Source organism: Mustela nigripes, chromosome 11 (assembly GCF_022355385.1).
Source record: "Mustela nigripes isolate SB6536 chromosome 11, MUSNIG.SB6536, whole genome shotgun sequence".
Lineage (NCBI taxonomy): Eukaryota > Metazoa > Chordata > Mammalia > Carnivora > Mustelidae > Mustela > Mustela nigripes.
The window spans coordinates 7,973,225-8,043,760 of record NC_081567.1 but is presented as its reverse complement, the minus strand read 5'-3'; positions in this window follow the sequence as shown (position 1 = coordinate 8,043,760).

Here is a 70,536-nt window from a genome sequence, read left to right as displayed (position 1 = left end):
CAGGACCCAGGGACGAAGGCTGCTCGGGATGGCAGCATGGACCCCTGGGCCTGGGCGGCCCTGTTACCCACCCAGCTCCCTCTGCTGCTGCTGCTGCTGTCTGGAACCATCTAGAGAACCTGGACCGCAGCATCCTTGAGATGGGAGCTCATAGCCCCCCTGCCTGGTGCTTCCCCAAGCTCCTGGTGGGTGTTCTAAAAGAAAGGACGGAGAAGGGTTGCCTGACCCGTCAGACAACATTCCAAGAGAACAGACTCCAGGAGCAGAGCCCTGTCTGGGTTCTCGGGTCCTCACTGAGAGCCAACTACGTGCTAGGCCCTTTCCATCTATTCCCGAGGGACGATTCGGTGTCGGCCTTCTTCCCTCCATGCCAGACCCTGGAGCTGGCCCAGAGGATAGACAGAGGGCTCGGACTCGGGGCTATCAGATTGGAATCTCCACTCTGTTCCTTCACTCGCTGTGTGGCCTCAGGGAAATTGCTTAACCTTTCTGAGTCTTGAATTCTGGGGGTAACGGTGTCCACTTCCTCGGGTGGGGATGAGAATTGAGTGGACAGTGATAGGGGATTACAGACTGTCCGCCACTTCACCTGGGAGAGGGGAGAGCCCATCCTCTGATGAGTAATTAAAAGGACTTGGGATAGTGGTAATGTTGGGGCTCAGGGCAGCATGAGGAGGAGGAAAGGCGGAAAGATTAGCCGTCCAAGGGCAAGGGGCTGAATCGGCCAACCACGGAGGCGATGGAGGATGGAGAAAGGGAAAATGCATTTACAGGTTCAATTCATTCATTCATCTCACAAATATTTCATAGGCACCTCTCTCTCCCTTTCTCTTTTCTTCTTCTTTAAGTAGGCTCCAGGCCCAGTATAGAGGCCCAGTGCAGGACTTGAACTCATGACCCTGAGATCAAGACCTGAGCTGAGACCAAGTCAGTCATTTAACCAGCTGAGCTGCCCAGGCACCCCTTGTGGGCACCGCTTAAATGCCAAGAACTGTTTGGGCACTGGGGATACAGCAATTAACAAAACAAAGTCACTGCCGTGCTTTCTTGGGGAAGACTAGTAAACAAAAGAAAACCATTAACATATAGCATAATAGCAGGGGCTGTTCAGAGCTTTGAAGAGCAGTAAAGCAGGGTGAGAAGTGCTGGTTTACCAAGGGGCTGTGCAGGGAGGGCCTCTCCTGGAACAGAGATGTTCCTGTTTACAGGATGTTGAAAGGAAGAGACTCCTAGATAGAGGGACAGCAGGTGCAAGGGCCCTGGGGCAGGCATTTGGGGCCAGCAGTGTCATCCCGGCCATGGTCCATGAAACACCTCCTTTGAGTATGGCTCTGGCTAGCCCCAGGTTAGAGGCACACATGCAGACCGAAACCCTGAAAAGGGCAAGCTTCCATGTTGAGCTAGCTCTGCCCACCCCCCGGCCTACTGTGTGATACAGACAGCACATTTTCCCTCTCTGGGCTCTGCGTCTCTCTCTGCATAAGGAAGGCTTGGCCTGAGCTCCAAGGGTGGGCTCTGACATGTGTGAGCTTGAAATCTGGAGACCAGAAAATGGGCCTGTGCTGTGGCACAGAGAAATGCCCCGTGGCCCCCTACACTTGAACCCCCTCACCCTGCCTGGTGGCAATGGCTGCAGGGACAAGCCTCACAGTGGGCACCGGTGGCCTGTGTGGTGCCCTCCCGCCTCCGCATGTGCAGGTGACAGGCACAGCTGTTTGTGGTGTCTTCTGCTTGGAGCAGTTCCAACACCTGAAAGACTTCTTGGTCTGAGTGGGTGTTGTGGGGAGCTGGCCTGGATTCCTGGAAAACGAGCCAGCCTATAGCAAGGCGTCTGGGCAAGCTAGGACCTACTCCAGGGAGACCCTCCAAGCCGGGGCTGGCCCCTTCCTCCCAGGGCACTCTAGTACCTGCCCATGGAGACCACCGAGCCCAGCCTCTCGCCTTGACCCAGGGGGCTTTTTGCAGCCAAGTCACCTGGACTGGGCCTTTAAATCCCCTACTCCTAGGGCTGAAGCTTCCCATCCATAAAGCTGGGAAACCCTAGGTTCTCCTAGGGTTAGGTCAGCTTCAGAGACGACCCTGTGGGTGGGAAACCCTTGGTGAATGTGACGATCTTTACAACCAAGTTGGTTTACACTGGGAGACTGACCAGGACCCAAATCAGGGCCCCTGGATGTCTTACTCTGCCTTCTCCCTTTGACCAGCCTGCCACCTGTGGGTTGGGGTGTCCCATGGAGTCCTGCCACCCTGTACGTCCCTTTTGCCTGCCTGTGGCCCTAAGTTGTCCCAGCTGTGTGCCATTCACCTTAAGGAGCTACTCCAAGTCCCCTGTAAATCGGTGCCTTTCAGACTTAATGTGTGCATGACTCACTTGGGGATCTCGTTAACACGAGTGCTCTGGTTCGGTAGGTCTGGCAGTGGGGGAGTGGGGCACCGGAGATCCTGCGTCCCTAACAGGCTCCCAGGGTTTAGGAAAACATTATCCAATGACACTTGTTAAAGATGGGAGGGACCATCATGCTAGAGCCTAGGGTTTTGCAGTTGGGGAAGACTGGGCTCAGCTCCGAGGACCAATGACGGGAACTCAGAGGCAAGGAGAGCAGGGTGGGCTCAGTGATAGAAAATTAGTCGGAGGAAACACCAGGCGTGAGGGGGATTCTGGCCAAACCGAGCTAGTAAGATTCTTGCCAAAAGCAGGCCAACGTGTCGGCATCCCCTAGGGGGTGGTGGAAAGGGTGTGGAATTTGGTCAGACATCAAGGGTGATCTGATACGGAGAATGGGGGATTCTGGTTGAACTGACTTAGCAGGATTCTTGCTAAAACTGGACAAGGCTGAAACAAGCATGGAAATCTAAAAGGGAGGGCCTCGCTGAAGAAGATTTAGGGGATCGCGTGTAAACTTGGGTCCAGGGGAGAAGCTTTGCCACTGGGTGATGCCCTATAGGAGTAGGGACCTCCCTTTTAGGAGAAAACCACGGATACCTGAACCTTCATGTGTGGAAGACAGGGTTCAGAGTCTCCCCTTCCACACCGTCTCCTGCCCTAATCCTATATTCCCCACAGCACAGACGAGCACCTCCATCATTCCCTCCTTCTCAAAGACTTTTTAAAAAACGTGTAAGTTCCATACGATACAATATATCCCTTTTAAGTGCATTTTGATCACTGTATACACTCGTGTAGCCATCAAGTTCTAGAACGTTTACCCATGCAACTCTAGAACTTTCCACAAGCCTCCAAAGTTCCCTTTGGCTGTTGATAGCCCTCATCCCCAGCCAACCTTCTCAAGGGCTACGCTCCTACATTCTTCTCCGGTATCATCTACTCCATCTCCCTTGCTGCTAGGTCTTCCCCACTGGTGTGCCAACACACTCGGGCATGCCCTCCCTTGACCCCACATACCTGCTTATCAGAACAAGGTGGGCTGGAGTTGCCGGTTGGCCTGCAGCACCTCTGAAGGCAGGGACTGGCTCCTGTTTTCTCACTATCTCCTTCATGGTCACGAAACACTTGTCGAAGGAACCAACATTGAGGCTTCGGGTTCGAACTTCCACGTCCGTTTATACATTGCTAAAGGAATAGATGTTCGTCTATCTTGAGTGTGAAAATCCATCTGTTTCCATAGATACCTGATCATAATGACTAATTAAACAAAAAACTTATTTTTTTCTGCTTTATTGTCTCTCTGATAGATATCCTTCCTTATTTTCTCTTTAGTTAATGCACTTTTTTTTTTTTTTTTTTTTTTTTTTTTTTTGTTTTGCAGTGGGTTGGCGGCCGGGAGGGGTGCATGGAACATTTCCAGTCTTCTATGGCTTTAAGAAAGACTGCATAGGGGGCGCCTGGGTGGCTCAGTGGGTTAAAGCCTCTGCCTTCAGCTCAGGTCATGATCTCAGGGTCCTGGGATCGAGTTCCGCATCGGGCTCTCTGCTCAGTAGGGAACCTGCCTCCTCTTCTCTCTCTGCCTGCCTCTGCCTACTTGTGATCTCTCTCTCTCTGTCAAATAAATAAATAAAATCTTAAAAAAAAAAAAAAAAGAAAGAAAGAAAGACTGCATAGATAGAATGCAGGCTTTTCCTTTATATACTGTGGTCTTTTGTGTTTGCTCTTAAAGATGATACCGGGTGGAAATCTCTTCCTGGCGCTCTTTCAGAAATTTTATGCATTCACTCATCAAATAGGCCCCATGGGCTTCAGGAAAAGGTAGATAAAACACAGTCTAACTGCGGAGGCAAAGAAGCAGTGACTCGGGGCTCACCGGGACATTTGATGGGATAGAGGGGTACCCAAGAGGTGGAGGAAACACAGAAGAGGGAGTAGATACCCTAGAGAAGGGGTCACAGGCGAACTCCGAGGCTGCATTTTGTTTTGAAGGATGCATAGGAGTTCAATGAGAAGTATGGAAGGGCATGAGACTGGAAGGACCAGTGTGAGCTAAACCACAACAGAAATAGTGAATTCTTATCTGATGCACACCTTATGGGAGGCGAACTCCGGGGGGCTTTCAAGGTACGTGCTCAATCCTTTAGTCTTCGCTGCAGCTCCCCGAGGCAGGATCCTTATTATCCTCATTTTTCAGCTGTGGGAGCTGAGGCAGAGCGAATTTAAACAACTTGCTCAAATTCTCGCGCCCCAAGTCTTGGACCTGGTCTTGCCAGCATCCGGACCCAAGCAGCCGGACTCCGGAGCCAAGTTCCTAACCACTTTTTCTACCCTCCATGGGTGATGCCCAAAACATGCCATGATGAGGGTCTGGGAGGTAGGGGGGTAGGGGGAGAAATGGGGTTATTCAGAGACAAGGGAAGTTTTTCAGAAATTTGAAAGGGCCCCAAATGCTGGGCTGCTGAGCTTGGACATCTCCCTATAGACCACGGGGACGGGGGTCATTTAAGGATTTGGACAGGGGAGGAATGAGAGCAATTTGCATCGTGGACCACTGCCCAGGCGGCCGCTTGGCGTATGGAAGAGGAGGGCCAGAAGGTCGAGGCAGAGGAGCCCAGGAAGGGATCGGGAGGTCGCTCCCCAGCGGCGTCGAGGGGGACAGGGAGGAGGACCAGGCCAGGAGCACAGCAGATGGATAAGAAAGTGGGCGAGGTACCAGCAGGATCCAGACACAGCTGCTTTCCTCCCGCCCCGTGACTGCAGTGGAGGTCAGGCTGGCCTGACAGGCTGGGCAGGGCCCAAGGTCACAACGGAGCAGGCAGCTGCCTGCCTCACCGAGGTCAGCCTCACTGACCCTAAATAGCAGTCCAGGGAATGTGGCGTCTCAGGAAATGCCACCCTCCTTTGGTCACACTTGGGCAGGTAGGACCTGTGATCAGGCAGTTCACCTAGGTCCAGACACTTGGGTCCCCTGCCCGGAGAGCCTGCTGTCCCTGGGGACAGAGCCTGCTGGGGCCCCAGTCGTGTTTGTGACATGTTACCCATCATGGGTGGAACAATGCTCAGGGGCTGGTGGTTTAGAAAGGGGGGTTCCTTTGGATGTGAAGGAGCCTCCCAGTGCTGGCAGAGAGCCTGCCTCTCCCCGCAAAGATGGCCAGAGGTCCTGAGAAAGCCCCCCACCGCACCCCAGCGGCACACACTCACTTCTCTTTGGCGGAGCTTTGAAAGCCAAAATCAGGTTGGGTGGAGGGACTGGGAACTTCCCCTGAAACGGAGTTTGCACATTGCTTCTCCTTGGGTTGTGTGGTTTTGAGGGTGTCGGTGGGGATTATGGGTGGCCACAGTCATTTCTGGGAAGCTGTGGCTCCTTCTTCCTTCCTCGGGGCTCCAGAAGAGATGAGCCAGAAGAAACCCGTCTTTTGCAGGCACCGCCTTGTATCACGGGAGGCGGCGAGGAGTTCTGGTGACCTTTGAACAACACGGGTTTGAACAGCACGGGTCCGCTTACATGAGGGTTTTTTGGGGGATAAATCAGGATAGTACGTACCTGCGTTTTCTCTTCCATATGATTTTCTTTTTTCTACCTTTTGAAAAAACTTAATTGATTAATCAATTAATCGATTAATTAATTTCAGAGAGAGAGAGCGCGTGGGTGGGAGGGGCAGAGAGAGATTGGGAATCCCAAGCAGACTCCAAACCGAGCGGGGATCCGGTCATGGGCTGGATCCCACGACCCTGAGATCACGCCCCGAGCCAAAACCAAGAGTCAGCTGCTCAACCAACCAAGCCCCGCAAGTGCCCCTCTTCCGTATGATTTTTCTTGATAACATTTCCTTTTCTCTCGCTTCCTTTATTTTAAGAATACAGGACAGAATACATATAAATACAAAATATGTGCCTATCGACCGTTACGTTATCGGTAAGCCTTTTATCCAACAGGAGGCTGCTGGTTACGTTTTGGGGGAGTCAAAAGTTATATGCAGATAATTGGCTGCAGGGACCGGGTGTCCCTAACCCGTGCATTGTTCAAAGGGCACCTGTAGATACTAGGCTCCTGTCCCCAGTTCCTGTAACAGGGCTCCTCAAACCTTCAGAGCTTCCTGAGAGGTAGGAGAGTTAGGAACATCTTCTGCTATTCGTGACAAGGCCACTTCATCCACAACCTGAGCTTCTGCTCACGAGGTGACCTTTGGTGTGCCCCTTGATGCTTCCGAATGGCTGCTTGCCAGGGGACCCAGCTATGAGATTAGAACTCTCTTCCTCACCCCCTGGCCTGGGAAGGGAGAGGGACTGGAGACTGAGTTAATCACCAGTGGCCGATGACTTACCCAATGGTGCCTCCGTAATAAGAATCTCCAGGGGCGCCTGGGGGCTCAGTTGGTGAAGCGTCTGCCTTCGGCTCAGGTCATGATCCCAGCGTCCCTGGATCAAGTCCCGTTTTGGGCTCTTTGCTCAGCAGGGAGTCTGCTTCTCCCTCTGCCTGCTGCTCTGCCTGCTTGCACGCTCTCTCTCTGTCAAATAAGTAAAATTTTTTAAAAGGATTTTTACTTATTTATTTGACAGACAGAGTTCTCAAGTAGGCAGGTAGGCAGGCAGAGAGAGAGGGGGAAGCAGACTCCTTGCAGAGCAGAGAGCCCGATGTGGGGCTCGATCCCGGAACCCTGAGATCATGACCTGAGCCGAAGGCAGAGGCTTAACCCACCGAGCCACCCAGGCGCCCCAATAAATAAAATTTTAAAAAAATTTTTAAAAATAATCCCTACACAGAGTGTTCCAAGATCTTCCCGGTTGGTGGCCGTAACCAGTGCTGGGAGGGGTTGCACCTGCAGGGGAGGGGAGGCTCCATGCGTCCCCTAACCCCTGCCTTCTCACTCGATGCACCTCTTCTTTTGGACCTTCATTTGTACCTTTATAACACTCTTTTTAAAAAAGATTTTATTTATTTATTTGAGAGAGAGCATGAAAGGGGAGAAGGTCAGAGAGAGAAGCAGACTCCCCATGGAGCTGGGAGCCCGATGCGGGACTCGATCCCGGGACTCCAGGATCATGACCTGAGCTGAAGGCAGTCGCTTAACCACCTGAGCCACCCAGGCGCCCTATAATACTCTTTAGGGTAAAGAGGTAACAATCAGTAAAGCGTTTCCCCGAGTCCTCTGAGCATTCTAACATATCACCAGGTGAAGGAGGAGGTCGTAGTGACTTTGCAGCCAAGTCAGACAGAAGTGTAGGTGCCCTGCACCCAATATCCTGACGCCTGACATCTGCAGTGGGGCAGGGGTGTCCTATGGGACCGAGCCCTTGAGCTGGGTTAGTGGGGTCCGTGCTAAATCCAGGGAGTTAAGGTTAGAATTGACTTGAATTGTAGGACACCCCATTGGTGTCCAAAAAGTTGGAGAATCGGTTGCCGTGTGGGCAGGAAACGTACACAACTGGTGTCAGAGGGTTGTAGGCAAAAACCGTTTCGAAGGGTCTACCTCCATCCTACCCTCCAAGCTAGGAGCTTCCCAGCTAGGACACCTGCAGGGGAGGGTTCCTCTGTGCATCCAGGGCCTAGCTGCAGGCTAGGAAGGGCTTGGCGAAAGACCAGGGGGTCAGAGAATGAACGGAGGCACCCCAGCCTCCCAAAGAGATAGGGAGAAGGACATGCTGGAAACCTGACAGAGAAGAGTCCAAACAAAAGCCGTGGGATGAGCTACCAAGGCGGGAAACACAGTAGTACAAGTAATAGCAGTCTTCTCATCACGACAGAAACTGAGAGCTGACACTACCACGTGTGTAAGGGCAGGACCTGTCTGCTACGCCCTCTTTCTTTCTTTCTTTTTTTAAAGATTTTATTTATTTATTTGACAGAGATCACAAGTAGGCAGAGAGGCAGGCAGAGAGGGAGGGAAGCAGGCTCCCCGCTGAGCAGAGAGCCCGATGCGGGGCTCGATCCCAGGATTTTGGGATCATGACCTGAGCCGAAGGCAGAGGCTTTAACCCACTGAGCCACCCAGGTGGCCCTAAGCCCTCTTTCTTGATAGCCACTCTATCTTTCTGATAGCCCCATGTTCACGGTGACGAACGCACAGCTTTATGTCCCTGGGAAGACAAACGTCTCGCTCTCCTCCAGTTATTGGATATACCGCTCCTGGTCAGCTATGGTTTCTTTCTGGGTGAGTGTGATTATTGGGAAAAGATGTGAAAATCAGAGGCTGTGTTCATATTGCTGAGTTCAGCTCTGCCAATCTAAAAACCATATGGGTAGTCGAAATGGGGCTCCAATGAGTATTTTGACTGTAGGACAGTCTGACCCGGAGGGTACTGGCCCCAAGCTTAGAAATAACCCCCCCGGGGGGGGCATGCACATGCATGAGAGAGAGCAGGGGAGGGACAGAGGGAGAGGGAAAATCCCAAGCGGACTCCACGTTCAGCACAGACTCCAACAGGCACTTGATCTCATGAGATCGAGGTCATGACCTGAGCCAAATCCAAGAGTCAGATGTAACCAACTGAGCCACCCAGGTGCCCCCATTTCCTAGTCTTTAATAATGGACTCAGAGTGGTGCAATCCAGCCCTTCAAGTGGTTCCTTATTGTTGATAATTCAACTGTATACAAATGACACCGATATAGATACAGAAAGTAATATGATTTCAAGTCAGGTCGCCACCCATAGTTTGAGATGTGTGACGGATACGCCAAAATATTTATTTACCTACTTAACTTATTTAATTTTTTAGTAGGCTCCATGCCCAGCGTGGGGCTGGAACTCACAACCCTGAGATCAAGCAATGCAAGCTCTATCCGCTGAGCCAGCCAGGTGTCCCTTAAAATTTATTTTTTAATAATATGAGGAGTTTGGGGCGCCTGGATGGCTCAGTGGGTTAAAGCCTCTGCCTTCGGCTCAGGTCATGATCTCAGGGTCCTGGGATCGAGCCCCGCATCAGGCTCTCTGCTCGGTGGGGAGCCTGCTTCCTCCAATCTCTCTCTCTGCCTACTTGTGATTTCTGTCTGTCAAATAAATAAATAAAAATCTTTAAAAGAAAAATAATATGAGAAGTTTAAGGCAAATCTGGAAATTCTGAAGACTCCTAAAGCTCACATTTGCACGGGGTGGGAAAGGAGGTGTATAAAACACATTCCCCTCATTACCCGTGCCCACGGTTTGCCAATAAAATACACCTGCAGAGAAGACTCCTTCTCGTGGCACAAGGGGTTTCTGTTTTGGAGGAAAGAAAAAACATCTCTGCAAAAAATCTGAAAACACAGAGGATGTAAAACGCACCTGAAAATCACTGAGTTGGGGCGGGGCGGTGGGGGTAGCAAATATTGATTTCCTTGTGAAACCGTCACTAACAAATTATTATCTGCTCACTCCTAACAGCTCCAGGAAACTAGAACATACCTGAAATTCAGAGTTAAACATATTTTATTCCGTGGAAAACAGTGTTTACCGTTAAGAAGTCATGACAAGTGTATTTCATCTACGAGTAAAGGCGATTTGGAAGGAGAGAGAAAGCCAGCTTCTAACTCGTGAATTCATCGAGGCCTAAAGAAGTCAGCAAATTCAAAGGGAAATGACCTGGAAAAACAAACCAAACCAAACCAAACAAATAAACAAACAAAACAACCTGAAACATGACAGGGCACAGCAGATGAAATCAATGTGTCCTGATTCAATACCACGCACGGGACAGGACCATGGGTCGGTTGGAGAAAGAGCCCCCCACCGCCCCCCACCAACACGAGGCTCAGGTAGGAAAAGGTCTCAATCACGATGTCAATTACAGAGACGCGTAGATGCTGCTGGTATTGAAAAACCTGACCCGTGGCAACTGACATGGGGTCCTATACCTCATCTGCGGACAATCAAAGCGGGATTCCTAACACGGGCAATCAAACCTACAACAACCAACTCGGAGACACTGGGCTGCCCCGTCATGTGGCGTGAGGACTAAGAACCCGAACCATTCCAGAGTCCTGTCACGTCCATCGGTGGGACCCTATAATGTCGAAGCCTTTGCAGAAAAATGAAAGAAAAAAAAAAGTGACATGCGTTCACTGCGTTAGGTTCTCTGTTCCACGCCATCCATTCATCTGTGAAAAAAACTGGCGATTACCCAAAACACATGTAACCAGAGCGACGAAGCCACACGGAGTTGCGGGGGTTGGGAGGGCACCCGAGGTAGCTGGCGCGAGTCACACGGGGCCACACGTCGCCAGGCTTTATCTGCTGTGATTGAGCCGCTCGCAAAGATTATTGAAACTTTGGAGGCAGCATTAAACGATTATCAGACACACAGGTGGCCGATGAATTGTGAATTCCTTTACACGTGCTAAATGTTATAGTTCTTTTTTTTTTCTTTTCCTGATGAGCTTCAAAGTGAAACCGTAGACATGTTTTCTTGTTGCCTTCAGAAGTAAAAGCAATCTTTCACGGTTTATCATCTTAGAGAAATGATGACTATTTCAAAACCATTTGGTAGAGAGCAAAGGAAACTTGCCAAAAACTAATCTTGGGGGGTTCAAAGTAAAAACAAAACGAAACAAAAAAATAAATAAGTAAAATAAAAAGAGCCAACCCATCCTTTATTAAAGAGAAGAAAAATTCTGGCATGGGGCAGAAGGTTTGTGTGTGTGTGTGTGTGTGTGTGTGTGTGTGTGCACGCACTCATGCTGGGGGGCATGGGGTGGCGGAGATCGTGGAAATTCAGAGTGAATTTTTCCCTCCTTTGTCCGAAGAGCACTGAACAACAGGTGACCTGCAAAGTGTTGGTTACTGTATCACTGAACTTACGTGCACACTTTTCGGTGCATAGTCACAGCAAAACAAATGATATTTTTAAATAGCCGTTGAAATGCAATGAACCGGTGAGTGAAGCGATGGCCGGACAGATGGGATACATTTGCAGACCCGATGTAGGAAAGACCCTAGAGCTCGGGGCTCAGCCTCCCAGTGAGGGCTGGTGTGGATCGGACCTTCTACACCATCACCGGTGGAGTGGAAACCAGAGCTTTCTGCTCGGCTCTGGCTTAACCAAACCCTGTGGCAAGTGAGGAGGCTTGTGTTGGACCCTGGGCTGGTCCTGGTGGCTGACACTGATAACAGCTGGGTGGGTCCTGGCACCAAGAGGAAGGACACAAAGAAGCTCCATGGGGTGACAGAGAACCTTCTAGGCCCTTCGAGGTGTGTGGGCCCGGATTCCGTAGTTTTCCCTTGAAACCTGAAATCATGGGTCCCCAAACTAGCTGTCCCCGTCTCCGTGGAATGAGGTGTGCTTGTGGGAGAGACAAAAATAGCAATCCTCACGTTGCTTTGTGAAAACACTCACAGGTGATTTAAAAATAAGCCTTTTGGAAAATAGTGAACCGGAGACTTGTCTTAGGTCCACCGGTGGAAGGGGTAGTTATCGCCACATGCAAGCAAGTCAATGGTCAGACACTCGGACGGCATTCCGATGAAAGACGAACCGAAGCCTGGAAGGAAAAGTGAGGTGGCCGGGCCGGACTGGCCCAGTGTCCCTTCTGCAAACTTCCATTTTGGGTCCCCCTTCTTCCAGAATGCTGCCCTGGGCTCCAGCTGGTGGCTGCTATGGGAGAAAGCAGGTGTGGGGAATCAGAAGGATTCGGCGGGGTTTCCTGTTTCGGGAGTATGTAGTTTCCATCTGCAGCGCCCACTCCCTCTATCCTGCTGTACGGACCTCACCCCATGACCTCTGGGAGCCTCAGCCCCAGCCTGTGACTTGTGACCCGCTAAGGCCTCTGCTGGAGGGCGTTAACTCACATGATCCCTTCCGGCACCCCAGGGCATTCTGTGTGACTCTCTGAGGGAGGAGACAGAAACAGAGTTCTCCGGAGAAAGAGCACCGACAGGATACATACAGGTAAAAAGAAATCAGATCCTGTGATTATGGGGGTCTGCAAAGTCCCAGGATCTGCCCTTGGCAAGCTGGTAGCCCAGGAAAACTGTTGAGTTTTAGCCTGAGAGTGAGAAGAACCGATGGTGAAGTTCTAGGGCAAGCCCGAAGGCCTGCGAACCAGCAGAGCCAGTGCTGTACATTCCAGTCTCAATGCTGGAGAAGACCCAGGTCCAGCTCAACAGTCAGGCAGAGAAGCCGTTCGTGCCATCAACTGATTGGGTGAGGCCCACCCATATTGGGGCGCTCCATGGGCTTGACTCAGTCTACTGATTCAAATGCTAATCTCATCTAGAAACACCCTCCCAGACACACCCAGAAATGAAGTTTAGCCGAACATCTGGGCACCCCATGTCCTGGTTAAACTGATCCTCAAAAGTCACCCCCACCAGAGAGGCAGGCCCTGACCACTGGAGCTGTAGGCTTGCAGACCCCATCCCAGAGCCCCACTGGTGGGTTTCAGGGCCTGTGTACGTGATCTGCTGAGGCCTCCAAGAGATGAACTTGGGTGGGGGAGGGCTCCCTGCAGACCAGACGCTGAGGCTGAACCTGTAACTGGGCACCTTGTCATCTGGGTGGGGACCCTGGACTCCCCAAACCTTAATTTCAAGTTCAATGGCAATAAAATAATACCTTCCCTAGGATAGCACCAATGAGACATCACCGTATCGAGAATCCCAACCCAGTTCCCATCTCCTGGCATGCCTCCTTCCCCGGGGTTCTGTTTTCCCATCTTGCATAGGGCTGTCAGATAAAAATATAGACCAGATACTTCCTTAATATAGGCACGTCCCAAGCATTGCCGGGGACACCATTATACTAAAAGGAAAAAAAAATGAGTGGGGCACTTGGCTGGCTCAATCAGTAGAGCATACAGCGCTTGATCTCTGGGGTTGCAAGTTCGAGCCCCAAGTTGGGTGTAGAGATGACTTAAAAATAAAATCTTGAGAAAAAATGTGTTGTTTATCTGAAATTCAAATTTAACCAGATGCGCTATATTTTTCTTTGTGAAATCCAACATCTCTGTCTCTGCAGAAAACCCAAGGTGAGGGCAGGCCCCATTTTAAGTAACCTTCCCCATGCCCTTAGATGACCAGAAGAGAGATTTATTTCCATCTCATTATTCCTGCCTCAGGTGGAGAGAAACCATAGGACTCCGGGAATGCAAGGTCACGCAGAGAGTAAGACAGTGGGGCCTGGCCTCACCCCGAACCTGCGGGGGTGCGGTGGGGGGTTGGGAGCTGCTCTGAGAGCCAAGGACAGCTGCCAACCTCCTGGTAGCTCTCACACATCGTTCCTCCTGACATTCACGTTATCAGAGTATTTAGGGTGAAGTTACTGTGGCCTGCAATTTACTTAAAATGCCTTAAAAAAACACACCGATGTATGGACGGATAGAGGAAGAGGTTAGGCAGATGGATACATGATAAATCATAATAAAAAGTTAGTGGTGGGGGGCATCTGGGTGGCTCAGTGGGTTAGGTATCTGACTTGGGCTCAGGTCATGATCTCAGGGTCCTGCGATGGAGCCCTGCTTCAGGCTCCCTGTTCAGCAGGAAGCCTGCTTCCCCCCCTCGGTCTCTCCCCACTGCTCGTGCTCTCTCTCTCAAGTAAACACATAAAATCTCTTGAAAAAAATATATATATATATGTAGAACCTAGGAAGAGGTATCGATTTTGCTGTATGTTTGAAGTTTTTCAAATTAAAGTGCTGCGAAAAATTAAATTAAAATGAATTTTTAAAACCCCGCTGATTACAGACAAATCTCTCATCTCACAACTCAGCAGTATTTCGTTGTATGTCTCCCCCTGCCTTTTTCTGTGCCTCCGTTGTCTTACAGAATCGAGATCATTCCAGCTACATAACTTCCTTCCTGCTTCTCATCACATACCCACCAGTCAGGAGTTTGCATTACTCGTGGGTTAGACGCTTACCCAGACTTATCTCATTTAATCCTGTGTCATTGTGACGCAGCTCCTGTGTCAATGAACCGCGTCCACAGCGTCTTTTGCAACGGCGACAGGGGATTCTGTCACACAGAATTAGCTCCCTGTTCTTGGAAGTTTAGGCTGTGTTCCCTTTTTTTAGCGTTATCCGTACAATTTCTGGAACGCCCGCGGGCTGAAGTCTCGTTGCTCATCTGTCCTCCCCCATCCCTCGGGATGGCTTTGGAGCCTGAGCAACTCTCTGGCTCTAGCTCCCCTTAATGGCATTTTTTAAATAAGATATTTATTTATTTATTTGATAGACAGAGATCACACGTAGGCAGAGAGACAGGCAGAGAGAGAGAGAAGAGGAAGCAGGCTCCCCGCTGAGCAGAGAGTCCGACGTGGGGCTTGATCCCAGGACCCTGAGAACATCACCTGAGCCAAAGGCAGAGGCTTAACCCACTGAGCCACCCAGGTGCTCCTCCCTTTACAGCATTTTGATGTCCTTTCTGGGCTACGTCTTGCGGTCCCTTTGGGGCCGGAGGCCTTGCTCCCAGGTGGGGCCCTGGCGCCCAAGGCGGGCGGGACTCCACCCAGGCGCCCACACGGGTCAGCGCCCTGCAAGAGCTGAGAACACCTCCAGGTGCTCTCTATCCCCTGGACAGGGGCCTGTTGTGGGAATGGGGGTCAGGGGTCTGGAGGCCCCTGGAAGCCTGAGCTTAGAGGACATGCTCTGGAATCGGGGCTGGGAGTACTTCTAGGAAGAAGGTATTCATTAGCAAAGAGCCCTAGAAGTGAGGAGACATCTTTCCAATATGTTTTCCATTTCTGTCTGGCGTATCAGCACTTTCCAGTATTTAGAAGCTGTTTCTGGGGTCGCCTGAGTGGCTCAGTAGGTTAAAGCCTCTGCCTTCAGCTCAGGTCATGATCCCAGGGTCCTGGGATCAAGTCCCACATCAGGCTTTCTGCTCAGCGGGGAGCCTGCTTCCTCTTCTCTCTCTCTCTGCCTGCTTCTCTGCTTACTTGTGATCTGTCAAATAAATAAATAAATAAATCTTTAAAAAAAAAGAAGAAGAAGAAGCTGTTTCTGTCTTCTCTAGCTTAGTGTTATACCTGGAGTTTAAACTTGGGCCGCTGCTCGAGGCTGGGCCCAGACTGGAGGGTGGGGAGCCTCGGGAGCAGCTCTTCCTTCTGCTCTGCCTTTTCTGGGAGGTGTGAGGTCTGGGAGAGCAAGGCGTCTGGGCTGGCTGACCCTGGGCACATCTGTTCTCTCCCCTGTTAGCCTCAGTTTCCCCATCAGTAAAGCGAAGGCAGTGCTTTCTCTTCCTGTGGACGGCTCGACAGGAGGCACACACGGGTGTGAGGCACGGGGCCAGAGCCACAGCCGGCCCTCGGGTCGCGAGTGGGGTTGGCTGCCTTCTCTTGCCGCCCCCTTAGGGAGGTCGCCTTGACTCGCAGACTTGGCTCCGCTCCATCTCACTCGGCTCTCCTCCCTGGAGCCCGAGTGGAATGTTTTCTCTTCCCTCCTCCTCCTCTTCCTGTGCACTGTCTGTGGGACTCCTCTGGTGTCCCGGGTTCCCCGGGGGAGGCCGGAGCCCTCTCTCAGCCCGGCCCCTGCCCCGTAGCCCACCAGCCTGTTTCCAATTTGGACGCCATGGCTCTTTGCCCCTTCAGATCACAGCCGCCTCTTTGATGGAACTAATGATGATCTAGGACTCTGGGGCCCCGGACCTCCCCACACTGAGATAAATCCTGCTTCTTTGCAGACAGGGGGCCTCCGGCCCCCGCAGCTGACGCCCCTCCTCCAGGCTGGACTAGGAGAGGAGGTGGCTCTGGGAGCCCCCCTCCTGGAAGGCTGTGAGGGCCTCCACTGGACCCAGGGAGACAGGAAGAGGGGGGTTTCTCCAAGGCTCGAAGAGGGGGTCCCACCACTTGGGGGGGCAGGTCTGTGAAAGAGGCAAGTGCAACGCCCCCCATGCTGCCCCCCTCAGCTACCCTGGGATTCGCTGGGATTGACCGGTCACCCTTGAGCACATTGTGCCTCTGAGCCCGTCCACCGGGTAGGGGACATGCTGGGCACCACGTTTGCAGAGGCTGGAGAGGGCTTGTGGAAGAGCCAGCAGTGAGGGGAATGGAAAGGCAGCACCCCTTTCTTCTCAGCACCCCCATGCTGCTTCTCCACCTTCCTTCACTTCTTCCTTCTGCCCCTCCCGCTGCTGGCTGCCAGGATTCCACCCCAAATGTATCAATGTAAAAACAGAGTTCATTCAGGTTTAACCAAAGAATGTTGGGCTTTCCCCCAGCAAAGGGCCCCATCAAACCACTGTACTTGAACATCAGAAACACGTGCGGCCCTCAAATAGGGAAGCAAGAGCTCACCTGGCTCCTCCCTTGGGGGTTGAACTCCCAAAGGGACACCTGGCTTTGCCTCTCAGCCATCTGCTTGGGTGGCTTCCGAGTCCCCCAACAGTCTGGGGCTCTGCCTGTCTACCCTGACCCGTGTGACCCGATTTTCTGAGCCCTATCGCTTCTTAGAAGAGACCTCCACCAAGACTGGTGGTGACCGAAGGTTAAGGGAGGAGAGTGTGGAACTTCTACCTCGGGGCCTTGTTGGGGGGGGTAGGGGTGCCAAGCCCACCTTGTCCGGCTCTGCCACTCTGAGCAGCTTCGGCCCCGAATCCCGCCCTGGAAACCCTCTCATCTTTCCAGGGAAGGGATGTGTGGTCCCAGTCTCCTCTGGACTGGGAACCTGGAGGCAGGCGCTGTTACTGCTTGTCCTTGAGACCAGGGCATTCTCAGGGCCTGGGCATACAGCAGGTGCCCAATAAATGTTTGCAATATGGTGCTCATCACCCAGCATACCCTCTCTGTTCAGTCATCCATCAGACAGCCAGGACCCCTGGAGAGTGGGCTTTGGGGAGGTGGCCTGGTGTTGGTGTAGGAGTGGGGGGAAGCCTCGTGAGGTTATGGTGGCGGCTGGGGGGTTCTTCCCTGCTAACCTAGACACCGACCCTTGACCTTGGCTTTGCACAAAGTACCTGGGCTGTGCCTTCTCACCCTCCTGGGCGCCGGCCGGGCACCGGGAGGAGGCGGCGTATGCAGTCTGTGCCCATCACCTGAACTGCACCGGGCGGGGTGGATAACAATTATTGGGAGAGGTTTGGGAAAGAAAAAAAAAGAAATCATTATCAAATAACTACAGCTTGAGAAAGTTGGCGGGCGGGACGGAAAACGCGGCCTGGATCGCGCCGGGGCGGCCGCCGCCGCTCGCAGGCGCCCCGCGGTAGCCAAAAATGGAAGGAAGCACATCTGCAACGCATTTACGTGCTGTTCACCTTTGAGACCGCGCGGCTGGATGGAGGCGGTGAGTTCACGCGAAAGGAAAAACTCTTTAAGAGGGCTTTCCTTCGGGGACCTGCCGGGCGCGGGGCGGCCGCGGGGCTCGGCGGCGGGGAAGGGCGCCCCCTGCCTGGCGCGGGCGGAGCGGGGACTAGCGCGGGGCGGGGACCCGAGAGGAGGCTCAGTTTCCCAGTCTGGACAACGAGGGGCCTGGCTTTTCTGGGCTTTTCCTGGGGGTGGGGGACATTCCAAGAGTCTTTGCTTGTCATTGGTCGTTCTCTGCGCGTCCCTGATGGAGGGAGAGGGACCAGCCCTTGGGTGGGGAACAGGAGGAGCCCTCATGATGTCCTGCGGGTTCCTGGGCTGCTGTCATCGCATTCCCAGCCCTGTCTCTACATTCCAGAGCCAATGACGTCTTCTGGGTGAGCGTTTGTCTCCTGAGCTGGGCCAGATCCACCTTCCTGAGCAGTCTCAGCTTGGCTGGGGCAGGGGAGTGAGAGGGGCCTTTGCTCCTCAGGGTTAGGGGTGAGCTCCCCCACTGCAACCTTCTCCTTCCCCGGCCATTCTAACCTCTGGGGTCTTCAACACACCCCTCCCTCCCCAAACAGGCCCCAAACATTCCTATCCCCCGTGGAGCCCCTTTTGTCCTGATACCCACCACCTGTCCACCTTTCCCCTGGGATTTCTTCCCCAATGGTCCAGCCCTCTGCCTCCCCCTGCCCCTGGCGCTTTGAGCCCCCCCCCCCCCCCCAAGCTTCCCCACCCTCACATCCCAGGATTCCCGCCTGACTCCAGGGTAAAAGCACATTGTAGGCTGACTCAGGCTTCCAGAAGAGTCCCTGAGTTTCTCAATGTTCAAAGGGAGGCAGACTGAGGGGAAGCATAGGGACTCTCTTCTCTGGGGACCCCCTACACACACACACACACACACACACACACACGACCTCACTTTGCCCAGGAGAGACACAGCTGGTGCAATCTCAAGGGCCAGGATTTCTGCCCATGTCATTATGTCCCCGTGCCCATGAGGAGACAGAAAGCACTGGGAAAATATTGTTAGATGGAGCCAGAAGCTCAGACAGTCCCTCTGCACGGATCACGGTCAAGTGTGCACTTAAACACGGTAAAGATGGTAAGTGCTGTGTTGTGTGTGTGTGTTACCACAATTAGAAAACAATTTTAAAAAGAAACAGAGCAGGGATTGAACTCGGGCCATTTGGTCCAAGAGTCTACACTCTTATCTCTGTCCTAGACTACATACCTAGGAGCAGCTCGATAGATATTTGTTGAAGGAATGAATGGGGAATGGATAACTTCAGAGGCTTGCACACATGTCAGTTTCCCTTCGGTGTTTCCATGTAACCCACAGCCCTGGACACATGCGGCCCCCATGTGTGTCTTCACCGTGGTGGTCTGTGATCGCCAATCTCCCTGCCCTTGCTGTTGTCTCCTTCTTGCCCTGGTTTCCCAGCCCTCCTTCGAGCAGCTTTGGGGCAGTGCTACCCAGCCTGCATGGGGAGGGGAGGCAGCCAGGCGCCGGGGACGGCCATGAAGGCGGCCAGCTGGGGTTCTCACGATTTCTCCTTCCTCCTCAGGTGTTGCTTTTTTCCGGTACACTTGACCTTGAACGTGACCATGACCGGAGGCATTGTCTGAGAGATGGCTCGGCCCTCTTCAGCGCCAACTTCCTTCCTAGATCACCTAGGCTGGGTGGGATTCCATTTAGACCATTTGCCTGTGTTTTGTGGCATCTCCACTATAAGTCAGGGATCCAAGGCTCTGGTTCTCTGAGCCTCACCTGGCTGTAGGACTCGGTTTCTGGATAATAGGTAAGAGAGTTTCTTTTGCCATCACTGGTCAGAGTTTGGTCAGTCCAGCCTCAGGCTATGCCTCTGTGCCCGGCTGCTGTAGGATCATTTCTCCTGATTGAATCCAAGCGAGCTCTCCCTCTCTGTTCACTCTGTGCCTCTGTTCCTTAAGTGGCCCAGACATGGCACAGGTTGAGAGGAACCGACAGAGAGGTTCAGGATTAGTCAGATGGGGTCAGCCTTGAACTTGGACCTTGGGTACAGCTGAGGTTGGGGCTTTGGGGCCTGGCAGGGTGGGGATGAGCAGGTATGGACAGGGTCCTACACAGCCAAGCGTTCTGGGCAGGTTGACACGGGCAAGGTGGGGCCCAGGGTGGTGTGGGGCCCAAGGCCCGGGGCTGGGCTATACCTTCGCGGTTCCCTAGGAGGATGCGAGATTCTCTTTAGAACAGGACCACCAGGTCAGACAGAGCTCACAATCTTCTTGCTGGAAGATTGCTGGAAGTGAAAAAATGGCGAAGGGTGGAGCGCCTGGGTGGCTCAGTGGGCTAAAGCCTCTGCCTTCGGCTCAGGTCATGATCCCAGGGTTCTGGGATCGAGCCCCGAATTGGGCTCTCTGCTCAGCGGGGAGCCTGTTTCCTCCTCTCTCTCTGCCTGCGTCTCTGCCTACTTGTGATCTCTGTCAAATAAATAAATAAAATCTTGAAAAAAAAAAAAAAAAAGAATGGCGAAGGGTCAGTTTCCGTCACGGATTCTCTTACTTTGCATTTTTCATGAAGAACCCAGAGCTCCCAATTCAGGGGCCAAAGCAAACTTCTCAGCCCAGCAGACCCAACTACGTCTTGGTTACCCTTCTGGGGGGTTATCTGCAACCCCCCCAGCCTCTTCCCCACAGCTGGAGGGAGCTTGGGGCGAACTGAATCACTTCCACCTGCCCCAATTGTCCCTGTCTGGAAGACAGAGCCTGACTCTGGCAGGACAGCTGGACACACCTTTGACATTGACTGTATGGGGACTGCTTATCCCATCCACTCTGGACCCAGGGCCCACCTGGGCTTGCTTTTCTCCCTCCTCATTCTCCGCAAGAGGCTGGTTCTGGCACCAACTGTCACCAAATGGTAAACAGCCCAGCACAGCCCCCCCTAAGAGGCTTAAGATAAGAGACACCCCTACGGGGAAGGAAGAAAAAAACCTAACAGGAAGCCAAGTGGGTAAACCGTTACTGGCAATGCTGTGAGGGTTGTGTCTCTCTGTCTCTGGGCGAGAGACTCTCTGCCTTTGGCTCCCAGGCTGGGGTGGTGGGGAGTCACAGAGGAGAGAACTCTGTGCACCTGGGCGAGGGCTGGGGGTACCAGGGAGTGGAGTCACTGAGTCAAGCCGCTTCCTCTTGTGAGCCTCTGGCTTCTGCCAAGGTTCCTCTGCAGAGTCACTTCTGAGAGCCTGGAGGCACAGGGACCAGGAGCAGAGACCCTGAGGCAGGCAAGCCCACCTTGACCTTGCTGAACGTCCTTGGGAAATCACTTGGCCCTCTTGAGTGCCCTTCTTGAGACCTTCTGGATGTACCCCCGAACCACGTCCTGGGGATGCTGAGGGAAGTGGCTGACATGATTAATGCAGGTGACGTGCCTGTGCCCCACCCCCAGTGCCCGCCACACCGTGAGTGCCCAAGGAAAGGTCCCTGCTCTTCTCGCCAGCCGTGGCTGACTGATCGGGAGAGAGGCCGCTGGGGACAACCTGGCTGGTGCCTTTTGCTGTCTGGAACCTGGGGAGAGAACACTCCCTCAATCATCAAGAGCAGGGTTAGGTCTCCTGAAGAATTCCCCCTACCTCTACCCTGAGCATCTCCTCACAGAGACAGAGACAGAGAGATCTCAATCCTAGCTTGAGAAATACAAATCAAGCACTTTTTTTTTTTTTTAAAGATTTTATTTATTTGAGAGAGAGGGAGCACGGGCAAGGGGGAGGGGCAGAGGAGAGAGAGAAACAGGCCTCCCGATGATCAGGGAGCCTGATGAGGGGCTCGATCCTAGGACCCTGGGATCATGACCTGAGCGGGGGGTGGGGGGGAGATGCTTAACCGACGGAGCCACCCAGGCGCCCCTGAATCAAGCACTTTTAATTCAATGCACCCAGTATGTTGATTAAGCACCCAGTGTGCACCGCCGGAAGCTTGAAAGATGGAGGAGTTGCCTAGACACTGCGTGTCCTCAACTCCTCACTGTCTAGTGCGGGGACTGGAAACTGCCGGCTGTCTGGGGTCATGGACAGCAGAGGAAGGCTGAGCATTCAGTAGGAGGGAAGGTGACAGAGAGGAGGGTCCCCGGGGCCAGGACCTGGTTACCGAGTTCCATACCTGTCCCTGATGGCAAGTTGGCCTCCCCTGGAGGTGGAGGTGGCCAGTGACTCTGTTTGGCCTGGGCAGCCGTGACAACAGACAGAGGAAGGGGCGTCCAGGCCGCACTCTCTCCCCCACTTCTCTGTCCTTCTGTCCTCTCCGGAGTCGGCCCACGCTGCCTCCATTCCCTCTTCCTGCCCGAGCTTCCTCTGTCCCCCAAACTGCAGGAAGGTGGGGGGCGGGGCCAGCCGGGTCTCCCAATGTGGGGTCCCACCACCTAGGGACCCCGAAGAGCTGCTTCCAAGCAGCTGTAGCAACAACCCACTCGACCATCTGCCCCCCGTTCTGTTCCCTCGCCCTCCGGCCCTCACCGCTGAGCGCCAGCCCGGGTACCCGGCTGCCCCCGACACCCCTGCCTGTGCGTCCCCAGGCGAAGCCCATCTCCCCAGGTCCCCTGCTCAGCTCCGCCCGTTTCTCCTCTCCAGAAACACCGCCACCATCCACCCCGCTGCTCAGGAGAAATTCCTTTCTTCCTCTCACCTTTGGGCCCCGATGGAGAATCACATGGTGTGGACACCTGCGCCCCTCAACTGCACAGCCACCACCCTGGTCTCAGCCGCCACAGCCCAGCATCTGGACACCCGGAGCAGCTACGGCACGGGCTCTGCCTTCCACCCTCCTTCTAGGCAACAGCCAGAGCAGCCGAAATGCCCCTCAGGTTACGTCTCTCCCTGCAGAAAACTCCTTACAGCTTTCAGTGAAATTTAAGGTAAAACCTGAACTCTGTGCCACCGCCCCCAGGGCCTCCATGAGCAATCCTGCGTCTCTGTGGACGGGAAGCTCCATGAGGACAGGAAGGGGACAATTTCTACTCCCTTTGCAATTCATAACGCCTGGGTCGGGGGGAATCTCCGTAAATATTAGTGGTTCGAACTCAAGGACATGCTCACTCGTGTTCTCCCTGCACAGCTGTTCACGCAGGCCCTCCCCTGCGCTGTGTCCTGCACTGGTTTGGGGAAACGGGGGGTGGGGGGCGGTGGGGAGCTGGTGTGCCCAGGCCGAGGAATGGTGACACAAAGTACCAAGCCCAGGGCACAGGGTTCCGTCCTCCAGAATCACCTTTTCACGCCGGGCTGCGGTCATCTGGCCCTCCGTGAGTCAGGCCACTACAGGCTTAGGGTCAGGAATCAGGGAGCGTTCGCTGGGGCTCCCGGAGGGTGGCAGAGAGAATCCCAGCCCTCTGCTGTTGCCCCGAGCTGGACACGTTGCAGAAGTTCTCCGTGCCCTTCTCCTAAGGCCCTCCTGTGACCGCCTCATGCACTAGCTTGCCACCACCGCGGCCGTGACGGAGGTGAAGGAGCCGCGGCTCACACAGGGCAGGCGGCTGGTCTAAGGTCACGCAGATGGTCATCGAGCATTTTCTGCACGCCATCCATGCCTGGTTCTCAGCATTCTATGTCAACTTTCATACGGAAGGCTCACATACTAACCCTGGGAAGTACATAGGGTCATGAAAACGGAAGCCCGTTTTCACACAAGGCTGAACACGGCATCTCCTGCAGTCCCGTTCTCCTGAGAGCTCCGCTGACGTGTCTGTTTTTCACTACAAGCTTCCAGAAGGCGGTGGTGACACCCCTGAGGGCCTTCTCTGAGGCCTGTTCTGTGAATGGAGATGACCCGGGGCCCCAGAGAGAGCACTACACCTGGAGTCACCAAACCTGAGCTCTAGGGAGGCCCGAGACACTGGCTATATGCCTGGGACACCAGCTTCTGAGCCCCGGCCCTGTCCCTGACCGGTGGGTGGGCGGGGGGGGGGGGGGCTCTTAGTCTCTGTGTCCCTGTCCTTAACATGGGAACAACAGTAACAAGACTCACCCTGCTGAATTGTTGGGTAAGGACAATGAACGTGTCGCTGGGGGTCTGGGGAGGCCAATAAATACATTCTCTTCTCCTCCCATGTTCAGAACGGAGTGGACACGGACTCTTGCTGGAGTTGGACCCTCTCTGTGGACGGCCGATTGGAAAGGAGCTTGCCCAGAAGGGACAGAGCTGGGCACGATCACTTCCTTCTCCAAACTCTACCAATTCAGGCAGCCCATTCTCCTCCCCGGGGAAGAAGTGGGATGGGGAGCAGGAAGTCAATAGGCACCCCACACCCTCAAAGGAAACTTCGGGGGTAGGGAAGCAATTCCTCCCTGATATTTAGAGAGTGTCCAGCACTCAGTAAATAGGATAATCACAGCTCCTATTTCCAGCTTCTCAGGGGTGCTTTAGGGCACCCATCTGGGTGGGTGATATCGTTCCTCTAAGCCTTCCTATGTGAACATGAACAGCCCTGGGGTACTGATCCGAGTGGGAGCGAGACGGGTTCCCTCGTACTTGCTCTTTCTTTTTGGCCTCTGCTGTGATCTGAATGTCTGTGTCCCCCCCTAAATTTGTGTGTCACATCCTAGCGCCCGGTTTGTAATGGTGTTGGGAGGTGGGGCCTTAGGGAGATGATTAGAACCCTTTGAATGGGACTAGTGTTCTCATAAAAGAGCCCCCAGGGAGCTCCCTTGTCCCTTTCTGTCATCAGGAAGGGGGGTTATGAACTAGGAAGAGAGCTCTCACCGGACACCAAATCTGGCGGAGCCTTGACCTTGGCCTTCCCAGCCTCCGGAACTATGAGAAATGAGTTTCTGTGGTGTATCAGCCTTTTAGTCTCTGATGTTTTCGTGGCAGCAGCCAGGATGGACAAAGACACCTTCCTCGGCAGAGCCCATGGGAGCCACAAACTCAGTTGCATCTGTGGGTGGTAGACAGTCGGTCCGCCCTACACCTTGCTTCTTCTAATGGACCCAATTCTCCGGCCATCAGGACTGGGCCAAGTGGTAGTCACCGGACACAGATGAGGCCTATCACAATCCTTCCCTGGGGGCTTTACCATCTAGAGTGGGGAGAACAAAACTTCTTCTGTGTTCTGGTGCCGGAGTTCGAAGAGGTGAGCCTGAAGCTGCCCGGGGGAGAGAGAGGTCCACGGTGAAAGCAAACAGGGCTGGCCCGCGGAGGGAGGCAGGGACAGGCAGCAGAGCCAGAGGCGTGCCGGGCCCTGCCCCCGGAGGGCCGAGAGGCCAGTGCCTCCCCCCCCTGCCTGGCCTCCACTTAGGTCACTGGAGTCGATCGATAAGTTTTCCATTTTGGGTTAAGCTCGTCCCCTATGGGTTCTGTCACTTGCATCCCCAAATCCCACCTGCTGTGTCCTTGGAACGTTCTGGCAAGGAAGGGCCACGAGAATGGGGACTTTGCATTGTTCTCGGCTGTCACTTCAGGGTCTATGCGGAGCTGATGGGAGGTGCTCAAATAAACATCAGCTGGGGGGCCCTTCGCATCGTCCGGTGGCTGCATCAGGTCAAGATCACGGGTCCTGAACGAGGCCGCCTGCCTCATTCAGGAGGCATCCCACCTCCCCTCTGCTCCCCACTTTCTTCTTGCCTTCTGTGGCCGGGCCCTGAGCTAGCGTTCTGGCATGCAAAAATTAGGCCCAGCCCAAAGGCCTTGCCTTCCCCGAGCTCGGATTCTGGGTGGGCCAGTGGGATGGAATTCAAATGCCCACACGAGAAGATTGTAAATGTACCTTTGAGGCACAGACCAAACATGTTGGGGCTTGGAGACAGAGAGAATTTAAGGTGAGCTTCTAGACAAGTCTCTTCTGCTCTCTGGGCCCAAATCCCTGCCTCGAGGACTCAGGCTTATAGTGAAAAGGGACAGGGGGAGGCTCGGTCAGCTGGGAATATAGTTCAGAGCCGATGAAGGTTCGAGAGGAGGCTTCGAGGGGAGGGTGTATCCACTGGTGGAGAGCCTGAGGCTGATCTGTCCGTCCAGAACCCTGACTCTCCCCTCCTGGGGCTATCCCAGATTCTAGGTCTGCCTGGTAGAGCAAGTTATCCCGCTCAGAAAGCTCAGGAAGCCAGAGATAAGGAGGAGAGGCCAAGGGCCATTGTAGTCCCTCCCTGGCCTCCTGGTATTTCCATGCAGCCCTTCTAGCCCTGGCCACCCTCTTTGATTTGTTAGCTACGGGATTGTCAGAGAGTGAAATGAAGATCTCCGGCCCGCGAGATTCCAAGACTTCATTACACACGTTACTATTTTTCTAACACCTACTAATGTCCTTCATGTTGGGCCCAAAGTTGCAGACCATTCCCTTCTTACAAAATATTCAGGGTCGGGGTCGATGGCAGGAATGTCCCTGGATTCCTCTGGCAGGAACCAGCCACCAGCAGGGAAGTGGGGAAGCCCCAGGGGGTCCTGTGCAGGGTGGGAGGTGGGAGTGGGCTGGGGAGATCAGGCTTCCCATCTCCCTGAAAACAGCCCTGGGCTAGAAGGCCGAGCTCCTGGTTTTCTTACACAAGTTCCTGCCTTGCTTGGAGACTCAGTTTCATCATCAGTGAAATGGGTGTCCTTAGTGCTCCCCACCACCGAGAGTGGTGGCGAGGACAGAACGCATCATGGTGTGCGTGCTCAAGTCTGGGATGGGCAGCGGGCCCCTAACGAAGGCTGGATCTGAGCGGCCGAATCTGTCTGAGTCCCCCCTTGCAGAACCTGGAACGGAAGGCTGTTTTCCTGGCCAGGATTCCTCTGCTCACTTGGCCGGTGTCTCCTTCCCTGGTGCTGCTGCCGAAATTTTACAGTTCACAACAATCCTTATAATCCACTGCCTGACCCGTCACCATGCAGGACCTTGTCCTATCCTTTCTGAGAACGGCGCCCCGATCCTGCCTCTTCTTCCCATTTATTTCTGCTCTGCTTCTGGGGGGACGGAAGCACAGAAGGGTGCTCGCCACTGGAGTGTGACCAGCTGGCTTCCCGGGGCTGTAACTTTGCCCCGGTTTACTCATCCAAAAAATGCAGAGAAGTCAGCCTCCCTGATAGGGGAGTAAGATATGCGTGGATCAGGGCAAGGGGAATGCCGGCGCAGGGAAGAACCGGGAAGAACATTCAGAGGCTTTCCTATTCTGCTCTCGCCCCCCACCAGCAGCAGTGACGGCCAGGGACCGCCCCCGCAGCAGCCCCACCGCTAGGCAGGCTTGAAGGAAGGATCTAGAATCCCCACGCTTCTCTCAGAGGAAGCCAGTAGCTCCAAAGTGGACGCCTTGTCCTCCCGGAGCTCCGATCCAGAAAGCCCGTCTGAGCTGCCTACATTCCTCCAGCATGACCCACCGGGTGACCGAGCCCCTTCTCTCCTTCCCGCGCCGGCCTGGCCACGTGGAGGGACAGAAAATCCACGCCTGTATCAGGGAACCCCTAAGCTGTGAACTCGAGGTTGTGCCCTCCCTTCTCCTACACCTGACCGGGATAGAAAGCCACGGTGGGCACAGTGATGTGCCAAGGGGGACTGGGGGCGGGGCAGGAAGTGGTCTGCGGTCCTTCCCACTTGCAGGCGGGAAGGGGCTGCGTCATCTGTAGATTTCATAACAATAATGACATCGATCTAGAGTTTGCTTGGCACATATTATCACTGTGTGCTGCTGGGGCGACACGGGGTCAGGGATAGAACACTTCTCCGCACAGGGCAGGGCAGCGCCCCCTCGCCTTCTTGCTGCGCTCTAGGAGGTGGGGCGGGGGTGGTTTGTGGAGTGGAGGGGGGTGTGGGGGGTAGGACACAAGCCCCTGGGAGGCTGGTAGCTGGTTCTTCTGCTCTTGCTCTGTGCCCAGTGCTGGCCCTCCTTTCTGATTGGCTCACCCCTCCCAGCCCCCACCTTCCAATGCAGAGACGGAAATGCCCTTGTAGGGGTCAAGCGGCCCAGAGAAGTCAAAGTGGCAGTTGAGAAGGCAAAGCCCATCTCTGCTTAGAACCCTCCAGGGCTTGGCCTCATGACAGAAGAGAGAAGCTGAAGCTAGAAGACCCCTCCAAGCCCTCGTAGACCGAGGCAAGGACTTCGGATCTTGTTATAATCCCAGTGGAAAGCTCCGGGAGGGATCTAGGCAGAGGAGGGCCGTGACCTGATTGACATTTGGGGAGAATGGGATAATTCAGGCTGCCGAACCCAGGAATGGGTTCCGATGAGTCTTCAGGACAGCATTCCTTTATTTATTTATTTATTTTTTCCATCTACAAGGCTTTTGGGATGTCTGCCGTGTGCCAGGCCCCAGGCCAGCCATGGGAAGGAGGCCGGGTTGGGGGTCAACATGAGTGAACCAGAGAGGCCTCCGCCTTCAGGGGGTGCCCGGGCTGCGGAGGGAAGACACGCACTAATCCAACCATCATGACAACTTTGGCGATGCCGACCAGAGCTGGAAAGAAAGGCGCGAGCGTCCTGGGGCACCGAGGGAAGATGTTCTAGAAGGTGGTGTGACCTAACCAAGTAGGTGTGTGAAAAGCAGGCGGGAAGGTTGTCCAGGCGCCCGGAGGCTGGAGGGGACAAGGGACTTGGAGAAGTTGCAACGGAGCCAGTGTGGTTGGCAAGCGTAGTTGCAAAAGTTTTTCTCTCGTAAGTTCTACTCTCTTAGTGTCTTTCAAATATGCAATACGGTATTTTTTTAAAATATTTTATTTATTTATTTGACAGTGAGAGATCACAAGTAGGCAGAGAGGCAGACGGAGAGAGGAGGAAGCAGGCTCCCCGCTGAGCAGAGTGCCCAATGCAGGGCTTGATCCCAGGACCCTGAGATCATGACCTGAACCGAAGGCAGCGGCTTAACCCACTGAGCCACCCAGGCGCCCCTGCAATACGGTATTGTTAACCAAAGGCCCCGTGCTGTACGTGGGGGACTTATTTATTTTATGGCTGGGAGCTTTTACTTGTAACCCCCTTGTCCCACTCCCCACCCCCACCCCCCATAGGGATTGTGTTTTAGAACGTAATGTCAAGGACAGCAAGAAAGCCACAGCCAGGGGACACAGCCTAGGCCTGGCCGGGCCTGCCAAAGCCACCAAAGTCACAGAAGCAACAAGTGGGGACTCAGACTATCAGGCTCCAAATGGTACAGCCGTGATGGTGGCTGGAAAGTTATGCCCCGGGCGGGGTGTGCTGAGTCGAGCGCAACCTGCGGGGAACAGCTCCCCAGTGGGCACCAGACTGCGGCCCGGCCCTCTGACTCAAAGGTGCAGAGAAATACACGTTGTTCCTTCTCTGGGCACAGTGACCGCAGCCTTTGGTCTTGATAAGTAGATTACGTTGATTCATGGCTTTGGGCCTCAAGTCGCAAAACCACAGCCTGGCTCGGGATAGTTCACTGGGGAGTAGAGAGAGACAGCTGGTCAAAATGCAGCCGGGAACCCGCCGGGTCTTAATCACGGGAAACCCTGTCGAGTGGGCGCTGGGTTTGCCTGGCACGAGAGAGAATGTCGTTTTTCTGCTGGCTCCTTGGGTGGGAGCACCTTTGCCTGCAAAGAGCAGCTGTGCGGGGGTGGAGGGGGGGACCCGGTGGCTCAGATGCTTAAGGGTCTGTTTGCAGCTCAGGTCGTGATCTCTGGGTCCTGGGATGCAGCCCACGTCCGAGTCGGGCTCCCGGGTCAGCAGGGAGTCTGCTTCTCCCTTACCTCTTCCTCTCCCCCAGCTCATGCTCTCTCTCTGTATCTCTTTGTCTCAAATGAATAAATAAAATCTTAAAACAACAACAAGGATGACCATGACAAAAAGAAACAAAGAGCCCTGGGGGCAGGAAAGCAGGGCACTGGGCTGAGTAGGGACGCGGGGGCTTTCCACTCCCGCGAAGCTCTGAGGAGGTCATTGCTGGGGTGTATGTGTGTGTGTGTGTGTGTCTGTGTGTGTGTGTGAGATAATGGCTTTGTTGAGATATAATTCACATGCCATGAAATCCACCCATTTGAGATGTATAATTTAATGGTTTTTAGTATATTCATGGGGTCGTGTGATCATCACTGCAATTTTAGGACATTTTTAGCACCCTCAAAAGAGACCCTGTGCCCGTGAGCAGTCCCTTCTACATTCTCTCCCCTGCCATAGCCTGTAGCAACCACTAGTCTGCTTTCTGCCTCTGTAAATTTGCTTATTCTGGATTTTTGTAGATGGGGTCATCTAGCACGGGGTTCTTTGGGTCAGGCTGCTTCTGCTTAGCACGGTGTTGGCAAGGGTCACTGGTGATGTCGCGTGTATCCGTACATCATTCCTTCGTGTTCCCCGATAATAGCGTACCGTGTGGCTTGGTCACTTTTTAGGCACTTGCCACTGGCTGGGCACTGGATTTGGGCCACTTCTGGGCACGGACGATGTTGCTACGATGCTTGCGTGCGAGTTTTCTTGTGCACGGAGGCTGCCCTTTCTCTTGGGGTATCCACCTGCTTGGGGAGGAGCTAGGTCCCATGGTAACTCCATATTTAACCTTTTTGGGAAAGGCCAGACTAGTTTCCAAAGCAGCTGCACCAATTTCCATTCCTACCAGCGGCAAGAGAGAGATCTGGTGTCCACAGCCTCACCAACACTCGTTAGAGTCTCTTTCTTCCTTTCGGTCTTCCTTCCTCCCTCCCCCTTTCCTTCCTTCCTTAAGATTTTATCCATTTATTTGACAGAGAGAGAGAGAGAAAGGAAGAACGAGTACAAGCAGGGGGGGGAGTGGGAGAGGGAGAAGCAGGCTCCCCGCTGAGCAGGGAGCCCGACGCAGGGCTTGATCCCAGGACCCTGGGATCATAACCTGAGCTGAAGGCAGACACTTAACTGACCAAGCCACCCAGGCGCCCCCAAAGTCTGTTTCTTTTATTACACATCCATCCTAGTGGGTGAAGTGACATTTCACAGGGGTTCTGATTTATGTTCCCCTAGTCATTATGTGGAACATGTTTTTGTGTACTTATTGGTCATTTGTAAGTCTTTCTTTTAGAGAAACATTGATTCTGATCCCTTGTCCGTGTATTTTACGGCTCGGTCGTCTTTTTATTATTGAGTTGTAAGAGTTTTACGTAATATATATATATATATATATATATATATATATATGCACACACACATAATACATATATATGTATAATAATGTTATATATAAAACACACACACATATATATTCTTTCCAGATGAAGTTCCTTATCAAATATAGGATTAGCAATATATCAGGTGAGCTGCTGTGATTCCTGGCGACCATCCCCTATTGGGTGGGACCCTGCTTTTCTTTTCCTGACAACAGAATTCTGAGTAAATGTGGAAGGAGCAATTGGCTTGAGAACCACCACTTGGCAAATGCCGGGGTAGAGATCGTTTCCAGCGAGAATCCTAAGCAGGTGTTAAAATTGGTGGGCAGAGTGTATACAAGAAATGGGACATTTCCAGTTTTAAAGTACCCTCCCTACAGGATACTTACTGGTAAGGGGACAATAACAGCTTTACACTGGGGGAACTTGGCAGGCAGCATCTACATCAAACGGGCCACGTTAATATCAACCATATTGGGGTGAGCTGACGTTGTGCGCCCCCTCGTATAAAGCACTCAGAAAGATACAACCTGCCTTTTGTGGCATTTTTACCCCAAATGCATACCCTGGATTGAATGGTGAGGAGACATCCAGAAAAGCCAAAGAGAGGGGTGCTCTAGAAAAAAGTGGCCAGTACGGACACGAAAGTGTCAAGGTGGTGAAAGCCAAAGGGAAGGACTGTTCTGGCTGAGAGAAGACAGGACACTTGTGATGACTGAAAGCAAGGTGACCCTAGGTTGAATCCCGGACCAGAAAAAAAGACACTAGGGCAACCACCCCGGAAATGCAAATAAGGTCTATTGATTAGGTACTAGTATTTTTTGATTTTTATCATTGTCCTGTGGCCTGTGTTGACATTTAGTGGATCTGGATTGAGTAGATGGGGATTCTTTGTACCACTTTTGCAACGTCTTGGAAAGTATGAAATTATTTCGAATGAGAAATTAACAACAAGGACAATGAAATCTTGCTTTCAGAACTCCTTCAAGGCTGAAGGAAGAGTTCCAATTTCTTAGCCAGACTGTCACCAGCCTTGCTGGTCTCACTCCAACCCAGCTGGAACACACAGGGTGGGTCTGCCTGTCACCCCAAAGGCAGCCACGGGTGGGGGTGGGGCGGGGTCCTGGAAGGGTTTCCCACGGGGGAGGGCCATGGGTCAAGTCCGTGGCATCTTGGTGGGTGGATTCTACTGGACACGGAGAAGCCAGGGGAGAAGAGAATTTGCCAAAGTCCAGGGGAGAGAGAATGAAGATAGAGAGGCCAGATTCCAGAGACGTTTCGGAGGTGACTCGGTAGGCCTTGCTGATGGGAACGGGGGTGGGGGGATCCAATGGGGGAAGCAAAGGTGAGGGTAGATTCTACCTGGGCAGCTCTCCAGGGTACCCAGTGTTTCATATTCATTCCTGCAAATGTGTTCTCCATGCTTCCCACCTGCTCTGTGCCTAGAAGGCTGACCGCTGGTGGATTGCATCCCTCGGGCTCTCTCTGGCTTCCAGGTATGTTCAGCCAATGAGAGAGCAGAGCAGCAGATTACAGGACAGAGATTGGGGTTGGGGTCTCCCCCTCAAAGCCCACTCTTCCAAGTGTGCCAGTGGCTGGATCCATCCCACGGAGGCAGGCATCGGCTGGGCGACGCTGTGCAATGCTGCTTCCTCCCGGTGCCCTCCGTGCCTGGAGAAGGGGGGCAGACGAGCGGCGGATCCCGCGTTGGTCCTCTGAGCCCTCGCCCTTGTAGCCAGTCCCCTTGTTCAATTTCTTCCATCACCCCTTCGAGGGCGACATCTATTTCTTACAAATACCCTCAGTGCACAATGCCTTCTCGGGAGTTTGTCGCTGCTGCGGTCGTTCCTCTGATGCTGCAAATGCTCGGTGTCTGGGGGGGTAGGGATGGTTGGGACGCGAGGCTCTCCTCCTGCGTCTCTGAGCTCGTGTGCACGCGCCCCTGCCCGCACTTCCGGCTTCCGCCGAGGGGGCGGAGTGTGGGCGCTTGACCGGACCAATCAGAGTCCTCCCCGCCCCCTCCCACTTCCGGGGCGATTTCAGTGCGGAGAGACCTGTGAGTGCTAGAGCCCACTGCTCCCCGGGCCGGCTGGTGAAGCCCGGGTGGCGGCAGATGATTCCCCCAAATCCTCCCACGCACTAGGCTCGTTCAAGTTGGCTGCCCGTCGCTGATAGTCTCGAGCATATGACTAATCCAGCTGTTCAGCGGGACGGCGGGGTCCTAGGACAGATGGAGCTCCGTACTGAGAGCAGCTGTCCCCGTGAGCTTGGATTTTGGAGCCGAAAGCCTCTCCCGGCTGGATGCCGAGATCCGGGCGTCGTGTGCCGCAGTGGGGAACCTGGACAGGCGAGCAAAACTGAGGACCCAGACCAGAGCCCGTCTTCCTCGCGAATACAGGCTTCCTGTGGGCCCTGGCTTGTGCTGCACGAGACGCTGCGGCTCAGGGTCGCAGCCCTCCAGGCACCCTTGGATCGTGTGTTTGTTTAATAAGGTACAGGTGCCGCAGACCAGTTAAATCAGTCTCCTTGCAGGTGGGGTCCGGGTATCAGCGGTTTATCAACCTTTCTGGGTGATTCTAATGCGTGTCGAGGAATCACCCGCCCCTGCTGCTTTGGAAGGGGTGCTGAGGACCCAGGGTCCAGGGGGCGGTGGGTGCAGAGAAGATGCAGAGGGTACATCCTCTGGGCTCGAGGAGCCAGTGCAGGTAAGGAGTGAAACAGCAATCAGAGAACAATGCGAGGTAGTCTGTAATTAACCACCATGCCCCCTGCTGCCCGCTCTCTGAGCTCTGGAAGCTCCTAGAACAGGGCCACCCAGGGGCCTGGAGGGCCCACTCTAATCCCACATGGTGCACTGTGCCTCAGGCTTACCAAGTGTTTGGGATCCGTCTTCTCCCTCAACCCTCCAGGGGTTCTGGTTAATGTGTGGGGTCCATACCTTGATTGCACCGAGCTCATGGGCTGTCGGACATCTTCCTAGCTGTAGATCACTGGGAACACGTGAGCTCATGGCCCTTGGCATTGCAAGGGGACACGGTTGGTGGGTCATGGCACTAGATGGAAAAGGCCCTTCCTAGGAGTCACCCGAGGACCTACGGCTCCACAGCCTGCCCACCTTCAGTGTGAGGTGATCGCGTGCTATGCTGCGTGTTGGAGGCGGGTCTGGCCAGCTTGCCTCTCCTCTTGGCCACAGCATCAGGGGGCCTGTGGCTTCGGGCACCCCTGGACTCAAGATGCCGCCACAGCTCCTACCCCTACTCACCTTCCTTTCTTCCTTCCTCCCGGGACTGAGGTTGGTTGACTTGGCAACCAGGGGGCATGGTGGTTAATTACAGACTACCTCACCCTACCTTGGCCCTGGAAGGTGGATCCCTTTCCAGAGCTCCCAGTCTGATGGAGGAGGCAGACATGACAACCAATGATGACAGTACAAGTCTGAGCAGGGCGTCTTAGAGACGTGCTGATAAGGACTCCGGTCCAGCTGCCTCTCGCCATCACGGAACTGCTTCAAGGCCATCTTTCCCATCATGTCTCTGGTGAAGCCTTCTCTCGTTCCTCCACCTGGAGGGAGCTGCCCTTCATCCGTCCTCGTCCATATGCGTTGTGCTCCCCTCCACTCAGTATCTCCCCACCTTTTCTGCCATGGTGAACTTTTAGGGCTTGCCCCCTGGCCCTGCTTCTGTGCCCCATTCAGTTCTGGGTCCCTGGAAGGCAAGAGGTACCAGGAACTGGGTTGGGTGTGAAGGTGAGCCTGTCCAAAGGGCTGAAAATGCATCATCTTGAGAACTGGTACCAAATTCCCCCTTAGAAGCAAATACTCCTTGTTCAAGAAAATCGATCAGCCTCTCCAGGGGAGGAAAGGGGATGACAGGGGCTGGACTGTTCTTCTTTGACAGGAGGCAGGATTTGAGGGCCAAGGGGAGGAAGGAAGAGTGGGAGGAGGCCAAGGGAGAGATGCAGAGAGACATCTAGGGAGAAGAATTTTAATGAGGCTCCTATAATTGCAAAGCAGATCTTTCTGCCTCTCCAGATGTCCGTTAGCCTTCTACCCACACAAATCCCTGGTATGAGAGGGTTTGGGGTTGGAAACTAGGGAAAGCAGCTTCTGTACCTGGGCGGCTGGAGGAATTTTGAGCGAGGAGCTTAGACCATCCAAACTGATCCTTAGTCGAAGCAGGGCTCCGGGTCACGGGCAACGGTGGGATGTGGCCCATCTTGCCCCGCCACAAGATTCTGCAGGTATCTTGAGGAAGGATTTCCTATTTTCCAACCATCCACAGGCCGGGGCAGGCTGTGGATCATTCTGATCTCGGCTGGTAACACTAGGATGTGAGTCTCCGTTGACCATGACCCAGAGAGGCAGAGACCCCTGGCCCTTTGAGGCTTGTGCTGACCGTGGTGGCCTGGGTGGTGCAGTAGAGTAGCCTCGTGGCCTCTGAGCAGCTCCTCAGGAATGTCCTGTGTCCAAAGGGATGCCCTTGACTTCTGCCCAACGCCCCTCAGGAAACCCCTCTTGCTGCCACCTGCCTGGACATCCACACAGCAAGCGTCCCTGACAAATGGAGAGGATTAAATCTCCAGGATACAAATCAAGGTGGGATAGAGAGACCTTGACGCCAGTCGGTAACTCCAGATTTATTTCCTGGGAAGTAGTTTTCCATTGGATTTGCTAGGAAACCCACAGTAGATGGAGCGGTAGCCCCGACCAGCCCTACAAATTCCCCTTGCACAGATGCGAGCTGGAGCCGGTGATCACTGGCCTGTGGGGTGCGGGTAGGGGTGGGTGTGCCCACCACGCCCCAGGGCCAGGCTGTAACTGCTTTTCCCTGTCCCGGCGTTCACAGAGCCCCGAGAATTCTGGCCTTTCCCACCCTGCACTCAGTCACTCAGCAAACGTTCCCAGAAAAATCTCCTGTATGCCCAGAGCACTGAGCGCTCAGAGCGGACCAGATGTGACCCCTGACCTCCAGGGGTCGCCACCCAGTAGAGACACAGAACATGTGTCCATGGGACAGCGTGGAAGGGCATTGTCAGATGTCGCCCTGGGAGTTCTGGGAGCACAGAGGAGGCACCTAGCCCAGAGGCTGTGGGGCTGGAAGCTTCCAGAAAAAGATCACGAGAGGCTGAGTGAAAGGATGCTAAGGAATTAGCAGAGGTGGTTAGGGGTGTGGATAGGCAGAGGCCCAGAGGGGAGAGCCATGCCCCATAGCCAAGGAGCCGACCTCAGGATCCAAAGCAGCCTCTCTGCTCAGACTCTCTGAAAAAGCCAGAACGCAGCAGAGCCAGGAGCGGGGACCCAAGTTCCATGGCAAATCCCACAGCATACCCTACGGGAGAACTACCGCGGGGCCGGGGGGGCACACTTGGGCTCCCATCCTAGTCACAGAGCTGCCTCCCACTAGCCGGAATGGGTAGTCTCCTGGGCCAGCCCTGCCCACCCCGAGTCCAGCAGGTGTATGGCTGTTGGAGCCCAGGTCACGTGATGAAACCTCTTCTGTGAGGGAGGCTGCGGGGGCCCGGCCGGCTTCGTGGGAGAAGAGGAAAGATGCTAGGTCATAAGGGGGGACATCCCCGGAGGGAGGAGGACAGTCCAGGGGCGCTGGGCAGGCCAAGGAATGGTGTGCGGGCGCTCTCTGAAGCCGAGGGGGAGGGCTGTGCTTGGTGAGGGGGGCCCCGTGCCCACTGAGCGCTGCTGTTAAGGGCACCCCAAGATGGGCCATGGATGCCTTGACTTCCTCTTATTTTATTTGCCCTTTTGCTCATTCATTGGGTCCATGATAGCTCTCATGTTCGGGGTGGGGGGGGGGTGGGTCGTGGAGCTGTGCTGCGGATTAGGGCCCCTGGGCTGAGTCACTTCCAGCCCTTCTTGTCCCCTCCTCCGTGCCCCTCGGACGCCAGTGTTTGGGGTCCCACCTCGAAGGGTGAGTAGGAATGAGGCGCGGGAGAGCCCTCTGGAGACTGCGAAGGGCTGTGCTCAACTGGGAGGGGCTCTTGGGCTCCAGGCTTGGGTCCGTGGGCTGTGGCTGGGCCCTGCCCCAGGGTCCCCCCAACTCACGCGTCTGGTCATTGAGGAGGGAGACAGGGACAGCCAAGACTGAGACTGTGTTTTATCACCTGTCCCTGCTCCTTCGCCGGGAGCAAGAGAGGCCTTGTTCAAGCAGGACGTGAAGAAATCAGTGCTGGGGAGAACACCCCAGGCCAGGAGGTCATTAGGTCAAGTGGTCACATTTTCCTCTTTTGGGGACAGCTCTGCGGGAGAAGGGGCCTGGGCACTGACTTGGTGACGGTGACCTTGAGAGGTCCATCTGGGAAAGCCCTTTCCTGCCCCTTAGATGAGCATAGCGCTTCCCCATCACGCTTCCCCCGTGTCTGGGCAGGTGGGTGAGGGGTGGGGGGGTGGAGTCACCTTGTTTTGTGATCCCTCTCCCCCGAGGGACTAACGCTGTCGGCCCAAGAAACAAGGCCGCCTAGTACCAAGTGTCCCCCCCACCAAGGGTCCAGAACTTTCCTCTGTGGCTTTGCGCATGGGGTGGCGGGCAAGGCAGGTCAGGAGGACCCTAGGGCAAAAGGCCCCAAGGGAAGCTGAGTCTCCTCAAGGCTTGGAGCCCATGGCTTTGTTCCAGAGCCGATGACTCCAGGCCCGCATCCCTGCCCTGGCCACTTGGGAGGTTCCAGACACCAGGGGCCGCGGGCTGTGCATCCCAGAGGACTAGGGGAACCCGTGCCCAAAGCTCTGAGTGTGTTTCCCTCCTTGCTGGGGAACACGGACGGTCTTCTCTAAACACGCCTTTATTGCCATCCCCGGCCTGGGAGGCCTCCCTATGGCCCTGTCCCCGCCCCTATGAATGTTCCCCTTCTCAGGGCAGGGGCATTAGTCCTGAAGTTGTTGTGCCGTCTCTCTAGGGGGTGTCCAACATCCATCAGCCTTCCTTTTTCTTTTTCTTTGTTGTCATGGTGACAGTGGTTGACTGGCAATCACGGACCCACAGAGGAAGTGCACAGGGTCCTGAGGGAAGGGTTGGGGGGTGTGTGGGGGCACCCCAGTGTGGGGGTGTGTGGGCACCCCACCCAGAGCCACTGTGAGCCTTTTGGGGGGGTGCCCTGTGCTGGCTTCTTTCGCTTGGTGGCGAGGCAGGTGCATAGGGCCCGGGAACCCCCCTCTGGCTTTTCCCCGAGACGGATGCCATGACTCGTTTCTTCCTCCTGTCCCTTCCAAGCTTGGCGGTGCCTGTCTGGAAAATGGTGGCTTCTCTCCGGAGAAGCTGCCGCGTCGTAGAACTTGTTCGTTCTCCCTTTCCCACTTTGTTCATTGTTTCTTGAGCCTGCAACGAAATGTGTACCACGGCTTTTTACAGAAAGAGCTCTAACCACGGACGTCCCCCCAAGCCCCTTCCATCCTCCAGCGGCCTGGTGGCGGACAGGCCTGGGATCCGCGGCGAAACTCCTGGGTGTCCCGGTCTGTGTGACTTTGGAGAGACCATGTCCCCTCTGGGGCCTCAGTTTTTCGTCTGTATAATGGGAATGCTGTCACTCACCTGACCGGGGGTGAGGGGACAGGACGGGCTTGGGTGATGAGCCCAGGGGTGCGTGGGGTCCCCCGAGAGGAACGGTGTCCCCAGTCGCCAGTTCAAGCCTGGCCGAGTCCTGCCCGGCTCGTGAAGAACGTTGCTCCTCGCCCCTTCCTTTCCCGAGAGCCGTCCAGGAGGCGGTGGCCCCCCGCACCCCGCTCCACCTGTGGGAGCCCTGAGTCGCCTCCCCCCAGGGAGGTGGAGATGGGCTCCTCCCGGCTCCTCAAGAGAGCAGCAGCCATTCCTGCGAGTCAGAGGAGCTGAGAGAAACCGTGGGACCGAAATAGCTCTTTTCCATAAACAAAGCTGCTTTTCGTTGGGGAGAATGTAAACAGGCAGATGCACGAGGAGCCGGTGCCATCCGGCGCAGCGGTGGGGGAGGCGACAGCGGGAGGCTGGCCCGGTCCCCGCGGCCCCTCACGAGGCGGGAGGCCGGGCAGTGCCCACGCAGCCGCCCTGCTCAGGCTCCCGGTGGGCCCCATCGGGCAGGGCCGGGGCCTCCCTTCAGACTGGATGGAGTCCCCAGGGTCAGGGGAGCAGAGGCCTCTGGGCCCCGGGCCTGGTGTGGGCCTGGCAGGGAGCGGGCGTGAGGGAGCACGGGGGGCCCTGTCCCCCAGTCCTCGTGCGGAGCCTGGTTCCCCTTCTCTGCTCCCCATCTTGGGTCCCCAGCACCTCGGCTCTCTTCGGAGTTGGTTATCCTGTGCCGTGACTCGGCCTCAGGTCCCATGAGTGGGCCTTACCCCGGGAGGGATGGGTCAGGGCAAGAGGGCTCCCTGGTGAGGCGTCTGTCCATGGGGCAGGGGGAGGATGAGTGGGGGGGAAAGCAAGCGAGAGAGAGAGAGAGAGAGAGAGAGAGTGTGTGTGTGTGTGTGTGTGTGTGTGAAAGCGTGTTCCAGCCCATCTGCCTCTACTCAGGGCACACCGGCTTGTGCCTCGGGGGTGTGGAGCCCCACAGAGACCCCTCAGCTGGGTTCCCACAGCTTCCGAGGGCTTCTGGAGAATGGGCCCGTTTCTGGGTTGGCAGCTGTGACTTTACTGAGACCACAGCCCTGTTTTTGGCCAGGGGTTGGTGGTCCAACCTTAGAGCTGTCCCCTGGGAAGATGGTTTGTCAAAGAACAATAGAGTTCTCGAGCCAGAGGGAGCCTTGACCGTCACACTGAAATCACATGACCCCCGTTGCATCACATGAATACACATGACCCCCCGTTGCACCTGTCCCGGGCTGTGTGTGACAGCGATGTGGTTACATGGCACTTACAGAGGAGAAGACACGGCCTAGAGCCATGAGGGCACCCAAGCTAGAAGCTTCTGGGATGACCGGCCTGCCTCAGTGGCCGTCCTCCATTGTGCCAGGAGGCCGTTTCTTATCTAGAGAAACTGAGGCCACTGTTTCCTTTTGCAGGGGTGGAAACGGAAGCCCAGGGATGGTTAAAAATAAAAGAAAGAAAAAAAAAAAAAAAAGAAGAAACCTCCCCCAAGGTGATAGAGCAAAGTGAAGGGCAGAGCTGGAACCGCCCCCCCGTGCAGGCCAAGGCCAGGGTCCTGCAGGCTTCACGGCTGTTACGTTGTCTGGGACGTGGGAGGGCAGGCAGGTGCCTGGGAGGGAGCCTGGGGAGCTGCTGGGGAGCGAGGCGGCTGGGTGGCTCCCGCCCGCAACAGGGGCAGAGGAGGGCCGCTGCTGGCCCTGCCCTATGCCAGCAGCGTTTGCGCTCTTCTGTAAAATGGGTTGATGATGGTACCCGCCTGCCATGGGGGACAGGAGCGGGCACCCACTGAGACTCAGGCGCCGTCCCAGGAAGCCGTCCTCGTCCTCCACCCAGCCTCTGCATGTCTGAGTGTGGTGACACGTGGCACTTGGAAAGCAGCCTCGGGCAGAGGGGATGTGACAGTCCTGCTGACAGGTCCCTGTCCCGGGACAGGCACTGGAGGCCAGACTGAGGCCAGGTGTCGGCTCTTCCTGCAGGAAAGCTGGGTGGGGACAGAGGCTTGAGGCCTGCGGGGAGGAGGGGACAGGACTTGCCTGCAGTTCCAGGGGCGCCGAGGGGGGAGGGGGGGCCCGGAGCGGGGGTGAGCCTGGGCAGCACCATGGAGGGACAGGCCTGGGCTGTGTTGAGGGCTCCATGGGAGCCTGCTGAAGGGGCTGGTGGGCCGGGAACGGCCACCCCGGTGACCCTCCGGGGGACCCCAATGAAGGTCACGAGAGGCCACAGGGTGGGGTGTGGGGGGGTCAATCTGGAGAACGAGGAGGTAGGCCAGGAGGTGGGATCCGCGGGGAGAAGCCTCTCTGGGCAGGAAGGAGTTTGAGTCCTGGACCCGGGGCCAAGAACCACATAAAACCATTTTCTCGGTTCATGCGTCCCCTTGAGAGAGTCTCCGACGGGCTCCAGAAGGTCTGGTCAGAGCAGAGGATTAGCATCCCTGCTGGTGGAGGGACAAGCTGGGGTCCTCTTAGGGGCTGACTCCCACAAAGACCCCACGGTCTTTAGGAATCCCTCCTCACCGCGGCCCATTTCCGAGAGGGGCCTGCTTCCCGTCTCTGCTCTCCTACCGTGGTACCCAATCTGTTGGGGTCTGCTCGCTAATAATGTCCTCCGGGCCCGCACCTCTTCTGCCTTTTCCTCCACTCGCTCCTGGCCATCGTCCCCCTCTGGCTGCCTGGCCAGCTTCCTGGTATACTCAGGGCTTCCCGCCTTCCTGTACTGTCTCCCCTAACTCTCCTCGCTTCTTGCTGTCCGATGGAGTCAAGAAAAAGGGCTCAAAGCCCCGTGGGGCACTTAGAACTCCCACAAAGACCTTGTATAGCTCCCCAGGGCCCACTCAAGGGAGCCCATGTTCCTGGGGCTCCCCTGCTTCAGGCCTTGACCTTGACCAGGCCTGTGTGTTTCCTTTGTGGCCTGTGTCGTGTTGTTCCCGCATAGGCTCCTGCTCTCAGACCCACGTTCCTCTCTGAGCTCTCGCCAGATCACCGGCCAGAATGCTTTCTCCCAGGACACCTTGCGGATGTGTGCTGGGGGAGGGGGGTGGGCATGGAGGGGACGGGAGGTCAGAGGGGAGGTGGGGGCTGGTTCTCAGCCTGGATCCACTCGGCCAAGCTCTAGTTGGCTTTGGTGGGGGGCGCGGTCCCCGATCACACATCCTTCCGGCATCGCCAACTCAGGGCAGTGACTCGGGCTGGCCGCACGAGAGTGGACAGCTGCCTCCGCCATCGGACTCCACTTCCCAGCTCTCCGCTTAGCCTCCTAACAGGGTGATTGGGGTTCCAGCAAAATCCTGGGTCGGGGCTGAGCTGAAGCTAGGAATCCCAGTCCAAGTCCGACTTAGGTCTACCGACGGGAGGCCAGCAGGTTCCCGAAGCCTCCCCCGCCATGATGGAGGGTGGCCATGGGTGCTGAGTTGCACCTCTGAGGACCCACACGCTTGGCCACCCCCAGGGAAGTGGAAACGTGGTCGGGGGGCCCTGAGTCACCGAGGCTGCCTCCATGAGGTCATCTGCGGCCTCCTTCCCGCACAGGGGGCTGGGCTCGGCGGGGGGCTGGCCCCGGGGGATGGGGCAGCCTGGTCCTCCCCTCTCCCCCGCCCTGCCCTCTCCCTGGCAGGCAGGAAGGCGGGCTAGCTATCTCTGCCACCATCTAATTACCCCGAGAGGTAATTGCTCTGGGTTTTCTCTGACACCTTGAGATTTCTCTCCAGGGCCTTCCATGGCGGAGCCAAAATAACCCTAAGGAGGCTGCGGGCCCCAAGACAGCACCGATTGCTAAACCCCAACAACTCCCCGTCAGCCCCGCCGCGACGTGCCTGAGCTTTGAGACAGCGCGAGTTTATGACAGGTCCCATTATGTCTCTTGCACAAGCACCGAGTGTTGAAATACCCAACGGATGATGGCAGTGTTGAAATAACCTGTCGTCTCAGCACTTTCTCCGTCATTAGCCAGATGTTCCAGCCCTCAGAAGCGTTTGCAGCCTTTTGCAGGGAGGGGGCCGGGAGGGAGGCGGCTGCGGCCTGGGTGGGGAGGACGGGGCTGGGGTCCTAGAGTCCTGGGGACAGCGAGACAGGGGCTGGTTCAGCCTCGGAGGAATGTGGGAACGGGCAGAGGGTAGGTTGGGGGTCGGGCTCCTGCTAGAGGAGGAGGAGAGGCTGGCCTCCACTGTCCTAGGGTCCCTGAACCGCCACAGGGTGGCCCTGCGTGTGTTCTGCCTGCTGGGGCAGTTTGGGGAGGGAGAGGCTCTGCGGGGCCCATGGGGAGTCGGGCATATGGGCTCTTACTTTGCTCTGAGCGCAGCTCAGAAGTGACATCCTGCGACCCACCCCCACGCCCCGCCCCCCACCAGAAGAAGAGGAAGTCTCCTCCTGGCTCCGGCATGTGCCCCCGCCAAACACTGTGACTTCTCCCGCCGCCAGCCCTGCAGTGGCCTTCGGGAGACCACACTTTAGCCAGAGGGGAACTAACGGCAGGGCCAGCTGGCCGGGCCTGGCACCCACTGATCACCTGCCTGAGAAGTTTCCAGAATCAGCCTTCTGCTGTGGGTTCGCATCCCAGCTCCATTCCCGCCGCCTCTCTGGGCCTCGGGGTCTTCATCCAGTGGATCTACCTGTGTTTGCGTCATACACACTGCCATGTTGCACACCTAGACAAAGGCACTTTTTGCTCCTTTCTGTTGGATGACCTAAGGTCCCTCGCAAAGCATAAGGATGCTGGCGGCGTCCAAGCCTGGGGAGGGACAGCCAGCAACTGCGGAGGGGACTAAAGCATTAGTGGGGGTGGATGAGAGGCTGAGCTCCTACATCTGTTGCTGATTTGGGGAATTAAGTGGAGGAGTTTGCAGCTAATAACGGAGCCCCAAAGGGGCTACGGCTGCCAAGAGGGTACAAACGGGAGGGGTGACCAAGTTTTGCCTTCCTGTTTCTCTTGCTTCTGGAACCCATTGCGTGTCCCCGCGTACTATCAGTCATTCACACCTTAGTGAGAACGGCTTCCCTGGGAGCCTGGCCTCACACCCCGGAGATGAGAGTGCTGCCATCTTCAGGCTGTGTGGCCCCAGCCCAGCCTGGACTGTCAGTCCTGCCCCCGTTCCTCAAGAGCACTGGGGCAGCCTTCTGCCCAAGGCTCCCCTCATCCTCCTGGCTCAGAGGAAGTTGGTAGGCTCTCAATCAGGGACCCAGCCTGGGGCAGTGGGACAGCTGGTCCTGGGTGTCACTTGCTGTGTGATGTTGAGCAATTGCCTTTCCCTCTCTGAGCTCCAGTTTCCCCATCAGTATTAGGGATGCAGAGAACATGTGACTTCCTTAACATGTGATATGTTAAGGCGTGTAGTACCTCTGCAAGAGGGGATCTCGTGGCCAGGACGGCTGTGGCTGGGGGGACTGTGGGGGTCAAACAGGAGGCTGAACATGGAAGGGTGGTGTGGCTCTGCTGCCCAGCGTAGGGGTGGCCAAAGGACTGCTTACCCCAAACTTCAGCTTGACACAAAGTCCTGTCTCAATGGGTTGGCATCTCATGTCCTCTGTCATCACCTCCCTGGGTCCAGGCCACCATCATTTCGCTCCTAGATGGAGTGAGGAGCCTCCTGACAAGTCAGTCTCCGCCTGGCAGCCAGAGTGATCTTTTTGCTTTCCAAAGATCTTTTAAAATCCTAAGCCAGATCGAAAATCACCCTCCCACCTGATTGGCCCTGATCAAACACTTACTGATGTCTTTCCATCGCTCCAAAAATGAAATCCAGGCTGTTCATCGTGACCCCTCTCCAATGCCCCCTCCTTCCCTCAGGCTGCCTCAGGGCCTTGGCACTTGCTGTGCTTTTTGTAGCCACGTGCTCCTCCACCCAGCCATCTCTTCTGCTGGCTCCATCCTTCCCATCGTCCCAGATTAAATGTCACCTCCTCCAGGATGCCTTCCTGAACTACTCCCTCTAATGGAGCTCCCACCCCTCCAGTTATTTTCTGTTCGTGTCCACTTATTTCCTTTAGAGTCTTTATCAGGTGTAATAATCTCCCTGATATATTGTCTTTTCCGTGAGAATATAAGGATCTTGTCTCTCTTGCCCATCACAGCATCCTGGCTGTGTTTGCACACAGTAGGTACTCAATAATAGTTGTTGAAGGCACAGAGGTGTCAAATGTTGAGCTAACACATCGGTGTGAGCCGAGGATGATTTATTGAAGGCTTGCTCTGGACCGAGTGGTTACCCTTCCCCACCCCGGGCTGTAAATGGCATCCTGGAGACTTGTGAAGACTATTCCTGCCTGGGCTCCTCCCCGGGAGACGCTGATGCAGCTGGTCTGAAGAGGGGGCTGAGCGTCCTCTAAGCAAATCAGATGTGTTTCCAAGTTTAAGAACCACTGATGTACTCCTGTGAAAAACAAACAAAACAAAACACAAAAAAACAACAAAACTGTTTATTTTAAGCTAATTTCAGACACAGGGAAAACTGGCAAAAACAGTTGCCGAATCCCTATGTATCTCTCACCCAGCTTCCCCTATAGAGTTAGCATCTTCTAGAACTACGGTGCAAAGCCCCAAAGCAGGAAATTAACATTGGCACAATCCTAAGGCAGTCAACGGCCGATCTTGCTCCAATGTCATTTGATGGTCCCCTACCGTCCCCACTGTGGGCCCAGGACCCTAGCCGGGACCCCACTTTGGCTTCAACTTTCATTTCTCTTCCACTCACAAGCAGGTCCTTGGTCTGTCTGTCACTTTTATAACCTTGACACTTTGGAAGAGTCCCGTTCAGGTGGTTTTTTTTTTTTTTTTAAAGGTTTATTTATTTGACAGACAGAGATCACAAGCAGGCAGAGATGCAGACAGAGAGAGAGGAGGAAGCAGGCTCTCCGAGGAGCAGAGAGCCCGATGTGGGGCTCGATCCCAGGACCCTGGGATCATGACCTGAGCCGAAAGCAGAGGCTTTAACCCACTGAGCCACCCAGGCGCCCCCCGTTCAGGTGTTTTTTTGAATCTCCCTCAGTGTGGGTCGGTCTTGAGTTTTCTCGTAATTGGGGTGCAGTTGTGCATTTTAGCGACAGTGCCTTGGGAACGGTGGGCTGTCCTCAATGCATCGTGGCTCAATGTCTTGTTATGTTAGCCTCGATCGCTTGTCTGCCTTGTGTGGACCCTGTGTCTCCTTGTAGAGTTACTGTCCTTCTCCTGTCACTAGCAAGTAAGTATCTGGGGAGTGATCTTTCAACAAGAGGCAACTCCTGTTTCCCTTCAAACTGTTGTCCATTAATTTCAGCATCCCTGGCAACAGTAATCACCCAGTTGTTTGCTCGAGGGCCGAATTTCTGTTTCCTTCTTTCCTTCTGCAGTAACAGTTGGCATTCTAGTGCGCAGAAGAGCTGTCTTTTGTCCCCATGCTCTTGTTTTTCTCTGTGTGGATGAGTCCCTCTTCCTCCCCGTGAAATCTTGCCACCTTGGGGACTAGACGTCACCACTGAGATTTAGGAACAGGGAGCCGTGGTCAGGAGTCTGTGAATCACTCACCCGAGCTCTCACGGCTGGTAAGTGGCTGAGGAGGGCATCAAAATTACCCCAGATTCAAAGCCCGTCTGTCTTTTTGCCTGGATCACTTCCGTGGGCTCTGAACTGCCTGTCTCCACCCTTGGCCTTGTAATTCCCATTAGTCTTTGCCCTTGACTCTAGAGCACCAGAATACTTGGAATCCTTTGCAGGGTTCCTCTCTAGTTTGAGCTCAAACATCAAACTCCTTAGCCTCGGTGAAAAGGCCCTTTTGGATGTCACCTCGGGTGCTTCCTCGGGTCTTGTCTCTCCCTGTCCTTCCTTTCAGGCTCCAGCAGTGTTTTGCCCCAGGACCTTTGCACATGCTCTCCTGCCTGAGACACTCCACTCCTTCCCTAGTACACTCCGACTCTTCTCCAGGGCGCGGAGTCCGGCATGCCTCACACTAGGGATGCCTTCTGAACCCTCACACCTGTCTGGGACCTGCTTAGGAGCGACGGTGTCCCTTGGGCTTCCCTTGACAGTGGCATTCGTTGCCTGCCTTTTCTCCCCAGTTACCGCTCTGGGTCTCCTCTCTCTGGTTGGACCATGAGCCCCTCAAGGGCAGGGATTGGGTCTGGGGATCCCCAGCGCCCGGCACATCAAGGTATTCAGTTAACATTTATGGAATGGATGTAAAATGGACTCTGAAGCCATTTCTCATTCTACAGTCCTATTTACCTATGGCGTACACGGCAGTGTGCCAAGGACTGTAGAAATGGACAGGAAATTGGAGGGAGAGGAAGTCTGCCTGTAAACCTGAACTGGAGGAGGGCCTTGGGAAGACTCAGCATGGATGGAATGTCTCCTGTCGGCTCAGCTATCCACCCCACTCCCAGCAGCATCATTCTGTAGGAAAGGAAATGCAGGCTCAGAGAGGTGGAGTTACTTGTCCGGGGTCACACAGCTCGTTGGCACCAGAGCCGAGATTTGAACGCAGGCACAAGCCACTGCCCAACACAGCTTCCTTATACCCCCGTGTCCAGACAGAGAGCTTCCTTTGGGTCCCCAATCCAGTGGTTTTGCGTGGCCGTTCCCTATATCCCTATGTCATTTATTGCCCTCCAGACCCTGCCTCTTTGGGTGTTTCTGTTACAGTTAAAAGAGCAATAAAACACAGCATAATTGGAAGACAAAGGCAACTGGCTGGCCAGCCCGCCCGAAGGAGCGGAGTGCCGGTAACTTGGGTGTGATCCTACCTGTGAATCATGCAGAGAGAAATTACAGCCTTCCGTGTACAGGTGCGTACAAGCCGCCGGGTGGGGTGCGAGCAAACACGGCATTTAGTGGGGCAGTAAAGCCCAGGCCTGTGGTGGGAGAGCACAGGGAGACGCCCCCACCGCCCCCACCCGCCCCCTTGCCTCCCTCCCCCAGGGAGACACTGGTGAGGCACAGCCTTTTAAAGTTTACAGACTGCTCCTGCTGGCGTGCTCCTTCTGGACAGAGCCGCACCCATGCTGGGGCCCGACCATGAGGGGCTGAGTGCTGCGGGTCAGGACCCCAACATGCCAGGCCTGATTCCCTCCCAGGGTCCATCAGGATCAAGGGTCCCAGCCCTGGACAGGTTGCGGTCCAACAGAGGATGTCTGAAGGGGTGTCCCACCATCTCGACGAATCCAGGAAGGCTTCCTGAAGGAGGTGGGGTGTGGAGAGGCATCTAGGAATCCCTTCTTCCCCTTCTAAGCCTTGTCTGTGCCTGAGGGAAGCCATTTTGAAAGGGAGGAAAGGGACACCCTCCAGGTCCCCACCAGAGCCTTGGCCACCAACCAGCATGTCAGCTGATGGGCCCTTGGCTCAGAAACTGGCTCCCGAGGGCTTACTTGAGCTCACTGAGGTGGCCTCTCTCTCCGAATCAGAGAATCCTCCTCCTTAGCAGGAAGCAGCCCGCACAGAAGGCTGGAGCCAGGGCGAAGCGAATTTCAGGGACATCGGGCCTGTGGGGTTCTGTGGGTTCGTGCACCGAAGAGGTCCCTTCTTGATCTAGAGCTGTCCCCAGGGCTCTGGCCACGAGTTCCCTAGCCCTACAGATAGGTCTGTTGACCCCCAGCCCGGGTCACAGGGTTGTGGGCTTTCTGAATCACAAACACGTCCTTGCCTAGAACCTGCGGTGGCTCCCACTGCCTACAGCCCTTTCCCCCCAAATGGAGGGGGACAGAGTCCTGTGGCTCTGGGGCTTGGTATCTAGGGATTAACAGCCCGCCAGACAAACACCTGATTAGCATCAACGTTTACTTATCTGGCAAGTCATTGATCCCTGGAGAAGCAAGTCCCATTTCCATCCAAGTTCCCGCCTCCCAACCTCCTGCCTCCTAGAGAAACCTTGAGCTTCTTGTGGGTCCTTCCAGTATTTCTTTACCTAAATGCATAACGTGGTACGTATTTGCACGCCTATGTCCTGATCGCCTCCTTGTGCTTAATAACATATACGGGAGACTTCGACATACGGAGAGCCTCCTCCCCCGCCTTCCTCCCCGTCCTCCTCATCCCCGTGCTCCGTGTGGTCCAACATGCTCCGATTCCCTGCCCCTCTCACACGGACCCTTGGTTGTCGCCAGATTTTCGCCATCACACACAGCTGGGGCCAGTGCGCCTGCACGTGCTCCCTTTCTCACGTGTCCCCCGTGTGTCTGTAACTTCCCAGCAGCGGGATTGTCGGGTCACCAGGGTCCACGCGTCTGTAACTGTGATAAGAACGCCGAAATCATCTTTCGTCGCGGTGGTATCATTTTGCATTCCCATCAGCGACGTGGGAGAGTGTCTGTTTCCCAACACGACAGCCTTCCCGAGCGGCTGTGTTGTCAGACTTTTGGATTTTTGCCTATCTGATCGGTGAGAAATGGTATCTTTGTTAGTCTTCCTTTACATCTCTCTTCACAGGAATGAGGTGGACTATCTTCTCCTGGGTTGAAGGGCTGCTTGTAATTCTTTTCCTATTATTATTGATGTAATTTATCACATTTTCTGGCTTTTCCGTTTCAAGTCGCTGTTGGAAGCGTTTCCGCATGCCGCGGTTTATAGAGGGAGTCGGCCGGATTGTCTTAGGGTTTCAATTTCTTTTTATTTTTTTTTTTTGAAGATTTTTTTTTTTTTAAATTTGAGAAAGAGAGCACGAGCAGGGAGAGCGACAGGCAGAGTAGGCAGAGGGACAAGCAGGGTCCCCCCTGAGCAGGGAGCCCCATGGGGGGCTCGATCCCAGGACCCTGGGATCATGACCTGAGCTAAAGTCAGACACTTAACCCACTGAGCCATGCAGGCGCCCCTTAGGGATTTAATTTCTACTTCTAAATCTTGGATCCCTTTGGTGGTTGTCCTGGTGGTGTTCTGGTGAGGCATAGGTCCAGTTCGATGGGTCCCAGTTGGGCCAACACCATTTACTGAAACTCCTGCCTCTACTTCCCTGAAAGTTACGCTCATCCTTCACGAACTTCCAGTGTTTCGGCGGGGGAGGGTGTATTTCTAGTCTTTCTTTCTGTGCCTTTGACCTATCTCCTTGTGAATGTGGTGATTTGAACATGTGTTTTTCTTTTAACACTAAGGCTACACTGTGGAGCAGAATGCGAAATTTGCATGTATTTTCAAGATAAACCTTGAAAGCTTCGAAGTGATTCTGAGTTTGCCCTCAACCCTCTTCTCTCTTCAACAGACCCGCTTTCTGCTACACACCCCTGATCTGGCTCAGGGTGTCAGCCACTCTCCGCCATTAGGAGAACTGCGGTCTAAGCGCCGCTAATAGCTATAAGCTGAGCTGTCACCTCTTCCAGGAAGTCTTCCTGGCTATCTCCTCGCCCCCGGGCAGAGTTAGCAGCTTGCTCAGCCTGCACCTGTGTGCCCTCCTCTCGCAGCGCCCATTAGCGCTATAATCTATGATCACCTGTTTACTCGTCTCAGACTCAAGTCCTCCTGGTCATGAATCAGTCAACATGTTCCTTACTCATTTATAGGGCAATAATCTGGCTGCAGCCCGAGCGCCACGTGCAAAGTCTTTGGTTCTTGCGAAGTGTTATTCAGTCCGTGGGCATTTTCTAGTTCCTTCCAGAGGCTCGGTGCTGGATTTCTCGGCTCTTCCCATCGCCCCCGACCCTCAGCCTTGCTGCTGCCTCCTGCGGCCTCCAGGCAGGCTCCCTGCCGGCCCTCCTCATCCTTGGGAGAGGTGGCTGAGGGCTGAGGGCCCAGACCCCCACTTGTCTTGGACCCTTGTCCAGGAGAGCTGAAGGGCCGCCATCATGTCTTCCTGGACACGTCGCTATGGCTCACCAGGCCTGTCTAGGTTCCCATAGGCCCAGCTGGCACGTCCCCAACCCCGCACTTTCATGGACAAGCGCTGAGCCACAAGGATGGGGGGAGGTCTCATCTTGTTGGAGAAAAAGCCCCTTCCTTCATCTTCCAGCAGAGGACGCTGAGGTGGGGTGGGGAGAGACAAGGCGAGAACCAGGGCCCCCTGCTTCCCAGGCTGGGTAACCTATGGAGAGGTTTTGGCAAGGATCCCCACCACGGGGTCTCCTCGGGTGACACTGGTTCACCAGCCAGTGCCCTGGGTCCTGGCAGAGTGGGACCGAGGGCTCAGAGCAGGGCGGGGCAGGCCCCACAGCAGGGCCAGAGACCGGCCAGAGCCAGTTCTGAGCCGGGGCCTTGAGGCTGGAGCCAGAGGAAGCGGGCAAGGATCGGGGCACAGAACCCCAGTGCAGGGGACAGAGTCCTGCTCTTCTAGACGCGTCTTCTACTGCTCCCTGTGTGACTCAACACCCTCTCCTGAAAGATGGGACACCAGGCCTGGGCTTCTTCCTGCTTTCAAAGGCTGCTGTGTTGAGTAGACCGTGGGAAGGAGGGTGCTCTGGGAACCAGGAAGCTGACTCTGGCATGTGGCGTTGTCTTCAGGTCCCCGCAGGGTTCCCAAGAGTCCCCAGAAGAATGGCTCAGTGAGGAAGCCGGGGAGGAGGGCTGGCCCATTCCATGTCACTCTCCAGTCAGAGCTATAAGCAGGTGGACTGAGCTTAGGAGGTGGTGAGTTCCCCGTCACTGGTAGGGTGAAAGCAAGAGCCAGAGGATCCCCGGGCCGGGAGGCTCTAAAAAGACACAAGCTTTTGACCCTTTCCATACTGAAAAGTCTCTGGTGGTTGCTTTGAAGACTTATTTCCTTTCTAACACAACATTGCCTGTCAATTCTACTTTAATAAGAAAATAATCAATTTCACCAAATGATAAAAATAAAATAAACCACGAGAAAGAGAAGAAATCAACAGACATGTACACACACCCAAAAAACAGACTTGAGCTCTTACCAAAAAAAAGAAGAAAAAGAGCAGGAGACTTCTTTCCTTGACCCCAGGCTTCGGCAGCGCCCCACCTCCGGGCACACAGGGCCCGCTCCGTTCCTGCCAGCGCAGAGCTGGGGTGGGGACAGCGGAGCTGGGGACCGGGAACCCAGGTACTCCCATGATGCCTGACACATCGTGTGCTCACGGCCAGTCTGAGGGCACTCCTGGCTCAGCGTGGCCAGTGATGGCAAGGACCCGCTTAGACATGGGGGGCAAGGGAACCAGCTCTTTCTCTGTGAGGCCCCCCGCCATCTGCTCCCCCAGGTAAAACCCCTTACCCGTGTCTGTCCCACTGGGAAGCAGTCTCTGGAGTTCAGACAGACACTGGGCTGTGACAAAGGTCCCACTGTCATTGAACTCTGATCCTGTGGCTCAGAGAAGGAGGACTAGGGAGTGGACCCTTAACGGACCCCTTTATTCCCCTGCACCATCGAAGGGGAGGCTGACCCCACTGACCTTGACTTCTGGGGGGCTGTAGCCCTAGAACATTCTTACTCCCCACACTCAGCTCCCTCCTCCTCCTGCTTCCCAGACTCCTCTCTCTCAATCCAGCAGCCCAGCCCTCTCTAGAGGGCTGTCGCCCCATCCCTCCTGGTCTGTGGGCACTGGTGTGGGGAGCTCTGCCTGTGCCCCCACCTACAAGAGGGAGATGGTGGGGGCTTCCCGGCCCCAAATCTCTCTCTTCTCCCACAACAGCTGTGGATGTCACCCAAGAGAGAAACACACCTTGTTTCTCCAAGAGCAGCTCAATTTCTCAGACCGTGAGCCCTGCAGGAGAAAAGGCTATTTCTCTCTATGATGTGACTTTGACTGTGACCCTTGCAAAAGAGTTCACGCCTCCATCCAGGCGGGGACGCAAGTGTCTGCCTTGTCGCTCAGCCCTGCTGCTCCTTCCGCCAAGGTCCTTAGCCAGAATGCTGCAGGGGACCCCTGCCTCGGGGCCCGAGTCTGTGACAGACACGGTGAATCAAACACAGCCATTAACAGCCCGGCCTCTGGAGCTGGGTCTGCCTGTGGTTCTGGGGCTTTCCCAAGCTTTGTGACCTTCGGCAATTTCCTCAGCCTCTCTGAATCCCAACCCATCTGCCACCTCCCTCCCCTGGCTTGAACTTGAGACAAGATAGTGGCTCCGCCACACAGCCGCCGCTCAGTGAGCCGGGCTCTGTCGCCAGCCTCCGGCCCTTGGCCCCGTTCCCCTACACTCTGTCCCTTTCCGGGCCCTGGACTCAGGCCCCTTCTGCCCACAGCCCCCCACCTCTATCCCATTAGAGCCAGATCATAAAACCTCCAGGGGAGGGAGGCTGGTGACATCTTTAGTGGCGACATTTGGGTGAAAAATTCATGACCATCAGTTACTCAAGGAAGAGGGGAAAAATGAGCCATTTCCACGGCTCAGGAACGTGGCTCTCCCTGGCTGTGAGTCCACAAATCTATTTTATGTGACGAGATCTATAGTCTAATAGAAGGAGCTTATCACAGACTTAAGAAAAAGTGCACAATAATGCAGCGCTGTTTCCCCACCTCTCGGCCCGCGAGGCGCCCTCCAGGAAGATGAGGGCAGGGGCTCTCCAGGAGCCACGGAGAGTTCACGAGCCCCGTGGGGGGCTGGCTGGGTGGCCCCCGGGGGCAGGGGGACAGGTGAACCGCTCGCCCTGCCTCTGTGCTGCCCCCCTGGAGACCGCTCCCCGACCTCATCACCATGGTGGGAACCCGCCACCCTGTCATGTCAAAACCTTGGCCAGGCCTGGGGGTCCCGCAGTGCCGAAAAGCCAGTCCGTCTGCCGGTCTGTCAGCACAGAGGAACGGAAGCTTCCCTTCCGCTACTGCCTCTCATCCCGGGGAGGGGCAGCCAGGCTGAGGGAGGAATCAGAGGCTCCTCAAATCCTCTCCCAGATGCAGGTGCCTTGAGCCCAGGTCCGGGTGGGCCTGGGGCAGCTTGGAGAGGAAGGGGCTCGGTGCCTGCCTGGGTGGCCAGTCCTCCTTAGGGAGCCTCGGTGTGGGGCTTAGGAGGCTGGTGCTCTGTCTGCAGGAAGGCCTGGGTCTGTCCGAGCAGGTGAGGGAGCTCCTGCCCCGGGCATGGGTAGCGATGCTGGGACCTGACCCGGGGGGCAGGCATCGGCCGCTGGGTGCAGCCCAGGGACAGATCCTAGCCATGGAGGCGCAGGGCAACTCCCCCTCCAGGCCCTGCTCTGTTTTCCCCACCCCACTGGCCCCAACCCCCAGCCTCTAAGACCCACCTGCCCTCATGGGTGAGCCAGACTGGGGGTCCTGATGGAGACTTGGACCAGCTGTGCGCGTGTGCCCCGCACGAATGAACGAGCGAGCAAATGAATGGATGGCGGCGGGTGGCCAGACTCCGGCTTGGTTGAAGCCTTGCCCCGTGTGGGGCACGTGGTTTTTTTTTTTGTTGTTGTTTTCTTTTGTTTTTTAATAGAAGCTGCGCTGAGCTTCCCTGGGAATAAAGTCTAAAGCCATCCGGGTCTTCAGAACCCCATCTTGGGTGGAGGACAGTGTCTCAGTGCTGGGGATGGGGGTGGGGAGGTCATTTTCATTTCACATTTGGTTGTTCGGTTAGGTGTATCAACCTGGTCTGGAAAGGAATTTCACAAGGCATGCAGGGGAGCAGGCAAGAGGATGAAAACTAAAAAGAAAATGAACCCAAAGGGGCAGGGACAGGGTCCCCCAGAGGGGGAGGAAGCAGGTGGCAGGTCTGGTTGGAATCTCGGGGCCATAACCTCTGACCTTCCTTCCCTCATCTCTAAAATGGGGCAATACGGAACCTCAGGTTGTTCCAAGGACGGGATAAGAACCCTGGGACGCAGGCAACACAGTGATAGGCTCAAAACATGACCAATGATCAGTCAATAAATAATCGATAATGGCACTCTGATTATTACACGGCCTGAGAGCTATTTGCTGGCCTTGACGACTGGACCCCTAAGGTCCTAGTAGGCCAAGCAAAGAGGGAAACTGATCAGCCATCACATCCACGGTGGCCCAGGGACCCAGGCAGCTACAGGAACACAGACAATCTTCGCAGGGACTGAGGCCTGGAGCAAGGTCTTCTGCCCATCCCTGTAGGCCAGCACCAGGGCAGGTGGAGGGCCGCGTTCTGCACACTTTCGCATCACAGGGGCACATAGGCAGCCCAGGAGAAGGCATGCTGGGAGGGCCCAGGCCCTGGGTCTGATGCACAGGGCAGTGAGGGAAATCAAGGCAGTGACCTTGTTTATGGGCAAGTGGGCAGGGACTGTTGTTCGGCGGTGCCTGGAAGCCCAGCCCGGGAGTGCCCAAGACTCAAGCGAGGGCCGTGGGGGAAGGAAGGGTGGCACAGACTTAGAACTGACTCCCAAGGGCTCTGAGGCACCAAAACACAAAGGGTGACTCTTTATCCTTCCTCAAGGCATACCTGGCTCAGGGCAGCCACTGTCTTCCCCCTCAGCCACTCTGTCTTGAGCTCCGCACAGTGCAGCCTTCACTGAAAATGTTAGCTCCCTATGAAAGCTGGCTGCCACCCTCCCCAGCGTCTCTGCCCATGTTCTGCCGGCCCCTCTCTAGGCTTCCCGCCGTGGTCCTTGATTGGCACTCTCACTCCAAGACACACCAGACTCCAGCTCCCATGCTCCTCCCACGGTTTCTCCAACTCTCACCTGCCCCTGGGCCTTTGCACATGCTGTTCCTGTTGGCAAAGTGCGTTTCACCTGCATCTTCTCTTTCTGGCTATCAGTTTCAGGTTATCAGTTCAGAGGTTACTTCCTCTAGGAAGCCTTCCCTGATTGGCAGATTGAGTCAGGCTCCTTCCATGTGCCCTGAAGCTCCCCCGCTTCTGCTCTCATAAGTGCTCATATGGCTCCAGGCTAGAACTCCCTGTGTCCTCTCCAGTACCTATGCCACATTCCGTGAAGGCAGCAGCTTTGTCTGTCCGGGCCACACTGTGTCCCTGGTGCCCAGCACAGGGCCTGGCACGTAGGTATTGTTGGATGACTGAACGGTGTATTGTCAGTCGTGTGGTCACGGAATGTGGCTCCCTGGCCTGGTCTGTCCCAAGTGCAGGCAGGGACAGTGGGCTCTTCTGTAGGCCTCAGCATTCCAGGCACCCATCTGGCAAAGGCTTTCCCCAGAAATGTCATCCCCACAGCGACCTGTAGCAGTAGAGGGAAGAGGGCTCCCAGCAGGTGGGAAACGAGAAGATTCTTTCATCCGGAGGCTCTAGGAAGCCAGAGCACCCACAGAGGGAACAGGCTAGAGCCCAGGGAGCAATGTTTTAGGATTATTTCTGTAACCTCTGGGTTTTTTTTCTTTTTTTCTTTTTTTTTTTTTTTTTAACACTCCCCAGGCTGGAGTGACCTCTAAAGCCGGGTTTGCAGGTGCAGGGAGAAGCAAGCGTCCGTGGAAACCACAGCCAGCCGAGCCGGGAGGTCCAGGGAGGGCCCAGGAGCCGGCGGGACGCGCGTCAGCCAGAACCGCCCTGTGCGCCTCCACTTTGCGTCCTGGGGTTCCGTGTGTGACTTCACTGGTGAAGCCGGTTTGGCTGCTGGAGCCTCAGGGAAAGCCACTGATCTGGTTCAGGGCGGGCGATTACTGGCTTGCCCCCTGAGGCCGCCCTGCCAGACACTTGCTTGGGGTGCGCAGGACAGGTCAGCATTCGCCAAGCACATGGTGACTGAGCTACCACAAGGCTCTGGCGGGAAGTCAGCCTCAGCACCCGGGGCCCAGCCCTGCCCCTCCCAGGACCTCTGTAGTCAGACCCCACAAAGTGGGCAGCGGGGCCCGGACAGTGTCTGAGTGTGTGGACTCAGCAGGCTGTGGTCCCATTTCTCATTTAGCAATATTTACTAAATGAAAGAGGAAAGCTGGCTGGCTGGCTGGCTATTTTCAAAAGGGAGTTTTATTAGTGCTCAACGTGGGCACCAATTTGGGCTTCTGCATAGGGCTAAGGAGGGGGTCAGCCTCTAGCAACAGGGCCAGCCCTGATCAGGGGATGGGTTTTGGTGCATCTGAAAGGCACGCAGTGAACATGTTTGAAGGGGATCACCTTCCTTTAGTAGATTAAGCATCTCTGTTGTGATGCTGGGTACAGCTTGCACGAGACCTTTTTTGTTTTTCCTAGAGTGTTCGAAGGGCACCTTTAGCTGAGCCCCTGTCCCAATTAGGCCAGCTCCGTGCTCGTGCTGAATGAATTCGGGAGGGGCCCTGCCTTCCCGACCTCGCTGGTGGGTCACAGTTCTGCCATTACCGGGATGGTGTGAACAGATTCTCTGTGGCTTGGGTTTGCCACCGTGTCTCCCTGCGTGGACCCTCAGAAACCAGCCCATCCCATTATCAATGGTCCGCAGAGGGCCCAGAGGTGACTTTTAAAATATTGGCTCCTGCAGGGACACTCTGAGGCCAGATTCGCTGGAAGCACCTGCCAGGGAGGACGGGCGGGGTGCTAGGGGAGAGTCAGCACAGATTTGGGTGCTCGTGTAGGGGAAGGAAGGAAGCAAGCGTGTGGAAGAACAGAGGTCGTGGCCTTCCTCTGCATGGCCCGGGGGGCCCACGGTCACCAGGGCAGGGGAGCAGGGCAGGTCTGCTGCTGGGAGGTCCCACTTGCTTCCTGCACTGTCCTGTCCCCACGCTGTCCCCCGGCCGCTGAGGCTAGATTCTGGTGGACAGCTGTCTCTAAAAAGAGACAGAGACAGAGAAAAAGGGAAGAAAGGAAGGAGGAAGCAGCAGTGTTTGCTGCTCGTCATGGTGGACAGTCTCCTGCCAAGGTTGAGATGCTCACAGTCCCTCTAGAGAGGTACGGGCAGCCCCGGGCACACAGCTTCTCAGAGCCCATGTTTGTATTGATGAAGCCCAGAGAAGAGACCAAAGCTACCCAGGGGCAGGGGCAGAGCAGGGCCAGAGCCCAGACTTCTAACACCACCACGCCCAGCTCCAGGAGGCCATCTTGGGGGCATTTTCCAGAATGGTCCATGGTGCCCAGTGACTCAGCCTGAGATCCCGAGAGAGAGAGAGAGGATGGGTGCCGGTGGGCTTCTGGGGTCCTGGGGGCTGCCAGGGCTGGCCTGGCCTGAGCCCGCCCAGCATACCCTTAGATGACCCGGGACATTAGTCCTGGGGACTGGAGGCAGATCTGGCCACACAGGCGATGACAGATGTCACGTGGTGGGTGACAAAGCTCAGGGCCCAGTGTGGGACATCGCTGGCTGTGAGTCACTCCCTCCAGCTGCTGTCACCGTGCCCGGCCCCTTGAGCGAGCATGCGTGTGTCTCAAATTCGGGGTCCTCTTGGTCGTCTCTCTCACATACGTTTCCTCTCACTGCGTGTCTCCACAGACCTTGGCTCGGGTCTCGTCACTGTTCTGGTTTGCCCTGTGACCCTGTGACCCTGCTGGTCGCCTGCCCCCTCTGCGGCCTGGTCTTATCCTCTCCCCTGTCCTAGCTCAGCCCGCTGGACCCGACAGCACAGACCAAGCAGCTTAAACACCAGGCAGTCTCTTTCTCATGGTTCTGGAGGCTGATCTGGGCTTGTGGGCGGCCCCTTCCCAGCTGGGTCTTCGCATAGCAGAGAACATGCTCGGTCTTTCTTCCTCTTCTCCTAAGGACACTGATTCCACTGTGGGGGCCCCACCGTCATGCCCTTTCCTGCACCTAATCACTTCTCAGCGCCCCCCAGCCCCGCACTGGGGATGCTGGAGGGACATGTTCAGGCCCTGCCATCCCCCAACTGCCCTTCTAAAAGCTTCTCTGTAAACTGGGTTCAGCACGAAGTGGGGGTTCCCTCTCGTACAGCATCCTGCCAGTGCCCTGGTCCTTCACAGCTGGCTGAGTCCACTTTTGTCTGAACCACAGGCCAAGTGAGGGGCTCAGGTAAGGATGTCCTGCCCTGGAGGGCCCACTGAATCCTCCGCTGGTGGAAGAATCATGGAAGGCTTCCTGCAGGAGGTGATGCTGCTGGGCCCTCAGGGACAATGCCCAGAAAAACATTTTTTTTTAATTTTATTTATTTATTTGACAGAGAGAGATCACAAGCAGGCAGAGACAGAGAGGAGAGGGGAGGAAGCAGGCTCCCCGCTGAGCAGAGAGCCCAACGCGGGGCTCGATCCCAGGACCTGGGATCGTGACCCGAGCTGAAGGCAGAGGCTTCCACGCACTGAGCCATCCAGGCACCCCCAGAGAGACGTTTTTCCTGGCAGGACGATCAGCTCCTGCAAAGGCTGGCCTCAGAGGGACCGGGGTGGAGCGCAGAGTCACAAAGTCCGAGAGTGGCCCAGTCACCCATGCCTGGGGGGTTATTCTCGTGCAGGGAAAGAGGGGCTCATCCCAGACAGCGAGGGTCCACTCCCCCCCCCCCCCCCCGGGAGCATGGCAACCTTGGCTGCCATTGACCCCATGTGTGACCTCGGGCTCTATGAGACCACGCTGCCTTGTTGTCTGGAAACCCCGCAGAATCTTCGGGAGCATACAGGAAAAGAAGCCCCTTACTCGGAGCCTGGCCTAGAGCGGGGTCCACGTGTGTTGTTGGCGTCCTGTCTTCCTCACAGGAATCGAGCTAACAAGGGGTAGGGATTGGGCCGATTCTGCCGAGGAAGGGGGCATGGTCTTCCTGTTTTGGGGTTGCAGGGGTGGAGGCTGGTGGTCCTCCGTTGGACGCTCTGAGCTGTAGCGCGTGCTGCTGTGAGGTTGCCCAGGGACACAGACACTTGACAACGGAGGGGCCAGAGGCAACGGCGAGGTGATCCCAGGGAGACGTGAAGGGGAAACTGAGGCACCGTTCCTTGCCGAGCGCAGAGTCTGTGACTGAGTTGTTCACTCTGACCTCATCTAGTCTGCGGACAGGGAGCAATCAATCCCATTTTATAGATAAGGTAACGGAGGCTCAGAGAGAGGAAGCCCCGACCAGGCTCTCGGGCTCGTCTCCCTCACCAGGCTCTCAATGTATCCACCTCTGCGCTGGGCCCCGGGAGCAGGATGGTGTTGTGGGGTCTGTGCCAGGGGAGGGCGGAAGGAGCTGCCCAGGGGCCAAGAGGGGGCGCCGGGGTGGAGGGAGCCCAGGGGCTGTGTCCTGAGCCCTAGCCCGAGCCTGGGGCTGGCAGGGAGCATGGGCGGAGGTCTGGGGACACGGGGAGCGGGTGTGAGCCTCTGCCTGGGAGGGATGGGCTGGGCGCCTGGGCTGTCCGGCCCTCACCTCCACCCAGCGCCGGCCCGTCCATCCCTATCTTCGTTAGCGCGGTGCCACCTAGCGGCTCTCGGGGGAAGCGGCGGCGCGACCTCGTCCCTGCCAGCAAGTTGGGTCCCAAGTTCCTCGGGTTCCTCCTCTGGCCTCTGCGTCCCCAAGGGAGAGAAGGGAGGAGACACCCCACCCCCCCACCCCCACCCCCCGCCCAGAGGAGCCGGCGGTGACACTTAAGGGGCGGAAGGGGTGGAGGCAGAGGCTGGAGCGAAGCCGGCTTTGACCTTGACACTGGTCCCTGCTGTTTGCCTCTAGCTCTGCCCAGGGAGGAAGCAAGAGAAGGTAGAAGCCCGTAAGGCAGGCAGGAAGAAACACCGGAGGTGTCTGTGGCGTGGACACCTCCTAGGTGGACACGGACCTAGGATTGCGCGGGAACCCATTACTCCTGGAACCTCCGTGGGAGGCAAGGCCGTGCACACCTGCGCTGTGATGTTAGGGGCATTAGCGTGGTGGTGGCATCTGTGCGCCTGTGCGAGTGTGCGACTGTGCCAGTGTGTATGGGAAGGAGCCTGCCCTTCGTCCACTGCACGCTTTCCTGGGGCAGCTCGAGCCCCCCTTTGTCCCCAGCAACCTGCTCCCAGGTGGGGCCTCTTCTGTCCCCATCCCCGCCCCAGCCCACAGTTCCACTGACCTCATGACTCAGCTTGTGGCCGCTGAGGGAAATCCCTCCTTAAAGCTGGACCCCGGGGCTCCCCAGTTTCCACCTCAGTCTGAGAGCCCTGGGTAAGGGTCTTCAGGCAGAAAATCTGAAGCCATACAGCAGCTGCGTGGTGTGTGCCTTAAAAAGCCAGGGGCACGAGGACGAGGGTGTTTCTTCTGCTGTGTCTGGGGCCTGGAAGAGTCCAGAACCTGACGCTCCACACCCCGAAGGAGGAGGCCTGGAGACCCGTTGCTCCCTGAGAGCCACTCCACTCTGGGAGTCTCTGTTTGCTGGAGAGGAGGGGACATGTCAGCATGTGAAACAGGAGAGGCGGAGGAAACAGGAGGCTGGTGGCCACGAAAGTGTCCAGCATCGTTTGTCCTTTTGTACGCGATGCCCTTCCCAGGAGCGATCAGGCCACGGATGTCCACGGCGGAGGGGGAGGGGCTCCCACTGGCTGAGCCCCCGGTGTGAGTATCTCCTCACAGAAGCAGGGACTGAACCTTGGGGAGGAAAAATCCTTGCCCAAGGTCCCCCTGCTTCTAAGCGACAGAGGGAGGATTCGAGCTGGCTTGACCACCCCAGGGCCAGGTAGATTCCTAAAGCTGGAGGGCCAACCGATATCAAGAGCATGGTGGGGCCTGGGTGTGCCCCCAGCTGGCGTCTGCTGCCCAGGCACCCGGCCACTGCCATGTGTGGACAACCATTTCGTGCTTGAGCGTTTGGCTCTTGGTTTTGGCCGGATTCTGGAAGTGGGGTTTTGCCCCCTCTGAGCCGTGTTCTCCCACCGCCATGATGTGTCAGCCTACAGGGAGAGACTTTCTTGGAGCCTATCCAGGGACAGGAGTCTCTGTCCTTTGCTCTGGTTACAGCTCCCAGTTTCCCCCAGGGAGGCAAGAGGCCCTCCTGGAAATCAGCAAATTTTTTTTTTTCCCCGAGCCATCCCGCTTCCCAGCAATTCCCGCTCTAACTTCCTCCTCCTTTTGCACCCCAAGGGCTGGGACTGGCTCCTAGGATCCTTGATGTCTTCCCCTAAGAGACTGACTAGCTCCTCCCCCAGGGCCCCAGGGAGACCCACAGGGCAGGCCTACCAGAGGCCACACGGAGGCCTGAACTGGTCGGAGAGGCGAGGACTTTGCTTCTGCTTTCTTATCCGGGAGGAGGGCACCAACTCCAGAAAACTCTGACCACCAGTATCTTTGGGGTGGGGGCTTGGCCTGTGGGACTGCAGCTCCTGTCCTGGGCCTCCTGTTCCTCTGGGCTGCCCCTGGGCTCTGGCCAGCCTCTCAGACCTCCGTGCTGTTTCTCAGTTTCCTCTCCAGTAAGATGGGTTTAGAGAGAGGAACGAGTGCTGGGTGCTGGGGCTTCCTTCCACCTGCTCTGCTCTGGCTCTCCATCAGACCCCCTTGGACCCCAATCTTGCTGCTCCCAGTCCTTGGTCAAGTGAGTTTCCTGCTGGGGCCTCCCATTAACCAGATTTGGAAAACTGAGCCCAGTAGTATTACTGTCAAAAGACAGGTAGGGAGATTGAAGCTTAGGGAAGAAATTGATCTACCTGAGGTAGCACGGAAGTTGGCAGGTGAGTTGGGCAGGAGCCCAGAACCCTGGGCCATGATCCTTCCCTTGCTGGGGATGACTAGGTGAGGAGTCCTAGGAAATATCTCTCTTCCTTGTCCCAATCAACCCCTCCAAATAGTGTGAGCATATATATATTTAAAAACAACACAGACGTTTACTTCTTGCACACAAGCAGTCCAGGGCTTATCGGGAAGCTCCTCAGTGTCATAGGAATGTCCTTTCATCCCACTGGACTGCCTTGCTCAAAGGTGACTTCCATCTTCGAGTCCAAAAAGGCTGCCGCAGCTCCTGCCATCATTTCTACACCCCCAGCCAGTGTGGCAAGGAGGAAAGAAGAAGGGGAAATGCTGAAACCTTTATTTCTTCTTCATTTTTTTAATTTAAAAAATTGGGTTAAAATACTCATAACATAAAATTTACCATCTTAACATTGGAAGTGTATAGTTTAGGGCTACGGGGTACATTCATATTACTGTGCGACCAGATGATGAAGGTATTTTCTGGAAAAAATTGGGGCTCAGAGAGGGTGTCTTGCTCAAAGTCACACAGTGTGTAAGTGGGTCTTTTGACTGTAAGGCCATGCCTGAAGTGGGTGCTACTACTTATCATTAGGGCAGGGACCATGTGAGGAGTCTCGGACGTAGAGTGGGGTCCCAACGAGATGAAGGCCATCTGGGCCTCTACCCATGGGATGCTGGGCCGGGAGTTTCCACCGAAAGCTCACAGGGCTTACATGAGCACCCCACCGGTCCCTCCTCTGCTCCCCAGAAGCTTTAAGATGCTGGGAAAAAGAGGAACGTCTTAGGAATGAGGTACTCTAGTTGGACTTTCCCCAGGATTGGTTTGCAGAGCTTACTACTGAATGATCTACTGCGTAGCCCAGGCCAGAGTGTCGTTGTGGCGTCCCAAGTGTGCATGTGCGTGTGTGTGTGCGCGCGCGCGCGCACTTGTCCATGCCTGGTGTGAGCGCAGAGGCACATGTTTCTGTGCACACACACGTGCGTGCACACCCCGCACGTTCAGAACGGCCACCAGCAACTCGAGACCCGGTGGGCTCTGTGGCCGCCCGGCCCCGCCTCTCCAAGGAGGGACCCCGGGGCCCTCGGCAGCGAGCGGGGAGGGCGGCTGCCAGCTGGGCCCGGCGGGGAGTTGTGTCTGGGGTGGTGTGTTGGAACTGGCAGCCTAGCATGTGAGTCACCAGCCAAATTAACTCAAGTTTCCTTTGGGGAAAAATGTAATAATCAGTTATTGCACTCCGTTCCATTTTAGCAAATTAACTCGTCCAGTTTTTTATTTCTATTTTTTTTTTAATGTGTCGGTTGGGTGGGTACAGAGGGGGTGGCAGAGGCCGGGGCCGGAGCCGAGCAGCTGCTCTGACAAGGCCCCCGGTGCTGCTGAGCGCAGACTTTGCGAGAAATGGGGTCCCGGCTCGAGGAGTGGGGCCCGGGGACTGCTGCTCCTGGAGGCTGACGTGGCATTGGCTCCTGCCGGGACCTGGGGGAGGAAATGCCTATTTGGGGAAGAACTTCGCTACCCCTGAGCATGTTTCCCAGACACGTTTTCTGGGACCATCAACTAAAGGAGCATAAGGGCCCCCCATCCTGGCCCAGGCCTTCCCAGCTTAGGTCCTGCTGTCTCCGCAGAGCTTCCGGACTGTCCCCAGCCCATAGACACTCCCCTTGCCCTTCCCACCTCCCATTGCCCAGTACCATGATATGCTGTCCTGGGTGCCAGATTGGCGTCCAGTGTGGGCACGGAAAAACATGCCGGCGTGCGTGGGATGTCGGGTGGGGTGGGCAGTCCGAGCAGGGCGTAAAGGTGACGTCTGCGCCCAGCCAGGTCCTTGGCCTGGGGTCTGGTCTGTGGGGAGGTGGCTGCAGGCAAGACCTAGGGTCGGCATCCGGCCAGAGGAGCTGTGGATCTTGCAGTACGACTCCCTCTGCCCGGAGCCTGCATGACAGAGAGTCACGGCTCAGAATGGGGAGCCCCCTGCCCCAGCCTTGACTGGGGATCGCATGGCGGTGCCCTGGGAGGCAGGGTCTACTTTCTGGCCATGAGGAAGGGGCTCTTGTGCAGGTCGGTGGTCTTGGAGAAAGCATCATGGCGGGGCCATCAGTACCAGAGAAAGCCAGGGATTCCCAGGGGATGCTCCCGGGTGCTTCCCGGTTCTGGGCAAGGTCAGGAGGACGGAGGACCTAGATTAGCAGGCTTGAGAGTCAGGGAGATTGACTTACTGCAGGGAACCGACTGAGGAGGGCCAGGAAACACTGGACATAAGAATCCCAAGGGTGAGGGGCACCGGAGTGGCTCAGTCATTAAGCATCTGCCTTCAGCTCAGGGCATGATCCTGGGGTCTTGGGATTGAGCTCTGCAGCAGGCTCCTTGCTCAGCAGGGGGTCTGCTCCTCCCTCTGCTGCTCCCCCTGCTTGCTCTCACTCTCTCTCAAATAAATAAATAAAATCTTAAAAATGAAAATCCCAAGGGTTCTTTGAGCTGTCTGCATGAAGCATTTCAGTGGTCCTCCCAATGAGCTTACGGTGTGGGTACAGCTTCTGCGCCCATTGTAAAGCTGAGCAAACCAAGGCTTTCAGGGCAGCAAGGCTGCCCCGAGGCCCTTCACAGGCCACCCGTGGTAGCCCATGGCTGTGCCCTGTCCCTCTGTGGCTTCCTGGGGGACTCCACCCCCTCATACAGCTGTGAGCCCTGGGGCTGGGCACGAGACTCAGAACTTTGGGACCCTTTTGTCCTGTGACACAGGCCAGGCAGCTGCAAAGTGGCCCATAGAGACCTAGATCTTCTCTGTCGGGGTGCTGGAGGCCAACAGCTGGGGTGTGGTGAGGGGCAGCCAGTGTGGGCGTTCACAGCCCCAGCAGACGGCCTCACAGCCCGCACTGTCCCGAGGGGGCTCACGGCACTGCTGTTTGGGTGGCTTGGTGGGGCCCTGGGCTCCCTCTGTGCGCAGGAGGCACCCCAACTTCCTGAGCAGGCGGACTGGGGAAGGGGAAGGAGCGGGGATCTCTGCCGCAAACTGTGGTCCAGGCTCCGTTCAAGCCGTGTTGGGTGTGTCTGGAAAGTCTGGTCGCTGCTGTCACCACGGTGCGACAGTGGGGCAGGAACTGAGGTGCCCACCGTGAGGGCCAGTCTCGCCTTGTTTGTCACCAAGCCATTCGTGGGTGACATCCAATGGCCCAAGCAGTGCAGAATGACCTTGAGAGCACCTTGTCTGAGGGCTCCCTGGGGGTGTCTCAGACGTGTGTGGGGGGACACTTGTCAGCGTTCACAGTGCTGGGAGGGAGGACTGGCACTTGGCGGGTAGGGATGCCCGGGACTCTCTAACGTCTCGTGGGCCCCGCAGCCCCGCTCTGTGAACAACGGTTCCCACATCCCCCACAAGCTGCCGATGTCCCACCAGATGTTCCTGTGGGTGAAAAACTTGTTTAAAATGGACTGAACCCTCCCCCCGCAATAAAATAAAATAAAACAAGAAAAAAAACCCAAAATTAAAAAATTAAAAAAAAAATTTAAATGGTCTAAACCCAGAACCAGACTCTGTTTTACATATTAATAAACAGCATTTTTTTTTTTTTGGCACAGTCTTAACAAAAATGGAATCTCCAAGGCGGGCAGCTCCAGCAGACAGTGAGGAGAGACTGTCTTTTGTTCTGTCTTGGGATCTTACCAAGAGCATCCACGGTTCCAGAAACGTCTTTCCCCAGACGCAGGGCTGCTCGAGGTATTTGAGGGGCTGGTGTCGCGGCCCGGCGCTAGGCTGAGTTTGGACATGTCACATTCATGGTGAGTAGATAAGCAGGGGTCGCCATCCCCAGTTCCAAACCTTCGCTTGGACCTCCAGGGAACACATGCCGAAACATTTAACGCCAAATGTGGTTCGATGTTATATCCCGTTCCTTTCATTTCTCTTTGATATCACAGGTAAAGACATCATTATATCAGTTTTCAAAATTATATCTGTGAATAGGTCGTATTGTCAGTTCACGTCATTTCTGGAGAGAGATGGAGGAGGCCCGCGAGCATCTGTTCTGGGGCAGAAATCCTGGCTCCTCCATTTCACGGATGGGGAAACTGAGTCCAGGAGGGCCCCGTGACTTGCTGGCTGCGGCCCCAGGAATGGGCCGGACAGAACTGGAATGTGGGTCTCCCCGCAGGTCCGGGGCTCTTCTTGTTTCCTCAAGAAAGAGGCCACCCTCCTGTGGCCACCTTCCTCCTCGGCCTGTTCTCTCATGACAAGCCCTGCTCCCTAATACGAAGGGGCAATGAAAGATGTCTTACCCGTCGACTTTTGTCATGTCATGGAAACTTCCTGAAAAGCCAGCGAGGCCCCGGGCTGTGCGGACCCAGCAGTCTGCCAGGGTCCGGGGCCTCCCCTGGATGTGCCCTCCGCTCACTCAGGCCACGCTCCCTCCGGGCCGGGCTGGAGCCCGGGGGAACCCGAGGACCTCCTGGGACCTCATCTGGCCAACGCTATTTTCTCCCTTTCCAGATTGCTTTTCCAATCACCAAGTGAATCTGAGTGAGACTCTCTCTGTTCTTCCGACGACTACCTTTCAACTCAAGTTATGGTTTTATAAATAATATATATGGCAAGTCGGTGCTGAGGAGAGGACGTTCATACGGCTCTGAAATATTTATGGCCTGGAGTGTCTGCTTACTTTTCTTCGGAGTCATTTTTTTTTAGCATGGCCTGCCAGAAAGCGCGACAGCCCAGGACATCTTCAGGGGGCGGGGGCGCGGATGGCCCTTCCAGCGGGGCTGCGGGGCCTATCTATCCTGGGGCCGACAGGGGAGGTGGCAGCTTGGCCCGGGAGCGCTCCGGAGCCCAGACCTCCTAAATTATCTCAGGGAAGGCTCCGCTCGGGTGACAAGAATCCGCGCCACTGCCTTCGAAACAGACGTTGCTTTCCAGCGTGCGGTTTGAATTATAACAGACACTACAACCGGCTTATTTGGATACGCTCTTGAGTCCTGGGGCCTCTGCTGGGCGGTGTGCCCTCTTGCCCTCATTTTACAGGAAGGGAAACTGAGGCTCATCCAGGTTAAGGGCTTTCTCAAGGTCAGTGCCATCCTCAAGAAGGAGCCTGGATTTTCACCCAGGCTGGCTGACTTCTTATCTCTTTCCCACTTATACCAAGCTACCGCCCGGGCTCATGGCTCAGCGGCAGCTCGGGGGCCAGTGGATGGGCTGCAGATCACTTTCCGCGACTGCGCACGTCTGTCTGCAATTGTTTGAAATGCTAGGGGTGGGCCTTGGATCTGGGAAGAGCAATATACTGAGCATCCAGGCTTGAATCCCAATCCTAAGGCAATGGATGCCTTCTTGCATGTGCTAAAGTGGGGCAGATGGTGCTGGAAAGACCCATAGCGTCATCTCGTCCGATTTCCCATGTTTCAGGTGGGAGATGAAGAGCCTGGCAGGGGTAGGGATCTGCCCAAGGCCACAGAGACCACTGGAGTCCATGGGTCACAACGGTGGCTCTTAGAGTCCAGTCATCTGGTCAACCTCGTCTCCCTCTCGCTACCCTTCTTCCACGGGGAACACGGACACTCAGAGTGGGGAGAAGCTTGATCAGCCTCACGCAGCAGATGAATGTAGAGCTGTGTACGTCCTGGTTCTGGCTGAAAATCCACAAGTGAGTTAAATAATTTTGAGACTGTGCTTGAGGGAAAAAAAAAATTCCAGGGCATTTCTCAACTAGTTGGACCACGGAGTGGGCTGTAGTTAATACATTGTAGATATTTAATCAGTGATCGGACCGAGTAGTGAGGCCAGGAAGATCTCACACTGTTTCTCTACCTGGAAGGACAATTTCCTGTAGGAAAAAAGATACTCCCCCCACCCCCCAGTTGGTGACTCTAGGCACCCTGAAGGCAGGGCGGGCGCTCTGTCCTAACTGGGGCAGGCAACAGAGCCCAGTTGTGAAATCAATCAAGGATAACATTTCCGAGAAAGTGCAGCTCAGCCCTGAACCATAGGGAACCGTTGGGCTTTTCTGCCTTTGGCCTGGTTCTTCCACGCTGCCCCGTCATCGGAAACCCCCCTATGGTAGCTAGTCTTCAAAGACGGCCCCCACAGCACGCCCCCATCCTGGTGTTCAAGCCCTCCTACAACCCTCTCCTCTGAATACGGGCTGGCCCTGTAATAGAATGTACTGGACATGAATGAGTGACTTCCAAGGCCACGTCAGAAGATCCTTCTCTGAAATGAGCCCCCCACACCACCTAAGAAGCCTCCACTGAGAGCGTATGTAGATCCACAAGCCAGGGCCTGTGCTCTGGACAGCCTTCCCTCACCTGGAGTCAGGTTTATACCTCACCCCTGCCCTTGGTTTCCGGCCATCACCCAAAATGTGTGGCCAGGAGGCCCCAGAGTGTCCCTGGGGGGCCCGCCGTGGGAGGGAGCAGGGCTATGCGAACAGCTAACTGGTCAGTACAAGATGAGCACAAAAATAGAGCAAGTCTAGACACTGGCATCAAACTTTGACATTGCCATGACAGCCAAGCTTTGATCCGTGCACTTGTCTCTTTGAATGGGAACTAGACAGTACACAGTACACTTGCCAACTTGTGCGGTGTGTCACCTTTGACCTGAGCAGCATTCCGGTCATGTGCAGAGGGACCACATACTATGATGGACATCTAGCTTGAGAAGTGGAGTTTGAGCAGGTACTATGCCTTCATGCCTCCCCTTTGGGAGGACACAACCCTGGGGGAAATACATGCCCTTGGTAAGTGCAGTGGGGGCTGGTTCTCAGGCCCCATGCTCACTCCCCTGATATCTCGGCTGGCTGTATTTGTGCAGTGGACAGAGTATACAACTGTCCATGGTAAATAAGAGTGAAAGCTTGCCCTCATACTGAAGGCTTGAGCATCCTGACCTGTTCTTATTTGAAGCCAGACCTTTGGAGGCTTGGAGCTTGTCTTACAAGAGAAACTTGACTTCCTGTCTCACAAGAAAAAGAGCTGAAAGATCCAAGGACTTTGCATATCTTTTTGTAAGACCAGCTGGTAACATGAGACTCTGGGATCAATGCCTTGATTTTCACTTAAATGCCTAAGAACTCAAGTAGCAAATTCACCTGGACCAAGGTTTTTTGAAATACCTGAGGAAGAGTCAGAAAACTCTGTGGACCCCAAGTACTAACACTTCCAGACCCAGGAGCTAGCTAGTTGCCCCTGGGGGCCGTTTGGGAGGAAATACCAGGTCTGGGGTGGGTCATTACAGTACCTGGTTATCCACAGTATAGCTCTGGAGTCTGGCTTTGGAGGTGTGGCTATGTCAGAATTAATTAAATCCCGGCACAGAGCTCAGGCCAGCCCACCTCCCCAGGGGATACCCTAATAGCCAGGGTCCAAGTCTTGGGCTGGAGGGAGCACTTCCTGGAGGGATCCCCTCATTGTCAGGCCTGGGAGCCCGCAGGGAGGACCTGCCCCTGGCTCCTGGAAGTCTTTTGATCCCTTGGTGAGGGTTACATTTTTACATGTGTATTTTATTAAATCAATTAGCGTAAAAAACACTCACCGGGACCATTTACGAAGCATCTGTCTATGATAGCTACATGTTTGGGGTTCTTTTTATTCCAAGCCATCACCACTCAGTAAGGAGGGCAGAAGACTGCCCCTTCTAACCCCAAACCGCACCCCTTCCCCAAAGCTGTCTACTCGCAGAGCCCTGGATCGGGTGACTAAGTTACCAAACGTGGCAAGAAAGACTCGAGATCATGGAGGAAATTAAGGTCACAGATCAGCTGATGTTAAGATAAGAATTACCTGACATTTTCCAGGTGGACCCAATGTCGTCACAGGACCCTTTAAGGCAAGAAGAGGAGGTCGGAGGTACTGATTGGAAGATGCTACCAGCTGGCTTTGGAGATGGAGGAGGACCACGGAGGGAGGCGGAAGTCACAGACGGAGGAAGAGGTAAGTGGACATGGACCAGACTCTCCCCTACAGCCTCTGGAGGGGAAACACAGCCGTGCTGACTGACTCCTTGAGTTTAGTGCAGTGAGACCCGTGTCCGATCTCTTGATTCCCGAACTGTAAGATAATAGATATGTGTTGTTTGAAGCCACCACAATTGTAGTAATTTGTTACAGCAGCCATTAAACACTAATCCAGTGGGGCTCAGAGAGACTTGGTAACTTGCCCAAGAGAGCACAGTATTAAGGGTTTTCCCAGATCAGCCTCATTCCAGAGCCCCTGCTCGTCTCTGCTCCACACTGCCCCCTGCGGGCACCTGCGGGCACCTGCGGTGGCCTCAGTATGGGGGTGGGGGGGCTCGATGAGACAGACACCAAGTGGGGAGGGACCAGGGACCCTGCTGGCCATTGATGGGCCTCCCCTTCTGGCCATAACTCTGAGCAAAACTCTCCTTGGGTCTTCGGATCCTTCGCGCATTGGCACCAAGCAAGGCAGGTCGATTTGCCGGGCCCCTGGCGGAGCCCTGGGCCGGGTGCATCCCCCCCCCCCACCCCCCACCCCCGGGGGAGGGGAGTAGGGAAGGGGAGGGCTGTCTCTTGGACAAAAGATGCCCCTTGGGAGTGGATAAGATGCAGGTCTGAACCCCCACTGCGCCACTTGGGCAATGCACTTCTTGAATTTTACCTTCCTTGTGGAGGAAGAAGGGGGTGATCGTGTCCGCCTGACTTCGGGATCTTGGAACGGGATCTTGCCTGCGGCCCCACGTGTGCCGCGTTCGCCCTCGTGAATTTGTAACCACTGTCCAGTACTGCGTAACCTCATCCCGGCTGCCTACCAGCCCCGGGCAGAATGCGCCTTTCTGACTCCCACCGAATCTTTCTTACGGATTTGGCTACCTCCCGGGGCCGGTGGGGTCCAGGAGCCCAGGACAAGGGCTCTCTCCCCGCCCTAGGGTTCGCCGCTGGGACCTGCACGTGTTTGTCATTGTCACCTTCCCGGGGAGGAGGGGAGCCCTTCCCTGGCCATCATCCTGCCTCAACGTCCCCCCCCCCCCCCCGGGGGGGGGGGCGGCCCCCCCCCCCCCCCCCCCCCCCCCCCCCCCCCCCCCCCCCCCCCCCGCCGCACCCCAGACACCTCGTGTCCTTTTCCCCGCCTAAGCACCTACCGCCCTCTAACCTATTACATATTTATTTTA